Source organism: Eubalaena glacialis, chromosome 18 (genome assembly GCF_028564815.1).
Source record: "Eubalaena glacialis isolate mEubGla1 chromosome 18, mEubGla1.1.hap2.+ XY, whole genome shotgun sequence".
In the NCBI taxonomy this organism is placed as follows: domain Eukaryota; kingdom Metazoa; phylum Chordata; class Mammalia; order Artiodactyla; family Balaenidae; genus Eubalaena; species Eubalaena glacialis.
The window spans coordinates 33,843,779-33,914,224 of NC_083733.1; the positions used below are offsets into that span (position 1 = coordinate 33,843,779).

Below are 70,446 nucleotides of genomic sequence, written 5' to 3' on the forward strand. Positions count from 1 at the left end.
CTGTGATTATGTGCGGCATAAAATTCAAGGCCCTATTTTTTTATAAAAACATAAACTTGGGATAAAAAAACAAAGTGGTTTATAAATATTAACCAGTTTTTCACAGATAACAGTGTTTAAAATAATAACACTTGCACAGCACCTGACAGTTTAGAAAAGCTTCAACATGCATCATTTTGAAAAATTCAGAAAAAACATTTGCTTTATAAGGAGGGGCCTTTGATTTTGCCCTGTAAACTTTTGATCCATAACTTTATATCCTACAGCATTCTGGCACAAATAAAACTGAACCATCTCTTATGAATATATTTTGGAAGTCCGCTGCCAGAGTTCAGTTCACAGGCATCAGAGTGGGGCTGTTCAAAATTCTGGCCCAGATTAATTTTAAAAAGCTGCATTTGGATGGGGAGTGGTTTCCAAAGGTTTAACTGAAGAGTAATTGATTTCACTGGAAATAAAGGTCCAGATGTGATTACCAGCTGTAGTGTGGTCATATTTTTCTTGAAAATCTAGAATGTCTTGAGGAACACATGGCTGTCATGTGTCCCCTTTCAAAAATGTCTTTAAGTACCAGAAGGAGAGCAGGGTAAATTAAAGCCCTTCCCATCCAGGATGTGTGGGGTGTTGAGGGGGATGGCAGGGCGGGAGGAGGGCTGGGGTGTAACGGAAGGAGCAAAGATGAGAACGCCAGTATTCTGAATCCTCAACCACAGAGGAAGTGCCATGTACAGGGGTCCAGGATGAGTGGAAGAACCAGACGTAGAGAACAACCTAATGGGGGACCATGAGTTGAGACACAGCAGAAAGTTGCTTCCTGAATACCCCTCTCACGTGGAGCCCTCTGCACCAATAAGCACGCAGTGGCATCCGTGGCTCCACTGACCCGTGTCAGGTTGGCCGGAGACCAGCCCCATCATGTAGAGGGGGGCTGCCCCTCTTCTACATCCCAGGATTGAATCTTGGGAAGAAATTGACAGGAAAAATAGGCTTTGGGAAAGTCTGCTCTGCAGGGCCCTGATGCGCCTTCCTCTGCCAGAACAAAGGTGACCTATTGGGTTGGCCCTGGGCAGGACCAGGTGTGGACTGCTGTCAGATGTCATCCCATTTCTGGGATCCAAACCCACGGCCTGCTCCCAAACAAACCGAGATGAACGTTGACCTAGAGACATCAAAGCAAGAGTCTGGTGTCCCTGTGGCTGAGCTTCTCAATTTCCTCCGGAGAGAAAGTGTTTCCTCGGAGCCTGAAGGGGATAAAGCAAAGAGAGGTTTGAGTAAGAACAGGACCAGAGCAGTGTTTTCAACCGGGAAGCTGCCGCTTTATGAACCCATGCCTGGATGGCCTGGCCCTCCGGCCCAGCTGCAGCTCTCCTGGGAGAGAAGTCTATGCAGGTTTTACCTTCTGTCAGCCAGGATGGCTCATGAATCACTGTGCACGATTTAACAAGCCTCCATGGCTCTGCAGAGTCCACACTGGGCCCAGCCAGCCCTGACTCCCAAGGCTGGCCATTCTTTTTAAGGCAACAGCAGAATCTGTCAAGAATGCAATGAGCAAGTCCCAATGTCCTCCCAAGCTCTGCCAATAACATCAGAACCCTTAAAATATCAACCTGATGCTAGCTTGCTCCCCCTGGACACAGAATGTGACATTTCTCAGAACTGTGCAATGGTTTAAGAAAAAAATAAAGCCCACGCTCTACCCAGGACCCGAGGACCTCACAGGCTACAGGGATTACACAATCACACAGAAAGGAAAAATCTCTCCATCGCAGGACAGATTTTTACAAGTCTTTATTTTTAACTTCATCATTTGATAGCTACAGTTGCTACTGCCTTGATGTGCTTTTTGAGGGAGGGACAAATCTGCATATGTAAAGCAGGGTTCATGAGCTTTCAGGGATGAGGCATGTAATATACAGCAGCCAAAGGGGCCTGGTCCAAGCCAGTCGGCGTAGTGGGGTTTAGGGTCAGCCTGAACCGGTTTGCCCAGCTGAGTGGGGTCAGCCTGTCCTCTACTCTGCTTAATTACTGGCATTCTAAATGGAGTTCCAGAGTGGCCAGCTTTTTTTGAGAAACCCCTGAGAAATTTTGAGAAATTTTATAGGGAATGTCCTCATTTTAAAATATTGGTTTCTAGCCCAGTGCGTGAAACATATATAGTGTCATTCACTCATAACATGTTAAATCAGGGGAAATCTTTCTACCTATAATCTGAGTGATAAATAGATCCCTGGAAAGAAGAAGGAGAAATCTTTGAAGTTGTGATGCCCTGCTCTTTTCAAATACGTAAAGGAACATGGCTTTTCATTACGTATAAAGACTTGGAAACACCGGCCAACAGTTCCCATCCTGTGTAACAGCCGCCCAGAACTGCAGAGGGTCTAATTTAACAGCTTTGACCTGTGAAGGCAGATGTAACACCCAGGGAAGGCAGGAGCTGAGTTCTTTTCTCTGTTTCCCTCTTCAACCACACCCCAAATCCCACACGATTGCCTAGAACAGAGACATTCCTGAATAAACGCTCACGATTTAAAAGTGAGAGAGTTGGTCCCAGCTTAGAAACATGAAGACATCTTTCCCAGGGAACCAGATCCATCACATGTAGAATGGGACTAAATGTCAGGGTCATAAGGGATCTTAGAAATTCTCAAGTTTCTCTCTCCCTTCACCCCAATTTATAGATTGGAAAACTGAGGGAGGTTAAAGAGGCCTGCCCAGGGGCCTTACCAGACTTCCAGGATGGTGTCATTCTTTTCAAGGGCCTGCAGGAGGGCTTCTGCCCCAAGGGAGGTGATGCGATTGTTAGACAACCTGGAGAGGAAGATGGAATGGTGAGCTTTGAGGATGCTTGCTTCTCTACTTGAGCCTGTTTAATTAAAGGAGGCTTTGGGAGCCAGCCAGCCTCCTGAAGCCCACCTGCCCCCTCAGCATGTCCCTCTCCTGCCTGAGATTCCCAATGAGCTCATCCGCAAAGGCTCAGTGCCCAAAGTGAAATGCACCCCTCTCTCTTCCATTCACCAGATGAGTATTAAGTAGCTGCTCCCTTAGGAAGGAGCATGGTGGTTAAGAAAGTGCATTTTAGTGCCAGACTTCCTGGGTTCAAATCCACCTTAACGCTACTCCCTTTTTGATCTCAAGCAAATGAGTCCCAATTTCCTCATCTGTAAAAAGGACCTAGAAGAGTACCCACCTCATGGAGTCCAAGAATTAAACAAAGAATGGCATATTCTAAAGCACTGGGCACTGTACTTAAGTGATAGAAAATAATCGATGAACAGTAATATTGTCATTTAAGGGCCTTGGGGGCACAAGGACACAGACTAAAGAAAATATGAGGTTGGAAATGGGGAGGGAAGATGGCATACAGTCAGGGACAGCAGGGGGAGAGCCAAGTGGTCCCCACACTGCTCTTTTGCTCACAGCTGGCCTTCTAGATAATCTCCACTACCTGGCTTCCCCCTCAACAATTTCAGGAACTTCTGAGAAGCTGACCCTAAGGCAGTGTTAAAAATAACAGCAGCCAATAATTTTAGAGCTCTTACTATGCGCCACTTCATAACCTATATCACCTGGACTCACGCTCAGACCCCTATGCGGAGGGTTCAGTTTTTACCCCATTTATACTTGAGGCAACTGAGGCACAAATCCAAGCAGGAACGGCTGGTAACGGTGGAGTTGGGGCCCAAACCCCAGCTGTCAGGCTCCAGAGCCTGCAGTCTTAACCAAGGCTTGGCACAGACCACGTCTGGAAGAAGAAGGATATAAGCTTTGCTTTTCTTTTTTAAGATATGTGAGAAGCTCGATTTTTATGGGGAAACAGTGGAGGAGGATACAGTTCAGTGGTGCTGAATTATAAGACTCTCGACAGAGCAGCGTGGGACATCGGCTGCTCCCATTGCCTGGCATCTGTGGGGTTCGAGTGGGGTAAGTCTGTGACAATGAGGGAGGACAAATGCGCCTCATCCACACATGGTCGATAATAAACCAGGTATTGCCAAGAGCTGTGTGCAAAGCCTGGGATCCCAGCGCGGACAAACCCAAGCTTCACCAGGGCCTCCGAGCCCGAGATTCACCCATGTGACGAGTGGAAGTGTTTTCCCCAAACATTTGGCAACTTCCTAGCCCCTGTGAAGCAACACAAGCGTTGCCAGAGTGGATGGCGGGTTGGCAGCAAAGCAGACGTTCTCCCAGCTGCAGCTGTCTGCTGGTCTCAGAAGGTGAGTGTTTTCCCCGGGCCACGCTTGCCAGGGCAGAGGCCAGTCTCCTCTAGCAAAAAGAGCCATCTGCTGGTGCCCTGACATCCCTGGGAAATGAGATCTTTGGCACCATGGCTGGTGTGGCGCCAGCCTCAGAGAGCACCGTTCCACAAGCCTGTGGTGACCACTGGCTGGGCTCCTGCTCATATCCACCATCCCTCTCCTTGTGGCATGGGTCCCTGACCACCGAGTGCACCTCTAGTGGTCCCCCGATCACTTCCCCGGCAACACCACCGCTGCCCAGCCCTCCAGCTCTGGACCCGCAGGACCTCCACGAGCTCCCATCCCCTTTCACCAGCTTCCTCCACTGCTCTCAGCCTGCTCTACTTTCCATCTCTCGCCTGGAAGGGTGCAAGAGCCTCCTGGCTGGTCTCCCTGCTTCCATCTTACCCTCCTTCCACCTGTTCTGCACAAAGCAATAAGCACGATCTTTGGATGATATAAATCAGATCACATGACTGCCCTCATTAAAACCCTCTGAAGGCTTCTCAATGTCCTTAGAATAAACTCCCGAATCTTTCCCAGGGCTCTGAGGCTGCTGTGGCCAGCTCCTCCCACTCCACCATCCACTACAGTCCAAGCTCACAGGCCCTCCTTCTGTTCTCAAAACCACCAAGCTCATTTCTGCCACAGGGCCTTTGCACTTGCTGTTCTGCCCACCTGGAATGCACGTCCCTAAGACCGCAGCATGGCGGGAACCTTCTTGTTATTCAGGTTTCAACTCAGATGTCACCTTCTTAGAGAGGCCTTACCCAGCAGCAACTCCCCTACCCTCTCCAGTCACTCCCTGTCATCTCTCTCGGGAATTCTCTTGAGAGCACTTATTACTAACAGAAATGGTCTCATTTGTTTACTTGTTCATCATCTGTCTCTCCTATTCAAATTTAAGAGCTATGTGAGCAGGGGCCTTTTTACCACTCTATCCTCAGTGCCTCAAACAGAGCCTGGCACGGACCGGGTGCTCCAGAAACATTTCTTGCATCAATACATAAATGGATGAACGCACACATGAGTAAAAGCAAGCATGCCTGCCTGCATAACACACCAAGAGGAACCACTGCGGATGACCATCAGAATTCTCCTGCCTGAGTCAGAGAGGACCCCTGGACGGGGGGAAGGGCCCGGCCTGTAAGCCACCATAGCAGATGCTGTGGGCAACCCGCCCATATTCCCTCAGCTCTCACCTCTACCTCTGAGGGCTCTTTGCCGGGAAGACCCCCATTCTCTGCCTGAGGCCTTTCTGCTGACCCCAGGAGCATGCTCAGCCATGTTCGGGGCAAGCCAGATGTGCCAGAAAACAAATATCCCCACAAGCACACTTCAATATGAGAAGGACAGCAGCTGGTGGATAAATACCCCCGCTGCCTCTCGCCCACAGGATTGTACCCCAGAGGTCCCCAGTGATAACCGGCTTGATAACACACCCTTTTTTGGTTAGTGTTCCTCCCCGGCCTCATTTCACTACCCTCTCACCAGTGTTTGTGGGGACTACCTCCCAAGTAAACAATGTACACTGGAATCCCTGCCTGGGATTGGGGGAACACAGAAAAACCAGCAGTTTTCTACCGGGCCACCTCCTGTGAGTTAGCCAGGCTGGGAAGCCTCCCAGATCTCTGATTCAGAAACAAACACCCCCTCCCAAGGCCAGTCATTACTGTCCCAGCTCCTGCTTACAGGTTCCTTACTTCAGGACTTTCAAACTTGAATTTTTCTCAAGTCCTTTCGCGAGACAGCACACACCTTCATCCTGGACGTGGTTCTCCTCCAGGCTGGCAAGAACAAGGGAGAAAACCCAGTTGATATGGTAATATTTATTATGGAAGATGACGCCAATAAAAATGAATGCATGTGCCCCTCCCCCAATTAAGAATATGCAACATCTGAAAACCCATATTTACCAATAAAGTAAGAACAGGTCAAGCAGGGTATGAGGGTTCTCAATTCCTGGGACATCTCTGGGAGAGAATTTGCCCCAGGGCTCCTTCACATAAGAAGTTCCCTCATGTCCCAGTGACTCAATACCCATTTTCCCTTTCTTTCTCATTAATGGAAGGCTAATGTCATTTGGAGCAGCCACGTGCTTGGTGGAAAACTATATTTCCCACTCTCCACTGCAGCCAGGGTTGGCCAAGTGACATCCACATGGCCATCAACACATAAGGAGAAATTGACAGATGGGAACCTCTGGGAATGTTCTTTAACGGGGAGAGACCCAGCCTTTTGCCCTTCCTGGATATAGAGACTGAACCTGGAATACAGAAGGAGTGCTGTGGGTGCTGCAGCAGCCACCTTGTGACCATGAGGAAACCAACCATGAGGATGAAACCACACACTAAGGATGTGAAGGATTAGAGAGACAGAGTCCAGACCCCTGCTGGCCTCATGTAGCTGCCACACCAGCCCTATGCTGCCTACCTCCAAACTGCATGTACATGAAAACATCAATCCTTTGCAGGTTTAAGCCACTGTAAATAAAGGCATTCCATCACTTGCAGCCTAATGCAGTCATAACCGATACACTCACAGTGAGGCACTCCTCTAACAAGAAATTCCAAGCTGTAGAACCCAATCAGGATATACTCAATGGTACAATGGCAGAGCTAGTGAGCCCTGGGCCCTGCTAGTGGGCCCTGCCAAGGCCCTTTGGCAATATTCATTTTGTGGCCATGCTCATAGGTTTCAGTGCCTTTATGCTTCCCAGAAAAATCAAACATTCAGCATTTTATCTCCCTGATATAATTTGGAACTGCCCAGAATATGTCAGAAGAAGGCTAGACAAGTGGCAGCTAAAGGATGGAAAGCTTGGAATCAGGATAAATATGATTCATGGTTCATCTTTTAACTTCCGCCAAACTCCACTCCACCTTGCACGTGACCCTGACTTTAATATCCAGTGTTCTTAGGCACTCACATTCACCTCGAAATGACAAAACAGCAGTCACTGGAGCAGCAGCAAGGGTAATAGAAATACTGTCACTACTACAATTTCACATTCATGGAGTGCTTACACACACTCCAGACACTGTACTAAGCTCCTCACAAGCATTACCTCATTTAATTCTTACAAAAGTGTTTTATCGTGGAAAGCATCCATACTCTCATTTTACAGGTAAGAAACCTAAGATTCAGAGATTGTTACTTAACTTGCCTAAGATCACAGCAGGCCTTGAAGGTCAGCTGGCTGGATTCCAGAGTCTGTTCTCTGCCCCAGGGAGGCAGTAAACAAACCAACAAACCAATCAATATAATTAAATGAAAAGAATTAGCACCTATATGCCAGGCTCTATAAGCTTCATGTCACCCAGGACAAAGACAAACACAATCACCCAATCATTCAGTCATCCATCTTTGTCTTACACACACAATGGCTTCCACAGATGAGGCCAGAGAATGAAGAAAGGCTGTCTGCTTCTCTAGAGCAATGAATCCCCTAAACTCACCAGAGTTCTTCCAAGGCCACGTTCTTTTCCAACATCAATGCTAAGGCTTGAGCGCCCACACTGCCAATGTTGTTCCCCACCAGGCTGGATGTAATCAAGGAAGAAAAATGTGTCAGAGCAGGGAGGGACCTCAGAGATAAGATAACCCATGAAGTGCAAAATGCATGGCACACATTGCCCCATGTCCTAGTCTGCTCCATGTCAGACATCACTAATTGATTACAGTGCTCTTCTTCATTAAGCCCAGAAGTAGCTTTAGAATCCTTCCCAACATAGCGTACTGGGCAGCCCCCACTAACAGACTGGAGTTGGCCCTTGAGCTAAAGTGTATCTGATCTAGCCCAAGACCTTCAGTGTACAGATAGGGAATCAAGACCCCTGAGAGGAGAAGTGACCCAAAGTCACCCAGAAAGACTCAAGTGTCCTGACTCCAAATCCAGTGGTTTTTCTTTCTCATCCAATTATCTAATATAAGGGGCTAAAAATGAAGTTCAAAGATCTTCAGAACTGGCCCAAGCTCCTCCCTCCTCCTGTTGGCTCCCCCATGACAATTTCAGGACAAACACTGAGGCATACCTGAGCCACCTCAAGCTCTGGTGATCACCCAAGGCTTCAGCCAAGGCCTGGGCTCCCCTGTCACCCACCTTGTTGCCCCAGAACCTGAAAAGTACAACAGAGTCAACAGATAGTGTCAGTGAGAACCTGCCATGTGTTCTAGACATGTGCCTTTCCTCTCTGTGGCCCCAATCAGAGAGGCAGGACCACCCAATCCCAGAAAGGCCTCAGGGGGGACTCCTAGGTCCCAGCAAAGTGAACTTGCCTCCATTTTTTGGAGGGATGGCCAAACTTCACTCAGGTTTTTTAGCTTCTTTAAATCAGACTTACAAAATAGTTAGAGGCCCACCCAATGTACACCCTCAGGGACGAGAAACTCATTCTCAATGCCAATTCATGGTTGTGATATTTTTCCTGACATTAGGTCAGACGTGCTGGTGCTAACCGCCACCCATGAGTCCCTAACTACCTCTGGGACCACCCAGAACAAGGCTAACTGTTCTTCCACAAGCCAGCTCTTCATCTCTTGCTCCTTCTTCACGTCCCCGGGCCCTTCACAGCATCTAACTTCTTCACCTTTTGGCTCATACTCCTCAGACCCACCCTAATTTGGACACACCCCTTTTCAAAGGCGGAGCCCAGCTCATACCTTGGGACCTGGCCATTTTACGTGTGGGAAGTTAGGCTGGACCTGTAGGTGCCCACGTGAGCAGAGACAGTGGTCCTGAGATGCTCACTGCACTTTCACTCATTAGGTGAATAGTTATTGAGCTCTGGCCCTGTGCCAGCGCTGCTCTGTGCTCTGGGGATGTGACACTGTAATAGTAAAAACCCTGCAAACAACCTAAAGTGTGCATCGACATGCAACCAGCTAAACACATCACGACATCCACCAGAATACTAAGCAGCTATTCTTTAAAAAATGAGATCATGTCATATGAAAAAAATGCCTATAATATACTGTTAAGAAAAACAAAATGCAAGCTACAGAACAATTTGTATCATATGATAGTGTTTGGGATTTTAGCACAGGGCCAGGCCCAGACAGGTACCTTAATAAATAACGTGTTGAAAGATAAACAACCCCCCCCCCCCCGCCCGATGTGCAAGATGTGATCTCAAGCAGGAAGGAACTCGGTGGGGCCGCGGCCACCCTTTCCTAGACTCTGTGCTGCTACTAATGCATCCTGGAAAAGGTGCTGATGTCTCCAGCAACGCGGTCCCACTCAGGGCTCAAACTGAGCCGGAGGGCAACTTGCCTGCCTATAAAATGGGTTGGAACACCCGGCCCTAAGGTCATTCTCTCTTCCTACAGTCTTGGGTTCTAAAGCCCCCAGTTCTTATCAAATGGATCCTAGTTTACACCAGGGGAAGACAGGACAGGAGAGGGGCTGCAGGGGACTGTACAGGTACAACACTGGGGGGTATCGCTCTGCCCAGCAAACAGAGGAAGCCCCACTCAGGGGCCCTGAGGTCTGCAGGACTGCCCTCCCCGCCTGCGTCTGACCCCTCTCCCCTCCCTGGCAGGCCTGGCATAACCCTACAGGCGGCAAGGGCTCTGCAAGACTTGGTGCAGCCCCTCCCATCCTGGGTCCAGTGTCCAAACTTCCCCACTTCCTTCTTTTTCCTTGGCTCTCACCCTAGGCTGCACATCATCTGGGGAGCTTTTTAAAATTACTGATTCCTGGACCTTGTATCTGGATATTTCATTTAATTAGTCTGGGGCAGGCAGTGGCATTCTTCAGGAGCTCCCAAGTGGTTCCAATCTATAGACAAAGGTGAGAAGCACAGCCCTAGCACCCTCGAGGACTTCCTGCCACCGCTCATGGGCTCTGCCCTCCCCCAACCCTGACATCCTGAACTTCCTGTTTATTGAGTGCCAAGCAAGGCAGAGGCAGCCGAGGGCCACCCACGCTCTCCCTGCCTCGCCCTCCCCACTGCAGCCTGGGCGGCCTCTGGGGCCTTTTGGCTGAAGAGTTGGCTTCGCCTGCCCCTGAATCCCCACAAGCCCCTCCGCCCCAGAATCCCACCTACCCCAGGAACTGCAGGGAGGTGTTGGCTCTGAGCCCCTGGGCCAGCACCTCGGCTCCCGCGGCCGTGATGTGGTTGTTCCCCAGCCTGGAAGGAAAAGACAGGAGGCTGAGAAAGAGAGCAGGATGGGAGCACCGTTAGTGCCCCGGGACCAGGGTCTGGCGGGGGAAGTGCGGCCTGGACAGAGAAACAGGGGAGACAGCTTTGAGGACTTCTCTGCAGGATGCAGGAACCAGCCTTCCAGTTCCAGCTGGACAGACGCAGTGTGTGCTGTGATTCACGCCGGGGGAGCTCCCTCAAGTCTCCTGTGGACTTCATTTTCCACCAGCAAAGGGAAAGGAGTGGAAGGGCCTGTTTTGCAAAGCGATGGGACAGGTTTGTGCAGGAACCACAACAGGCAGCCGTAGGGGAAGGAGGCTTCCCCCAGGGAGCAAGGGTGACTCACTGTTCCACTCTCTCCTCGCTAGACCCCGCCTCCCCCCTGCAGCCTTCCCAGATTCATTGTGGCTGCCCGGTAGCCTCTACCTGTTTGGAAAGGGCCTGGGGCGGGCCCAGGTGGCTGAAAGAAAGAAAGGGATCCTGCTAAGCCTTCAGGCAGTGGTCGAGGAGGGGGTTTCAGCAAAATCCAGGCACCTCAGAGAGTTTCAGGGAGGTGCCCAGAACTCTCACCCACAGCTCGAGGCTTCCTGGAATAATAATACCGTTTCATCTTTCAAAGAACTTTCATACACTTTAAGCCACTCTGGCCGACAACAATCCTGTAGGGCAGGTATTATTATTCTCTTCCGGAAGGGGTGTGGCAGCCTCTCAGACCTCTGAGCTTCCTGGGTAACGAAGGGCCCCAGCTGCCGTGCTGGGAAGTCCGACGTCCCCTCTGCACCAAGGCCTGTTTCCGACGGGCTGCTCCCAGCCAAGGACTGGGAGACCTGAGACTCCTCTGCCGGGCACACTGGCTGGAGGACTCCCCAACAGCCTTCTGTCCTCTCCCCGATCTGCACTGGGGTCTAAGATGCTTCCTCCCACCCCTCCTTCCTTCCCTCTCTCCCTCACTCAGGGTCAGACCTGCACTGCAGTTGGCCAACTCTCCCAGCCTCCCCCAGCTTCCTTCCCCAATTTTCCCTCATAGGCATTTTCCCCAGTAAATGTGTTGCACATTTAATCCTTCCTGGGAGGACTGGATGAACAGAATAAACGTGCTGAGAACTTACGTGATTTACCCACCATCTTTCAGGCACTAAGCTCCCTATAGAAAGCACTCACTATATTGTGCCAGCCTTTGATGTATGTTAACTCGCTTAATCTTCACAACAACCTATGAGGTAGCTATAACCATTATCTCCATTTTATAGAAGGGAAAACAGAGACACAGAGATAGTGGGCTGACCCAAGGTCACACAGCTAATGAGGATTCAAATCTCCGGGATGCTGGATCCAAACCTTGGTTGGTCTGGCTCCAGAGCCCTGTGCTCTCGACTATGATGCTATATTGACCAAAAACACAGGTCTCAAGTTCTGGGTGCAGCACCTTTCTGCTACCCTACAGCCCTCCCTGGAGGTTGGGCCAGCCCAGCTCTGGCCACAGCTGCTCTCGGGTTCCAGAGTTGGGGGGAGCAGGTGGTAGCAGCAAAAGAGAGTCCTTGGTACAGAATGACACCTCTGGTGTTGGCCTCAGCAGCCCTGCCTGAGACTGAGTCAACAATTTCAAAATGGCAGCTCCTATCCCTAAACCCAGCCCAGCAGGTAGAAAGAAAGGATGGAGGCAACTCCTCACTTTGTCTTCTTTTACTGCCTCATAAATCCAGGAGGCAAGAATATCCCAGAGAGAAAGAGAAGCCAGGCCAACCCAAGGACTAGCTGGAGGGGCCACACAACAGTGTCAGATGGGAGAGAGACTCCAGTTGAGGCCGAGAGGGTCGGGAGCAGCAGAAACGCAGACTTCCCAGACTGGACCCCCCCAGGCAGTGGAAGGACCTTCTGAGAACTTTTTGGCAACTGGATGCCTCGCTGTGGTGACAAGTGACGGCTGCATTCCGCCTCCTGCCAAGCACGTGCTCAATGCACATCAGGGAACTCGGGCACCCCAGAGAGCTGGTGACACTCTTAGACACAGGGAAGAAAAAGGTCCTGGAAACCCTCTTCAGTCCTGGGAGATAAAGGTCAAAGGGCAGAAAGCCTCAGCAGAGTTGGTCCAGAGTTTGCTGGGGAGGTCACAGCATTAGTGAAACCCTGCTCACAACGACACACTGCCCCTGTATTCAGCGAGGAGATCACGCGCCCATTATGAGCCGAGACCAGACCAAACTGTTTCAGTTGTGGGGACGAGACACTGTCTCCAGGGGTAGGGAAGCCCCAGGCTCACCTCAAAGCCAAGAAATTCTGCTTGCATGCAAGGAGCTTGGCCATGGAGTGCGCACAGCCGTCGGTCAATTTGTTGTTGAAAAGACTGGAAAGTTCCGAGAGAGAAGAGACATGGAGATGAGATGAGGCACAGCGGACAGCGGCCACCCAAAGCCCGGGTAGCCGGGTCCCTCAGGACAGGAGTCCCCTGTGCCCTCCGGCCACGCAAACATCCCTGTCCCAGCCTGTCCCTTGCTCACAGCTGTTGCCCAGGCGGCATGGCCTGGAGTGAGGCTGGGGACACGGGGCCAAACGTCCACGGCCCAGCCTGACTTACGCTAACTTCTGCAGCTGATCACAGCGAAGGGCGTGTTCAATGAGCTTGCAGATGCCTCGGTCTGAGACGTTGTTATCTCTCAAGCTAAAAAAAAGACAAAATAAATAAATTTGAAAACGGAGCCAATGAGAGAGGGGAAAAAATGAACAAAACCCCAAAAGAGACCTTTGCTCAAGCCAGAAGTGCCAGCATTTGTGCTTCTGGGAAACGCCGCAAGGAAAGAGCACCCCAGAAAAGTGGAGACTCCCCCATGCCTGGCCAGGGCGCTGACGTCACTCACTCTGTAGGATGGGGGGCTTCGGAAGTGGGGACCCAGAGCCCACGCTAAAGAACCCTGGAATCCTCAGAAAGGCACTACCTAATCTGAGGCACTTTTTCCAGCTCTGTAAAAGAGAAATGAGCATCGTGAAGGTTCCGAGGTGGAAAGGAGCAGATGCATGGGAAGGGTGCCGTGGGAGCTAGGCAGACCACCCCTGGGGGCTGCGGTGGTTACCACCGTCCAGGTGAGCAGGTAGATGACCAGTTAGACAAGAGCAGCCCAAACTTTGGAAACCAGTACCCAATGTCAACACTCCTGCAAGCCAGCCCCTGCCTGGCAGGTCCCTTCTGACACTCCTCTGGGGGAAGCGTTCCCCAAACTCACCTGATCACAAGGTCATCTGAAAATGACCCTAAAATACTGACTCTCGGGACTTCCCTGGTGGCACAGTGGTTAAGAATCCGCCTGCTAATGCAGGGGACACGGGTTCGATCCCTGGTCAGGGAACTAAGATCCCACATGCCGCGGAGCAACTAAGCCCGTGCACCACAACTACTGAGCCTGCGCTCTAGAGCCCGCGAGCCACAACTACTGAAGCCCGTGCGCCTAGAGCCTGTGCTCCACAACAAGAGAAGCCCCAGCAACCAGAAGCCCGCGCACCACAAGGAAGAGTAGGCCCCGCTCGCCGCAACTAGAGAAAGCCCGTGCACAGCAACAAAGACCCAAGGCAGCCAAAAATAAATAAGTAAATAAATAAAATTAAATAAATAAATACAGACTCTCGGGCCCCTCCCCTGGAGCTGGTGAGTCTGCAAGTGTGGGGAGGGGCTCAGGGATCTGTGTATTTTAATAACTGTGCCCATGATTCTGCATCTTCAGGCCAACTTGGGAGGCCCTGACTTAAAGGTTAACACCTCAGGCTCTCTGGAGTCCCTCAAAGGAAGTTCTGATCCGGGCAGCCACTTACTAGCTATTTGCTCGTCCCTTTATCTGTAGAAAAGGAAGGATGGTAATGCCGACCTCACTGGGCTCTGGTGAGGATTTAAAGAGATAGTGCAGTTTTGATTTGCATTTCTCTAATGATTAATGATGTTGAGCATACTTTCATGTGTCTGTTGGCAATCTGTATATCTTCTTTGGAGAAATGTCTATTTAGGTCTTCTGCCCATTTTTGGATTGGGTTGTTTGTTTTTTTGTTATTGAGCTGCATGAGCGGCTTGTAAATCTTGGAGATTAATCCTTTGTCAGTTGCTTCATTTGCAAATATTTTCTCCCATTCTGAGGGTTGTCTTTTGGTCTTGTTTATGGTTTCCTTTGTTGTGCAAAAGCTTTTAAGTTTCATTAGGTCCCATTTGTTTATTTGTGTTTTTATTTCCATTTCTCTAGGACCTGGGTCAAAAAGGATCTTGCTGTGATTTATGTCATAGAGTGTTCTGCCTATGTTTTCCTCTAAGAGTTTGATAGTGTCTGGCCTTACACTTAGGTCTTTAATCCATTCTGAGTTTATTTTTGTGTATGGTGTCAGGGAGTGTTCTAATTTCATACTTTTACATGTACCTGTCCAGTTTTCCCAGCACCACTTATTGAAGAGGCTGTCTTTTCTCCACTGTATATGCTTGCCTCCTTTATCAAAGATAAGGTGACCAGGGCTTCCCTGGTGGCGCAGTGGTTGAGAATCCGCCTGCCAATGCAGGGGACACGGGTTCGAGCCCTGGTCTGGGAAGATCCCACATGCCGTGGAGCAACTAGGCCCGTGAGCCACAATTACTGAGCCTGCGCGTCTGGAGCCTGTGCTCCACAACAAGAGAGGCTGCGATAGTGAGAGGCCCGCGCACTGCAATGAAGAGTGGCCCCCACTCGCCGCAACTAGAGAAAGCCCTCGCACAGAAACGAAGACCCAACACAGTCAAAAATAAATAAATAAATTAAAAAAAAAAAAAAAGATAAGGTGACCATATGTGCGTGGGTTTATCTCTGGGCTTTCTATCCTTTTCCATTGATCTATGTTTCTGTTTTTGTGCCAGTACCAAACTGTCTTGATTACTGTAGCTTTGTAATATAGTCTGAAGTCAGGGAGCCTGATTCCTCCAGCTCCATTTTTCGTTCTCAAGATTGCTTTGGCTATTCGGGGTCTTTTGTGTTTCCATACAAATTGTGAAATTTTTTGTTCTAGTTCTGTGAAAAATGCCAGTGGTAGTTTGATAGGGATTGCATTGAATCTGTAGATTGCTTTGGGTAGTAGAGTCATTTTCACAATGTTGAGTCTTCCGATCCAAGAACATGGTATATCTCTCCATCTATTTGTATCATCTTTAATTTCTTTCATCAGTGTCTTATAATTTTCTGCATATAGGTCTTTTGTCTCCTTAGGTAGGTTTATTCCTAGATATTTTATTCTTTTTGATTAGAGAAATGCAAATCAAAACTACAATGAGATATCATCTCATACCAGTCAGAATGGCCATCATCAAAAAATCTAGAAACAATAAATGCTGGAGAGGGTGTGGAGGAAAGGGAACACTCTTGCACTGTTGGTGGGAATGTAAATTGATACAGCCACTATGGAGAACAGTATGGAGGTTCCTTAAAAAACTAAAAATAGAACTACCATACGACCCAGCAATCCCACTACTGGGCATATACCCTGAGAAAACCATAATTCAAAAAGAGTCATGTACCAAAATGTTCATTGCAGCTCTATTTACAATAGCCAGGACATGGAAGCAACCTAAGTGTCCATCATCGGATGAATGGATAAAGAAGATGTGGCACATATATACAATGGAATATTACTCAGCCATAAAAAGAAATGAAATGGAGGTATTTGTAGTGAGGTGGATGGAGTTAGAGTCTGTCATACAGAGTGAAGTAAGTCAGAAAGAGAAAAACAAATACAGTATGCTAACACATATATATGGAATCTAAGGAAAAAAAAAAAAAAAGGTCATGAAGAACCTAGTGGCAAGACGGGAATAAAGACAGAGACCTACTAGAGAATGGACTTGAGGATATGGAGAGGGGGAGGGGTAAGATGTGACAGGGTGAGAGAGTGGCATGGACATATATACACTACCAAATGTAAAATAGATAGCTAGTGGGAAGCAGCCGCATAGCACAGGGAGATCAGCTCGGTGCTTTGTGACCACCTAGAGGGGTGGGATAGGGAGGGTGGGAGGGAGAGAGATGCAAGAGGGAAGAGATATGGGAACATATGTATATGTATAACTGATTCACTATGTTATACAGCAGAAACTAACACACCATTGTAAAGCAATTATACTCCAATAAAGATGTTTAAAAAAAAACAAAAACAAAAACAAACAAAAAAAAGAGATAGTGCACATAAAGCCCTGTGTGCACCTGGCACATAGTAAAAGCTACCTGTAATATGATCGCTCGCACGTATGGAGCACTTCCCAATAGTAACAATATTTAATCTTCTTTAATCTTTATTTTTGTTTCTGTTTATTTTCTTTTCTTCTTTAATCTTTAATGAAGTAGGTACTATTATGATGTCCACCAGAGAGAAGGAAACTGAGGCCCAGCAAGTGAAGCGACTTCACTAAGGTTGCACAGCACCTAAAGGATTGCGGCCTAGGTTTTCTGGCTCCAAAGCCCACTCTAAACGATGCCGTTGTACAGCCTCTCCCTTCCGGCCTGCTCTGGGCTCTAACGTCAGATTCATGCATTGGTGCATCACAAAATCAACTCAGAAGGTTTGGAGCAGCATTTTTAAATTGGAAAAAGAAGAGAAAGGAAAAAGAGAGCAGAGTGTATCGCGGTAAATAGGTCATTTTGTGAAATTTCAATTTGACACGCCCGTGTGCCTGCTCACACCCTCTCTCACTGTGGGTCAGAGTCAAAAAACTTCGAAAGCCATCGCCCTAGAGTCAGAATCAGGGTCTAAAGAAACCTACACGCATTGGGGCACTTTGTGTATGGGGCTTCTTGAAGCCTGAGGATTTCGGTTGGCATGGAAACAGCTTCAAGTGGGAGAGATGCAGCTTGGCACTGTGGGAGAGAAACCTCTCTCTCTCTTTTCCTTTCTCTCTCTTCCCCCCTTCCCTCCCTTCCCCACTTCCCTCCCGCCCTCCCTGTCTCTGTCTCTTTCCCTCTGTCCCTCTGCCCCGCTCCCTCATTCACTATCTGTCTCTGTCTCTGTCTGTCTCTGTCTCTCTCACACACAGGAAATGCCCACGCAGCAACCTCATGGTTTCTGCCCCTCCCCCGTAGCAATGGCAGTTTCAATACTCAAGTGTGTGTAGGGTAAAGCTCGGTGGAACTTGGTCAGGGACTTTCACTGTTAATGGAAAATCAAGCTGGTTCCCACAGAGCAGCAGTCTTCACAGTGTGGCCTCTGAACCGCTTGTAGCAGAATCACTGGGTTAAAAACCTACATTCCGGGGCCCCCACCTCAGACCTACAGAATGGAAACCACTGGGAACAGGCCCAAGAATCTGCATTTCCACAAGTCCCTTTGCACACTCCGGTCTGAGCGTTAGAACCAGACCATCCTGGTCTTTCTCTGAAAATCGAGGCAGGGCCCCAGCCCCCACCCAGCCCCTCCACACACTGCGGCGGTCACGTGGGCCTTCCCAGCCCAGGAGAAGGGGAGCCACTCATTCTAGGGATCCATCTATGAGGATCATCCAGACCAGAGGTTCTTGACCCCTTGGGGTTCAAGGACCCTTTGGAGAACTACTCTGGAGGTCCACTATCCAGAAAAACACACATTCATATTTCTATCAGGAGAACAGTTCCCACAGACAGGTCTCGAAATTCCTGAGTGAATATATCATGATTCCTCCTTCCTGGGGAACTAGGGTATTGTGCTGCCATCTTCCGTCTACCCGGCCAGATCCACTCTCCCCCTTCTCCGCCTGGCTCTTGGTGGGGAGCTGATTCCCGTGGACTACATCGTAGACACCCTGCTCCAGTTCCCTGCGGTTAAGGCGAGAGTGGGGAGGAGAGGAAGGCCAGGGTTTACCCCCAGCTCTCGCCCTTCCAGGCTGCTGCAGCCTCGGTCCTTTCAGAAAGACCTCTCCGCATGCTCTTCTCAGCCAAGAGCCACTCCTCCCACCCCCACCCCTTCAGGTCTAAGGAGGCCAACAGCCCTGTCCCTACCCCATCCCCACTGTCACCGGCCCCAGGACCCTGCACCATCTCTACCTGCTCTTCCTAACTCCTGCCCAAGCTTCTGTAAGCTGTCCCTTTATTAAACTCTCCTCAAATCATCCAAATCAGCTTCCTCCCTATATATACATGTTTATCACATACATTAACTATGTATCATATACATATTAACTCTCTATGATATGTTATATATTACATTATTATTGCATTATATTTATAAATCTATGACCATGGTCCTGATAACAAAGGCCACCACACAGTTTCTAGTAGATATCCGTGTGTTTGGCTCCATGCAGAAAAAAAATCTCTCTGCTTTGGCCCAGAGAAGGTAGGTCACCCTAATAAAGTCAAGGAGAGGTTTCTTCTTTGCTCAGGGTCAATCTAAGGTCACCTGGGGTAGACCAAAAGCCCTGGAGAGGCTGTGAGTCAATTTCAAGTTAAAGCTATAACTTCTGCTTTCTCAGAGGTTTAAAGCAGGGAGCAGGAATCACCTTTCAAGGCTGGAAGGGAAGTTGGGGAGCCTGCAGCATGCAGGCCACCTGACCTGGGCACACCCTCTGCCCTCATCTGGCCCAAGATGTGAAGAGAGGCCCACGGGGGCTGGGGCAGAAACGTGGGAAAGCTCACACCTTCAGACAGGGGCTGAGAGTAAGGGCCAGGCCAAAATCTCTGCACTACATAAGGAATAAAAAAGCAGGTGAAACTCTGTGGCCACTTTCTATCTCTTGGGTCTCGAAATTTCCATCTCATTGGGATTTTAAAGACTCTCATGGGACTATGGGATTAACAGATGTACCCTACCATATATAAAATAGGTAAACAACAAGGATTTACTGAATACCACAGGGAACTATATTCAATATCTTGTAACAATCTACAATGGAAAAGAATAGAAAAAATATATAGATATAGACTTATATGTGTATAACTGAAACACTTTGCTGTACACCTGAAACTGATACACTATTGTAAATCAACTATATGTCCATTAAAAATAAATAAATAAATAAATATTTAAAAATAAAATAAAATAAAATCTCTCATGGGGTGCAAGTCACCTTTGATTTGGAGGTGGTTCCTAATACAAACGCATATTACACCCAACTTTGCCTGTGATTTAAAGGTTGCCATGGTGCCTCTGAAGCCCGTCCATACACAGGTTGCTTGTGGAGAGCAGAGACTGGTAACCAGAAAGATGTGATTTGTGAATCCTAGCTCTGCCATCTCCTATTTGACCCTGGACAAGTCACCTCGTTTCTCGGAGCCTCTAATTGAGGATAATGGGGAAAATAATGTCCCTGCCTACAGCCCAGGGTGGTCATGGGGATTAAAGGAGGAATCTCTGGGAAGAGCGTAACACAGTGCCTGGCACATGGACCATTTCATGAATCACCGCTATCGCTATCATAAGTCGAAACTAAGGCCCAGACTGGGGAGGGGACTCGGCTGGGGTTGCACCAAAGGGGTGGCAGGGCCTGGGGCTGGGCCTGGACTGCTGGCTCCCAGCACGGGGCTCCCCTACCTGCACCCCGATGGTGGCATTCCCCCCGTGCCCAGCCAGCATCTCCCAGCAACACTCACTAAAGAGCCTTGCAGATGCCGAGGCAAGGCAGCAGCTGCTCCACGCCAATGTCGCCCACAGAGTTGTGGTCCAGCTGCAGGGCCACAGGCTGCCGGAGGTGCCGCAGCACAAAGGCCAGGGCAGCACACTCGGCCGGGCCCACGCTGCAGAATGTCAGCTTGAGATGCCCGACGTCCAGCCTACGCACAGCCTCCCGCGCCAGCCGCTCCTCCTGCATCTCATACAGGCTCCGGACGAGCCAGATGAAGCTGGGCATGGCATGCACGCTCTTGGCCTCGCCCGGCACGGCTGGTGGGATGGAGCGAAAGTGCTCGCGGAGGCTGCGGGCCAGACACCGCCGGGTGCAGGCCTGGCGGCAGAGCAGGGCCTTCTCAGACACCTGGCACTCGGCCAGCAGGCCCCGGTGCTCCTGGGACAACAGCCCCGCCAGGAAGGCCGCTGTGATCTGGAGGTTGTGCGGCTCAGCCCCCTGCAGCAACGCGGCCACGCTGCCTTCTTTGCACCCGGAACCCCGCATGCGCAGTTTGGGCAGCACCCTGGCCAGCGGCGAGCAGCCAGGCCCGTGACCGTTGAAGAGGTGTCTGAGCGAGGATGGCGGCGTGTCGGCACTGAGAGCGAGGTAGAATGCAGCAAAGAAGCACTGGAAAGTGATGTGCAGGAATTCCACGGGGGCTGTACTCCCAGGCACGACCCTCTTGGCACGCACCAGGAAGCCAAGAGAAACGTCCTCACTCTCGACGTGTGCTGCCTGCAGCTGCTTGGTGGAAAACACATAGCAGCACGTGCCCAGGCCCCACAGAGCCAGGCGGCCGAGGTGCAGGAGGGTGAGGAACCGGCCCCGAAGCAGGCCAGCTCCCAGAGCATGGGCCGCTGAGTCTGGCGGGGAGGCACGCAGCAGAAAGTGCTGCAGGATCAGCAGGTACATATCTGTGGTGGTCTTCGGGGACCCCCCGCCCTGCAGCAACAGTTCCTGGTGGCATTTGGACACCATCCAGGAGAAGACGGGCAGGTGGCACAGACTGTGCAGGGCCGAGGTGGCTCTGAGCAGGCGGATGAGGCGGTCGGCCACCCCAGGCTCGCGGTGGCGCTTCCTCAGGTACAGTTCGATACCCTCTTCCGAGAAGCCCTTGAGGCTGAGCTCCGTGCGTACGTGCTTCCTGAGGCTCGCCGACACCGCGTCCGGACGGCTGGTCAACACCTTGCGGGCATTCTTTAGCAGGTTGCCCTGCAGAAGGTTGAAGAGCAGACTCTGGACAGACGTGGGGGCGGTCGGACAGCAGTGACGTTCTCGATCCACGAACCTGAACCTGAACTCGTCAAAGCCGTCGAAGGTTAAGAGGATGCGCTCGGGGTGGTCGAGGAGGACCTGGAAGACGTCCTGCTGGCCAAGGTCGGGCCAACAGCAGTGTTCAAAGAGCAGTGTCCACACCGACAGCGGTTTCGCCAGGCACTGCAGCTGTCGGCAGCTGAATGGGAAGACGAAGATAAATTCCTGGAAGGCCCTCCCTGAAGCCCAGAGCAGGTGCACTTGCTGCAGAAGCGTGCTCTTGCCGCTGCCCGCCTCGCCCACCACCAGCACAGTGTCCGCGTCTTCGTTGAGGTGGCCGTGGGTGCTGAAAAGCTCCTCCAGGCCCAGGGTGGCGGGGCTCTGCTGCAGAGGTCCAGCCATGTCCGCCTCCATCCGGATCTCTAGAGCATTCTCTGTATATATTTCCTCCAAGCAAAGGTTCTCTGTCCCATCGTAGGTGCTCAGGAAGCGAGACTGAGCCAATACCGTGGTCCTCAGCTTGGACATGTACCTCTTACAGGCGGCATCTGGAAGACAGAAGAAGAAACAAATGAGGTGGCACCATGATGAAGATGGGACCGGACCAGAGGGTGGGCTGCCTGGGGGAATGGGATGTGACACATGGGCGGTGCTCATCCTGGCTCTCCACTCACAAGCTATGGACTTTGAGGTTGGTCACGTAACCTTCCCAAGACTCAGTTTTCTCCCCTGTGAAATGGGAGAAGCAGTGGTTCCTACCTTACATGGAGAGGGACCCATGTAAGAAACCATGGCCCAATGAAGACAATGCATGTCAGTTCTTTGTTCAGTGTCCCACACAAAGTGGTCAAAAGACATTGCCTAGCACCATTATTACTACTGACATTGGAAAGAGCTGTAGAAGATTAGAAGGAACACCAGGTTGGGGTCAGAAGACCCACATTCTGAGGCCTGTCCCACCGTATTGGTTCAGGAGCTGCAGACAAGTCCCCTCACCACTCAGCCTCAGTTGTTCTTTCTAAAGGGAAACAGAAGGTTTAAGGGCTTAGGAGCCCGGTTTCTGAAGTCAGATACACCTAAGTTTGAAATCTGGGGCCAGGGGCTTCCCGGGTGGTCCAGTGGTAAAGAATCTGCCTTCCAATGCGGGGAACGCGGGTTCGACCCCTGGTCAGGGAACTAAGATTGCACATGCGGCGGGGCAACTAAGCCCGCGCCACAACTACTGAGCTCGCGCACCTCAACCAGAGAGCCTGGGTGTGGCAAACTACAGAGCCCACGCACTCTGGAACCTGCGCACTACAACTAGAGAGAGAAAGCCCGCACGCCACAACTAGAGAGAGAAAGCCCGCACGCCACAACTAGAGAGAAGGCCACGTGCCACAACGAAAGATCCCGCATGCCTCAACGAAGATCCCGCGTGCCGCAACTAAGACCCGATGCAGCCAAAAATAAATAAATAAATAAATAAATAAATCTTAAAAAAAAAAAAAAGAAATCTTGGTCCACCATCAGCTTGGGCAAACCTCTCATCCTTTCTGGCCTCAGTATTCTTATCTCTAAAATTGGAGACAATTCACACCTTGAAGGATTGTTTTAGAAAGAAATGAGATAAAATAGAGTTTAGAAGAATGCTGACATACGGTTAACTCTCACAAAATGGTGTTGATTGTCATTATTATTATTGGGTGTGATAAGCACAACAGTGGCCCCTCCGAGGTGCCCACATCCTAATCCTCAGGATCTGTGAATGTTAACTTACTTGCAAAAGGGACTAGACAGATGTGCTTAAACTAAAGACCTTGAGATGGGAAGATTATCCTGGATTACGGGGGTGGACCCAGCACTGGATGGTGTCAGGGTCACTGGGGTGCCCAGGTCAAGGACTTGGACAAGATTCCCTGATCAACATCCACTTCCCCATCCTCTTCATACAACCCTCTGCAATAAAAATTCTCATGTCTAGGATGTGTCCACAGGGCTGCTGTCTTTCCTTTATCATCCTAATACCAGCATGAGCAAACCACTCCCTGTGTCAGGGGTTAGTTCTTTTTATAGGAAATGGGGAAATGATGGTCCAGAACCCCAGGGCGGTGGGACCTCAGAGCATCACAGCCTCACTGCCCCCAACCAGGTACTGACCCATTTGTTCTCAGCTCAAAGACTAACAGGTAATTCTCACAGAGCGCTCTGAGCTCACTGAAGCTGTATTTATGGTCGTCCAAAGGACATGTCCTGTGATTGTGCTTCCTGTTCTGTTCCCAAAGCTGATGACTGTCATTGCTTTTTTTTTTTTTTAATATTTATTTATTTATTTACTTACTTACTTGTTTGTTTGGCTGTGCCAGGTCTTAGCTGCGGCACGCGGGATCTTCGTTGCCACATGCGGGATCTTTAGTTGCAGCATGTGGGATCTTTTAGTTGCAGCGTGCAGGCTCTTAGTTGCGGCACGCGACACCTAGTTCCCTGACCAGGGATCAAACCCAGGTCCCCTGCATTGGGAGCGTGGAGTCTTAACCACTGGACCACCAGGGAAGTCCCTGTCATTGTTCTTAATGCCATCTGGATAAACTAGAAGCACTGAACGGAGACCGAAATATATATATTTTCTCAATACCCTGATTTCCAATGCAGGTTTTCCAGCTGCCATCAAAATTCTCCAGGAAAAAAAAATATCTCTCATTTTAAAAACAAACACATGTCAATCATCACTTTTGGAATCGTCACCCTGGGGAATCTGGCACCATGGCACGGTGTTACAATGCATGAAGAGCCAGCTGTGCTTGATGATATCAACATTAAACATTAACCAAGGGTCAAGCCAGGTACCATGCTCTGGGCAGCATCCCCTGTCACAAACCGACGTCTGTGTTCTGTTCTCAGGTGAGAGGGTGCACACCCAGGCTCCAAGCACAGGCTTCCGACATCCTTCCCACAAGCATGCTCACTGCCCAGAGGGCAGGGCCCAGGGTGATAAATCCATCTGTCAGCACCATGCACAGTTCAGGGACCCTGGGTGCTGATGAGCTTTCCTGACGGTGATGTGGGAATAAGACACACCAGGCTTGCGTCCTCTCTTTGCAACCGACAAGCTCTTCTCCCAGGAAAAGAGGAAGTGTAGGTGCAGATGGTCTAAAACCAGATCCATCCTCCCCTACCTTGTCACTCAATCTCCCTGTCCCAGTTTCCACATCTGTAAAGTGGAAAAAACAATACCTACTTCTCAAGTTTGTTGCCAAGGACAGACATCGTAAATAAAGTACCTGGCAGGATGCCTAGGATGTTCAAGCTGTGCCATCCAAGCCTCTCCCATTCCTGAACTGGGTCGGTGACCATGTGAAATGAGAGATATCACATTATCTAAATCCATTTGGCTCCCGAGTTTCTGATGATGAGTAGCTAAACTGCAGAGATCAAGAGATACCAGCCATTAAAAAGTGTATCCACATCTTTCCAATACAAGAGTATGGCTAGTAAGGAACAGCTGTGTTAGCTCTCAGGACAAGGTAGCTCCAGTGATCCCTCTGCAGTGCAGGAAGAAATAAAAGCAAGCCCTAATACTACACACATTAATCCTGTTAATCCTCCCAATAGCCCAGTGAGACAGTGGTGATGTTACCCTTAAAATGAGGAAACTGAGTCTTGGGGGGTTTGCACAGCCAGTAAGTGGGATTCTGACAAGTCCCGTGCTGGAGTTTTTGCTCTTAAGCACGAATCTGAAAGTCTTTCTTTCCCTTTCTGATGAACTGAGAAGAACACATACATACCTTCAAAAGGCAGGGCCAACGGGACAGGTAATTCCTGAACACATTGTAGAAGGAAGGCAGCCAACCCATTCGCCTTCACTGTGGCAAGATCGAGAAGCCTTCTTGCCTGTGGGGAAAGCAAAAGTCATTATTTTTCCAGAAAGGCGGATGGAGAAGTGTGGAAAGGTTTCTACTGATTACGACAATACCATGGGCATCTCTCTTCCACCACAATAAAAGGACAGAAAAACATCCATAAACAAGATGCGTTTAAAGAAGTCAATACAGTATCGGGTAGTGAAATGAACAGTTGAATACACATCCAATCTGCTTCTCTCTCAGGACCCACTGAAAGTGAATAACTGAAAAGAGAGGGAAAAAAAGAGCCATAACCCTATAAAGGATAGGAAAAACAATTCTGAAAGATGTAAATCACTTGGATGAGAGGTGATTTCATTGAGTCTCTATAATCCCTCCAGGGCCAGGCTTAAGGAGCTAGTGCTCAGGGTACAATTGTAGGTTTCAGGTGCACTAGTGAGAGAGGACCAGAACATGTCTGCTCTATAAATACTTGAACATAAATACTATAAATACTTTAAAACAGCCTTGAACAGACTTATTCCATCAGTCTCAACCAGGCTGACTTAAACTCACGTGGACACCAAATACATATTTTAAAAAATAGACAAAAACAGTAACTAGAAAGTCCCCCAACCCAGCCCATCCTAACACTGCAATGTAATTCCAATTCATTCATTCATTCATTCAATAATTCATTATTTCTTCAACAAGTATTTCTTGAGTGCCTACTATGTACAAGGCTCTCAGCACAATAAGCTTTAAGACAGAGCCTGGCACATAGTAGGCATCAAAATAGATTCTGGATGAATAAATTAATGATGAATGAATTAGTCAAAGCACTGTGTCCAGCACTGGCCCTCTCATGAACTACTGTGAGCTTTTTCAAACCACTTTTCTGGGACCCAAATTTCCCAATCCATAAAGTGAGGTGTTAATGACTGTTCCGTCTGCATCACGGGAGGCCTGAGGTTCACTATTTGGGGGAAAATAAAACAAAGAGTTTCAAAAATACCCAAAAGACACTCTTCTGTTCTTGTGGAATGTCACATTCAGAGGCAGTTATCCCAACTCCAAATGTCTATGATCTAATGCAATTTCATATTAGAAATCCTATGTGGGCATTTAAACTATATTAGTACATAGAATGCTATATTCATTATTAAACACAGATTTAATTTAATGAATTTTTATCATCTGTTGAGCTGTTAATTTAAAGCAGACAGCATTAAAAGTGTACAAGTACAGAATATCACTGATAACAGAATTGATAGTAGCCAACGGTAATGTTAATGAGTGCTTACAACGTGCTAGACACCGTTCTAAGAGTTACGTAGCTCACCTCATTGAATTCTCCCATCTGTGTTTCCCAGATGAGGAATCCGAGACAGGAGAGATGAAGGATGGTGAGTTTCCATAGAGAAGCCTAAAGTCACAGGCCTTGAGCCTGCATCGTCCTGACTCCAGAATCCAAGATGCTCGCCACCATATAACACCGCCTCTCATCAGAAGTGGCATGATACCAAAAATCCAGAGCAACTTTTACCTGCTTGGCTACCCTTAAAGGGGAAGCACCACGACCCATGTCTCCCCACAGGGCTGACTTCACAAACCAGTTTCGGTAACTAAGCACGCTTTTCCTTTGAATTCTGATGAGCCAAGAGGGAAGAGCCTTACCCGCTGGGATGACGTGAAGATGGGCCGCCTGATTTCATCACATTCGTACTGGCTGATGAAACCCCGCGCCTGTGTCAGGTCCAGCACGCCCTCCACGTGGCCGTAGAGTCTCCTGACGATGGCTGGCCGGTGACTCTGCAGGTCACGGGCTGGGTGGGTTGAGTGGGGCTCCCAGCAGCTGGGAAGCTCGGGGGGCTGTCTGTCAGCCTGGGTCTCCTGCACAGCCGCAGTGAGTAGTTCACAGCCCCAAGCACCCTTATTCCAGACAGTGTCCAGGAGGCGCCTGGCCAAGTGGGAGACAGGCTGGCCTAAGAGGCTGAGCCCCTCGTAGTCCTCCCAGGAGAGGACTTCCCAGGAAAGCAGCCAGTCCAGAACGCTCTCAAAGCCCTCCAGGGACCCCGAGACCAGCAGCTCCACCAGCTGGCTCCTCTGTGCCTGGAAGGCGTCCTGCGTGTACATTTCACAATCTGGGGAGGAGAATGAGGTCCAGTGCAGGACTTCTCAGGAAGCAGGCAGGCAGCAGTGGAGAGAGCAAGTCAGCCCCACCCTGAGACCAAGACGGCCACAGTTCTACCCTCAGACATTACCAATGCAAGCTCCCCATTGTATGGATGTACAAACTGAGGCCCAGAGAAGGCAAGAAACTGGCTCGAGGTCCCACAGAGGGTTTGAAGCAGCCAGGAGTTAAATCAAGGCCCCTGACTCCCACATCCATGCTTCATCCCTGCTTTAAGAAGTTTTAAAAGGCTTGACTTAATATTAGGAGCAATGTCTCCCAAGGGATCAGGGAATCAATTCTCTCTGAGGCCATATGAGAGGGCCCTAACATGCTGGTTGGATTCAGGCTACCGCAGCTCTCTTTTCAACAATGGCTAACATTTATTAACCGCATACAATGTGCCAAGCACTATTCTAAGTGCTTTCATTAACCCTCCCAACCACTCTGAAGTGGGTACTAGGATCAGCCCCATTATACAGGTGAAGAAACTGAGGCACAGAGAGGCCTGAGTACAACTGAGGCTTGTACAAGGGTACAAGGTAGATGAGGTAGAGCTAGGATTTGAACCCAAGCAGTGCAACTCCAGAAGGCATGTCTTTAATTCCCTTATATTCGGGTTCCCCACAGGGGCCCGAGCCCAGGCCCGTGTAGGTAACCCACTGCTACCACCAAGGACAGACCCAGAACATTGCTATAAAGATGCCAACCCAGGTGAAGCAAAACTCATGGTACAAACTAAGACGTTTCAAAGCTTATGCGTGCACTGACCCCAATCCACTGCCCCCTCCCCAAATGCCCAGGCCCTCACCACCCCCCCACTCCCTTCCACCACACACTATGTGCCATCACCTCTGTCGATGACTTGCTCTGGGCTCAGCCTTCAGACTCTGGGTCCTGGGAATCTGTGGGGAAGCGATCTCACAGAGCTTCAGGCCCTGGGAGTGTCCCCATGCGGCAGAGAAAATCTCTCAGCAGGGTCCCTTCTGCGACAGTCACAGAATCCGGGGCTCTGAGCTGGGGCAGTGCCCGCAGAAAATGAAAGTGAAAGGAGGTAGGCATGGAAAAAGAAGAGGAACGCCAGCTTCTTTCTACAAAAAAGGGACATTCCAGGATACTCAAAGGAGCAGATGCCAAGGGTCTTGGAAAGTCTGTGTATTTCCTATTGGTTGTTTATGCGTCTAACTCCCTTCTTGGTCCAAGTGGAAGCCTGGGTTTTACTCATCCTGGCGTCACTAAGCTTGGCACGGGGCTGGGCCAAGGGGAAGTACAGTGAGAATGTTCATGAATCAAAAATCCACTGAGGGAGGGGGTGGGGCTGGAACGTTCTGCGCCTGTCCTCATATGCCATCCAAAGTAAGGGAAAGGAGAAATCACCAGCTTGGAATGCTGCCAACACTTAGGCTGGAAGCCTTGCGCTGGCCAGATGAGGAAACTGAGGCAGCGAGGTTACCCATGTGTCTGGCAGCTTGGGAGGGAGGGCATCCTCAGTGCAGAGGCCACGGTAAACCAGAAAGGAAAATAGTTCTCTCTGGCCAAGCAGGCCTCCTTCTTGCGCCCACTGCCAGGCAGAGGAGTCAAGAGGGTAGAGGTGGGGAGAGGGGAGAGGAGAGAACAGGACAGGGTAGGAAGAGCTCTGGGCTTGACCCTGGATTGGTTCTCAGCCCCATCACCACCCCTGCCCAGGTCCTGGGGAAAAGAACTACCACCCACCCCTCCGGAAACAGCCCAGAAATGGGGTCAGCACTCTCTTTCCGACCTAATGCCTGGAGGGCATGTGTGCAGCCAGAAATTAAAGAAGTTGGAGTTAAGATGAGATAGGACATTCTCTGCCCCTTTTACTCAGAGGATGCCTAAGGATGGACAGCTGCTCTCTCCTCAGCATCGGGAGAGCCTGGACCACCCTCTCCGCCCTGTCAAAGATCATTAGGCTTAGAGTAGGCATGGCCAAGTCATCTGCAGGCAGGCCTTGAGCAGGAAGGCAAGGCTGAGTGGCACAGGACTGGCAGGTCTAGATTTGCCCACAGACCCCGCCTCTCTCCCGGGGAAACCCCCGAAAAGATGGGCAGAAGCCAGAGGTGGCCAACCAGCTGTGAAGAACTACACAATTCTCAGCAGTTCTGGCACAAAGCCTTCTCCCTCCACCATTAGCTGCACTGAGAGACCCCACCAAGCCCAGTGATCTCTGACACACCCATAGACATGCTAGGCCACAAGTGGACAAGCTACAAGTAAGCAGGGGCCCTTCCCAAACACTCCGAGTCTGGGTCAGCCGATGGATGCTTGAGCCACACATATCCAACTCATGATGTCAGGGCACCTGGAGAAAGAGGCAGGCTCAAACCAGAAGGTTTGCTGCTCTATCTTCCCACCAGTAGCTGGAAAGTCCCAACTCTGTCCTGGCCTTCTTCCAGAAACCTCAGAGGTGGGAGAATCCCCAAGGACCAATCTGGCCAGCATCCTGTCTCTAAGAAGGCATTGTTCTTTCTCATCTTAAACATCCAGGGCAGAGGACCTGGCCTGTTGCTGTCCTCACTAACCAGCACAGGAAGTTCCTCATTATGTTTAACCAAAGTTTTTCCTGCTTCAGTTTAAATTGGGAATGGGAGAAAACAGATGTCCATTCATCACCTATCCCATAAAAACTGTCCCTAAAATCCTACCTCTTGCCCCTTTACTCCCTGCTCAGACTTCCCCTCTTCAGACTAAATCAGCCTCTCTCTGTTGCTTTTTCTTCTCTGCTTCAATTACTGCAACTTTGGAGTCATTGTAGTCTTTTCTAGAGGAAGGTGAGGTCTGTGCAAAGAAAAGGTCACTTCCTTGCTGAAACAGAGGGTCAAGTGGAAGCGGTAACCCACGTGGGCCCCCCCTTATCCCCAAGCCCAGGCCAAGCCCTGACATCTCCTTCCCTCCTGAGACACAGCCAGTCTGGTTTCTCTGGAGCCCTGAGCCAGTTGATTTCCTTAAGTGCTGAAATCTCAGCCTGCTGGGCCACTGCAGACAGAAGAGAGGGAGGCCCTGGAAGCTCAACCTAACTGTCCTGCTCTCAGCTGGGGCCACGCCCCTGCTGGGGCAGTGGACCCATCCCTCTCACTTCCCGCGGCATCCTCCATGCTTGCCCCCTTCACCGGGCTTCTCTCTGGGAGAGCAGTTCTCACCAGCACATACACATACTATAATTTCTCCATCCGACCCCATTTCTCTGCCCCCTTCACAGCAGGACTCCTTAGCTGTTGTCTATACTGCTGTCCTCAAGTTCTCCCCTCCTATCCCCTCCGATCGTGTCCCCTTTGGCCCCCAGCTACTTCTGTCATGGTCACCATTGACTTCCAGGTTGCTGGATTCTCAGCCCTCACCTCGCTGGCTATGCCAAAGGCATCTGTCATAATCACTCCCTCTTTCCTCCTTGAAGCACCTGCCTCATTGCCGTCCAGAACACCCCAACTCTCTGATTTTTCCTCCCATCTCACTGGCCACTCTTTCTGTCTCCTTGGCTAGTTCCTAATGCTGAGAGCCCCAGAACTCCCTGGTGGGACCTCTTTTCTCTGTATCACTCTCTCCCTAAGTGAGCTTACCTGCTGTTATGGCTTTAAATACCAGCTATATGGTGATGATGCCCCAAATTTTATTTCCAGCTCCAACCTCCCCACTAAACTTTTCCAACTGCCTAATGGACATCTTCATGTGGATGCCCAATGGGCATCTCAAACTTCACAAGTACAAAGCCAAACTCCAGCTCTTCCCCCTAAACAGGTCCCATCTCAGCCGATGGCAGCTCTAAACTTCAAGATGCTCAGCCCCAAAACCTCCAAGTCACCTTTGACTCCACCTTTCTCTCACATCCCAAATTCTATCACCCCCTACCTTCAAAATATATCCCAAATCTGAAAATCTGATATTTTTTCATCGCCTCTATGCCATAGGTAACAAGCCCCCACGGTCTCTACCCAGAATGACAGCAGTGGTCCCCTCACTGGTCCCCCCACCCTTCTGCCCTCACCTCCCTGCATTCTCTCTCCCATCCACAGCCAGATGAACCTGCTAACCTCTAGGTAAGAGCAGGTAACGCCTCTTCTCAAAGACCTCCAGTGGCTCCCAGTGCACTTAGAGTGAAAACCAAAGCCCTCGCAGTGGCCGTCAAGACCCCATGCAATGGATCCCCACCTCCCCACCCCTTATGTCTCTGCACTCATTTCCTACTAATCCTTCACTGGCTCCTCACCTACGCTGCTCCAGCCACGCTTGTTCCTAGAACAAGCCAGACCTGCTCCCACCTGTCATGTTTCTGCCCGAGGACCTTTGCACATGCTCTTCCCTCTGTGTGTGCACTATCCTTTCCCCCAGTTATTCACATAGCCCCCCCCCCCGCCTCCTTCAAGGCTTGGCTCGGTGGTCACCATCTCAGAGAGGCCCTCCCTGACTAAGCTATATAAAACCACAATACCCCCAGCCCAATACCTCAACCCCTTTGCCTGCTTTATTAGTCTCCATAGCACTTCTTACCACCTGACGTACCTTGTATTTACTTATTGGACTGCTGTCCAACTCTTTTCTAGAAAACCAACCCCGTGAGGGCAGGGGATTTTGTCTGATTTTTTCATTGCTATATCCCCAGTGTCTCATGCAGGGCACTGATCAAGATTGTGTGAATGAATAAAAGAATGAATTTACTCTGCATGGTTCCAGGAGGCAGAAGTGGAGCCAAGGGGTGGAATCTGCAAGCCACAGATTTTGACCAAATGAAGCCGGAGCTGCAGGCCACTGAACAGCGCTTCATAAGGAATGAGCTTCCCATCACTGAGCGTATGCAACAGAGGGATCCTGCACTGGGTGGGAGGTCAGTAGGCTAGATGGGGTCCCTTCCTGCCTCAGATCTCAGAGTACCAATTGGCTAAGGGGATCTGAGTAACCAACCAACTTAGGGGCAGAGTGGTTGGGACAGGAGAGCAGAAGCAACCGGAATGTCACTCTGGTCTTCACCAAGGGGTCAGGAGACGGGTGACATGGCAGGCTTCTCCCCTCTATGGAACAAGGACCCTGTGGCCAGGGAACAGCCCATGGGGAGATGGAGCCCACCACAGGGAGGAGACTAAGAGCTCCAAAAGAGAGAGAGAAGCAAGAACAAACTCAGAACCAAGGGTCCAGCTGTGGGAGGCCTCCCTGGAGGGGATGGAGGGAGGCTTGTGAGTTTGCTGCAAAGCAAGTAGGACCAGATGGCTGTTCCTCAACATTAGGAGCGAAGGAGAGGAGGAACAGCACAAAGGATGGGATGCCGGCAGGCCCTGGTGTGGGCGGGTCTGGGCAGGGATGGGATGCAGAAGGGGCAGGGGTCTCCACACCCACCACGGGGGAGGAGGAGGAGGTAGGAGACCCCCATGAGAGTTACAAGGCCACAGGCAGGGTTAGAGATCATCCAGGCACTCTCATTTATACCCACCCATCCACAAGCAAGGTGAAAATGGGGAAACTGAGGGAGAGAGGAGGGGACTGAACAGAGAGTAGCTCCCGCTCAGACCTGAAGCCTGGCCTCCTCATTCCCAGGCCGGCCCGGTGCCTCGAAACTTCATCCTGCATGTTCTGCCCCCACAAACCCCTCGATCCCCAAATCACGGTCTCTCTCCAGACCTCAGAGGCTCCTGGGGCAGAAGTTCTGCCCACTCTCCCAAACCCCCTCATCGTTTGTAGTCACAGCCCACCAGGAGGCTCCCCAACCTCGAAACACCCCCCTTCCTTCTAGACCCCGGGACTCCTGAAGGGGAAACCGAGGCAGCCCCATCCTAAGGTTGGCGGCCTGGACCGCTCGGAAGTCAGGTGTCCCAGTCCCGGGAGCGGGACCCTTGGCACCTGCCGCCCCCGTGCGGGGCTCACGACCACTCACCCCCGGCGCCCCGATTCCTCCGCGCAGCTTGAGTGTTGACTCCGCGGCTCAGCTCCAGCCTGGGCTGCGCGGGCGCTCGGGCCCCGGCCCCGCCCCCGACGTGCCCCGCCCCCACTGCCCACCCTCTGCCTGGCAGCCCCGCCCCTCCCGAGAGAGCCAGCCGGACCGTGGGCGGCGGAGCACGCAGGGCAGAGGCAGGCTGGACGGCCGGTGCCGCGAGACCCAGGCCAAGTATGTCATCCTTCCTGAGCCACCTTTCAACTGGAGGGAATCGAAGAATCTCTCAGGACAAGTCCCCCATCCAACACACACACACACGGAGATATCCTGTGAATTGAAAAGCTAGGAAAGCTGTTGGGGTCAGTATTACCCAACGCACCCTTTGAGGGTCAGGAAGTTCATAGTCATCTAAAGCCTTTCTATTGTGAAGTCCCAGGACGGAGCTCTCTGGAGTGTGATGGTTCCGTGTTAGGTAACAGTGGACAGGGCATTTAAACTTCCTCTTTCTACATTTTTCTTTCCATTCTTCTAAGTTGAGGCAAGCCATCTCAGTTTAGTACTAATAGGGCTTGAACACCTCTCTAACACTGCCTAGTCTACTTGGCTCTGTGACATTATCTAACTAGAATTCACCAGCACTGTTTTGTTTACATTAGATTTATTTTATTTTATGATTTCTTATTCCTGGCAAGTGATTGCTGGTTTTTCATTGAAGGTATTAATATAAACATTCCTTTTAAAACATTTGTAATTGGAGGCTTCCCTGGTGGCACAGTGGTTAAGAATCTGCCTGCCAATGCAGGGGACATGGGTTCGAGCCCTGGTCCGGAAAGATCCCACATGCCGCGGAGCAACTAAGCCCATGCGCCACAACTACTGAGCCTGCGCTCTAGAGCCCGTGAGCCACAACTACTGAGCCCGCGTGCTGCAACTACCAAAGCCCATGTGCCTAGAGCCCATGGTCCGCAACAAGAGAAGCCACCGCAATAAGCCCGCATACCACAACGAAGAGTAGCCCCTGCTCGCCACAACTAGAGAAAGCCTGCATGCAGCAGCGAAGACCCAACACAGCCAAAAATAAATAAATAAAATAAAAATAAATTAAAAAAAAATTTGTACTTGGAAAATTTTAAATGTAAAGTCAATTTCAAGGAAAAAAACTGACATTGACATAGTGCTATACAGATACTAACTCATTTAATCCTACCTACAAGATATTGACTATCTTTACCCTAATTTGTAGAGGAAGAAACTGAGGCACAGAAAAGTTAATTACTTTATCCAAGTCATGACAGCAGAGCCGAGATTTGCCCCCCAGATGTCTGACATCAAAGTTCATGCTCAAACCACTACCCCACACTGCCTCCAGGTAAATACCTGCACTGCTGGTGCACATTTGGTTGAGGCTGGGAAATGCTGTGTTAGAAGCACTGAATCTAACCCCAGGAAAATCATTCCAGATGGTGTACAGATCCGTCTACATGGATGTTCATCACCATCTTATCTATAACAGCAAAAAGCTGGAAGCCTCCTGAATGCCCAGTAATAGCAGATTACTTAAGAAAAGTAACAGAGCAACTGAACCTGGAAAACTTACCCGATTCATCTTCTCTTATACTCCACACCCAACCTGAGAGCAAATTTGTCAACCTGACCTTCAAAACATATTCAGAATGCAGCCACTTCTTACCATAGCCACTATTACTACTTGGGTCCAAATCACTGTCATCTCTCACCTGTCAAGAGCGCCCAGCCATTCCCCATGATTCTAACTAGTCTCTCCTCAACCTCACACTGAGCAGCAGTCTCCATGCTGGTCCCCTGCTCCAAGCAGCCCACCCACCCACCAGTGTCCAAACCCTTCTACAACCAGGCCCAAATGATGCACCAAGTGTCCTTATAGCCCTTGGTCCTCCCACCTCTGTGCTTTGCTCACTCTGGGCCTCAGTGGGAGGCAACAGGTTGAATAGCATAGACTTTGGACTCCAGCGAACTTGGATTTGAATCCCAGATCTCTGTACCTTTGGGCCAGTTATTTAACCTTGGCCTCAGTTTCCCTAACAGCTAAGTGGTGCTGACAATTCACTTAGATCTTGTCGTGAGGAGTACAAATATAGAACTTGGCACAGAGTAAGCCCTGAACTCTGTATAAGATGAATGTTATTTAGTGAGTACTTACTATATGCCAGGCACTGTACTCTCATCCATCACATGAGCCTCTTTATGGAATAGGTACTATTCTTTGTCCCCACTCTTTTGAGATGAAGAGACAGGTTCCAAGAGGTAAATAATTTTCCTAAGATGACTCAGCTACAGGATGGTGGAGCTGTTAATCAAGCCCACATCTTTCTTTCACTCCTTTTGTTGGGACTTACCTATCCTTCAATGCCCACCTCCCTCCAGGTAGCTTTCCACTGTCCCCACGGAACTCTCCAGTCCTCTGAGCTACCAAGGAGCAGCCTGCCTGTGCTCGTGTTTGCTCTCAGCCTGAACGGTGTTCTGTTTCAGTTCATGCTCCATGTGTCCATCCTCTTTTCCCACCAGACTGTGAGCCCTTGAGGGCTTGAGACATCCCTTCACCATTGCTGGACCTCCACCTCTGGCCCAGTGCCTGGCCCAAGTTTGTTGAGTGACTTATTAAAAGAGAGACAATGCACGAGGGAAAGGCACAGCAGAGAAGGCAGCTTTTTACTGAGCCGCCTCAAACCTGAGGAACCCAATGTACCTGGGGCTTTTGGACAGCCTCTGGTCTTACCCATCCCCATCTCAAGACCAGACCCACATTTTGTCCCCTCCCCCCACCTCCAGCCCTAACCAACTCCAAGCTCGTCAGTGAATCAGGCGGGTTTTGCTGAAGGTCAGACACCCAACAAATCCAGCTCCCCTGATGGGTGGGCCTCCTCTTCTGCAGACCCCTTACTGTGTCTCCTCTCTTCTCCCCCTCCCCCATATGGTTTCTAGAATCACCTTCAGTTTCTCAAACCCTTCCCTTCTAGCCCCAAGCTTACAAATTCCACTTCAGCAAAACAGAATATTCCACCAGCTGAGCTTACTGTCTTTGAAAAACAGTTTCTCAATCCTCCGTCATTAGTTCACTCACAGCCAGCTCACATCACCCTTCTTTTCAGATTAGAAAAAGGCGTCCCCTTTACCTGAGGGAACACAGGAGCCAGCTTGGAAAAGCAGAGTGAGGGCTGGATTTCAGCCCCACTCCTGCCCTCTTGAGGCGCTCTGGGCAGGGCACAAACCTTCAAACAACGTGCGATGGCCCTAAACTCCCATGCAAACTCATCAAAGCCTTTACCTAAGCAAACAGATCTCCCAGGAACACAAGATGTTTGTGTCCTGCTGATAATTAAAGTTAGATTTTCTCCACATTTTAGCCATGAATTCTTACACAGATCAGAAGGACTGACAGAGCTTGTGTGAGGCCCGGGAAGGGCTGAGGTGTTTCCCCAGCCTGCAGTACAGAAATAGAAACCCACACCCCAGTCCCACCCCGCCACCCCGGCCCACCCGTCGCTCTGCTATGTCGCAGTATAACCACATCGGTGCCCCACAGTGCACTCTGTCTGTGGCCCTAATTTTAAAACCCTGCAGTATTAAGAACTTTTGAGATTTTTTAAAAGCTAATGTTTGTATACCCAGCTATGGGAAAACAAGATTGACATGACCGGGTTTTGCATCACCTACTTACGAACAAACACCTCCCCAGTTTGGGTTTTCTTTGCCAGACACGTGGAGGCACGCCTGTGATCAATCAGTTCTTACTGAATTTCTCAAAAGTGGTGTTTCGGTGTTGGAGTCCCAAGCTTGTCAGACATCCAGAGCAGCAGTGAGTGGTAGTTTACAGTATTGTTATCTGCCCAATGTGGAATGCTTTGGTGCTGGGAGGATCCTTAACTTAATCTCATGTTGCAATTAAGGAAACTGACATTCAGAGAGGGCAGTGGCCTGCCCAGGTCCCACAGTGAGTCAGGGCTGATCTGGAGTCACAGCCCGATCTCCACTTCTCTGCGTTCGCCCACTCATTCATTCATTCACACAATTACCGAGCACCCACTAGGTGGCAGGCGCTGCGGTGGGTACTGGGGACAGAACGCTGCCACAGACCAAGTCCCCGTGATCAAGGCATTCCAGATGGGCACTAAACAAGTAAACAAATAAGCAAAACAATGATAGTTTTTGACGGGGGGTCAAGGAGGGCTGCACAAAGTAGAGAAGATCGAGCTGCACCCTGAGGATGAGAAAGAAAAGAGCCTGTCATGGAAGGAAGCGAGAGCAGGACATTGACGGCTGAAGGAATTGCAAGCGCAAAGGCTGTGAAGCACATTTGAGGAACAGAAAGCAGTCCGGATGGCCGGTGTGTGGTAAGTGATGCCGGGAAGGGTGCGAATGAGGTTAAGAAGGGGGCAACCAGCAGATTAAGGAGGCCTCAGCGGGGGGGCTGGGTTTACTCAGAATGCGGGGGGGAGGCCAATGAAGGGTCCAAGCAGGGTGAATTCTAGGGAAGACACCTAGACTCTGACATGCCAGCACTTCCCTTCCTGAGTTCCCAAGGCCCCTTGGTGTCCCCTTTGGCTTCAGTAGTGCAGTAGGGGGATGCCCATTCCTGTCCCCCTCCACCATGACAGCGGGGCCCTGCCTGTCCTTGTAGACACATAGAGGTCCTCTGCCACCTCGAGCCCTGTCCTGCAGAGAAAAGCCAACACCTGGCAGGCGGCCAAGTGTGGCCTCTCCCGGTTACTCTGGTCCAGCTAGTTCCTTCCTATGCAGGCCAGACGCTCCTGCGTGTCTGGGGGTTTCCAAAAAGCATCTCCCACCCTGAGAAGAGGAAGCAGTGGCTTCTACACACTCTTCCCCATGGTTGCTGGTTGGGGGTGAGAGGCACACAAGGCTGCAGAGAAGGGCTCAGAGTCTACACTGGCATCTCGCAGATTCCAGGCCCAGGACAGGACTCAGAGAGGAGGAGAGACGGAGTTCCAGCCTCCCTCTATACAGATCCTGCATCTCCACGCCACACCAGGTGCTCTATGGGGCAGTGCAAGGTGGAGGTGAATGAGATACTGCCCCTGCACCCCAGGGACTCACCAGCTAGCAGGCCCGAGGCACACTACTGATGCCCCTTCCCCTGAGCTAAACAGACCCTGACATGTGTGGATACTCTTTTTATAACAGTGATGGCACTGCAAAGCAGTGGGATTGGATGGCCATTTCAATAAATAAGGCCAGTAGGTGAACATGTGGGGAAAAAACACGGACCTCCTACCTCACACCATACACAAAATTCTACTTACTCCAAGGGCATTATACTGCCGCAAGTAAGAAAGGCAAACTAGAAAGGTTTGTAGAATAACAAGAATTGCCCGCCCTTGTACAGTGCTTACTAGGTACCAGCATTGTCCTAGTGCTTTGAGCATCTTAACTCATCTTAAGCCTCACAGTGGCCTGTGAAGTTGTTGCAGAAAGAACGATAAAGGAGTAATGTCCATGGTCTTACGGTATGACACCAGCTATGAAAGAAAAGATTGATACAGTTGAATGCTTTAAAGTTGGCAACTTCTATTTATCAAAAGAACCCATTATAAGAGAGTATAAATGCAAACCATAGGATGGGAAAGATATTATTGAGAAGCACATATACCCACATGAATACATAAAGAACACCTACAAACCATGAAGAAAATAAGCCAATGAAAAAAATGAGCAACGGACTTGAACAGACCCTTCACCAAAAAGGATATAAGGATGGCAAATAAGCCCACGAAAAGATGCTCAACATCACCAGTCATTAGGGAAATGCAACTGAAAACCATGACGAGGGCTTCCCTGGTGGCGCAGTGGTTAGGAATCTGCCTGCCAATGCAGGGGACATGGGTTCGAGCCCTGGTTCAGGAAGATCCCACATGCTGCAGAGCAGCTAGGCCCGTGTGCCACAACTACTGAGCCTGCGCTCTAGAGCCGGTGCTCCATGACGAGAGAGGCCACCGCAATGAGAGGCCCGCTCACGGCAATGAAGAGTAGCCCCCCGCTCACTGCAACTAAAAAAAGAAAGCCCACGCGCAGCCACGAAGACCCAACGCAGCCAAAAATAAATAAATAAATTAAAAAAAAAAACAAAAAAACCATGACGAGATACCTCTACACACCCACTGGAATGGCTGAAATAAAAAATATTGACCATATCAAGTGTAGGGGAGGATGCAGAACTTCTAGAGCCTTCGTACACTGCTGGTGGGATTGCAAAATGACACAACCACTCAGGAAAAGTGTTTGGCATGATTGAGTACAGTTGAAGCTATTCATACTCTGAGACCCAGTAAGTTCGCTTCAGATAAATATGTGCATTGGATGAATGTGTAAGAATATTCCCAGCAGCACTGATCATGATGGCCCAAACTAGCAACAACCCAAATGTGCATCAATAGACCAAAAAAAGATAAATACTGATATATTCAAATAATGTAGCAATACAGCCGTAAAAATGAAAAAGCTTCAGCTACGCACAAAAAAATTGATGAATCTTATTCACATAAATGCTGAATGAAAGAAGCAAAGCACCAAAGCATACAAACAGTATGTGTGGCTCAATTAATATAAAACTCAAAAGTGAATAAAATGAAATTATTGTTTTGGGGTCTGTTAGTAGGTGATAAATTACAAAGAAAAGCGAGGAATTAATCCCCATCAAAGTCAGGACCGGGGAGGGGAGGAATCATAGCTGGGGAGAGATACATGGTAGACTTCTTGGGAGGGGCGGGGGGAGCTGGGAGGTTTTATTTTTTGTCTTGTTCTAGCCTCCTGCATTCCAGGCCACAATACGGTTGGCTACAAATCATGCAACTGCCCAGAGGTTTGGCTTCCCTGGTACTTTCTGTCTGGCATGTGGGATGCAGCTTCCGCCAGAGAAAGGCACTCTGAGTCTACCCGCCCCCAATCCGGCCCTGGCTCTGCATCCCACCAGCTCTCTGCTCCAAGCCTCAGTTTCCCCATCTGTCCTTAGAGCAGGATGGCCCCCATCATGCCTAGCTCACTAGGGTAGGATAATGAACATTAAAGAGCTTTGGGAACTAATGTCCGAAATGCCAGAGATTGTCAAGGACCCTGAGGGTCAGACAGGCTGATGTGGGAACTGAGATCCAGGCCCGCCCTGCCCTGCCAGGTCCTGCCCAGCGGGGCAGCCTCAGGCTGTCTGTTAGTTGAGTTCACTACCATCTTTCATCAGCCAATGGGCTGGGGCAACCAGGAGCGGGTCACACAGCTTATTTCCTGTTTTCATACAGGGAACTTAGCAAAGTGGCAGCCACTGGCCTGCTCGCCCAGAGCTTGGAACAGAGAGCTGAAGGGGGCCATGTGACATCCCTCCTGGACCCCTGGACACGCACAGGACCAGAGACCTCAGGTCAGTGTCTGATCCCAAGCTCAGTGGGCCTCTGTCCGCCTGTGGCCTGAGCCCCCTCCTCCTGTAACCGTCCCTTGGTACCTCTTGGGGGCAGGGTGGCAGGGAGAAAGGTTGGTGACAGATACGCAGGACTCCCCTCAGCGCATTGGGGCAGAGCAGGCGGCAGCTCCTGGACCCTCCATCTCCTCAATTCCTTTTGAAGTGCCAGATGCTTCTCCAACCTCTCTTGAGCCTGGGGAATAATCCACCAAACCTGTGTTTCTCAAAAAGTGGTGCCGGGGAACGCCTGTATCAGCATAGCCCTCGGGACTGGTGCAAAATGCAGAATCCAGGGCTCACCCCAGGACCTGCTAGATGGGACTCTCTGATGTTGGGAGCAGGAAATCTGCCCCTCGGCACCTCCACCTCCACCCCCGCCCCTGAGGAAGTTCTGATATACGCTCTCATTTGGGAGTGTGCCCATCCGATGTCTAGGATCTTCTGTCTCCTAGGTTGGACCAGGGTGCTTTACTCTGCTGGAGTCTCATCCCTGAGGGAATGTCCCCTCCTGCCCCCCCAGAGAGGTAGCATGGGCTCTGAAGGGTGCCCTGTGTGCCCATCAGAAGAAGACTGGACATGGCAGGCATCCCTTAGAGGGAGAAGTGATGTTCAGGGCACCTGGGAAGGAAGGAGCAAGGGTGACTGCTCCCGGAGCTGGATGGTGGAGGGGCTGGGCAGCTGCTGTCCGCTGGGCCAAGGACAGGCCCCCAAGCCAGGAGTACCAACACTTGTCATATTTTGTTGTAAAGCCTAGAAATCTTTGCTCTGTGGGGTGTAGAGGTGGGAGGGAAGGGCCCACAGAACACCATGTACAGCTGTCCCCAAAGAGCTTTTGGAGTCACAGGATTGCTTTCCCTATTTCACAGATGGGGAAACTGAGGACTAGAGACTCCCCTTTCTCCTGAAGGGGAGAAAGCTATAGGGTACTCAAGCGCGTGCAGCCCTGGTCCAGCCATGCCCTGCTCTGTGCTTCGGTTTCCCATCTGTATAGGATGAGGCTGGACAGAGGGTCCCTGAGAGCCACCCACTGGACACCAGCACAGAGCCCCCTGGAGAATGCCCCAGGGTTCCTTTCACCTGACACAGCAAGAGCACGTTAAGAAGGAGGTCAGGTCACTTGCACCCTTCTTGTTTTGAATTTCTGTGCCTAAATGGTACCCCAGCTACTCACTCCATCTGAGCCGATGTTTTAATTGGCCCTTTTTCTAATTTGTCCCAGACATTTTAACTTGTATTCCAACTTACATCTTAATTCAGCCATTTATTTCTCAAATATTTCCTAGAGCATCTATCACGGGTCAGGTACTAATAAAAGGGACTAATACGGTGTCTGGTATGTGCGCAGCCCTGATCTGGCACTTCGCACGGTGTGCCTGACTTAACACTCACACCAGCCTCGTGAAGGTTATCGTGCCCCTTTTGTAGGAAACTGAGGCTCAGAGAAGTTAAATAACTTCCAGGCACCAGCTCACCTTGTTCACTTACCTGGGTCACAGACAGAGTTATGCATAAACTGAACCCCAGGACTCCTGCTGCCCACCCTCTCCTGCGTACCAGGGAGAGGATTCTGAAGTCAGACCAGCCTGCGTTTGTGCCCTGCCCACCATTTACCAGCTCTTGATCCTGGGCAGCTCAAAATCGCAGTTCTTTTACCATAAAATGGAGATGAAAAGCTCCTACCACGCACAGATTCAGATGAAGTGAGGGAGTGGGCGTTGAGTGCAGGGTGTGCGGCCTGCACACCACAGGCATCTGGCTTTGCTTGGTTGGTCACGCCCACCAGCCACGTGACCCCGGGCTCAACCTCAGTTTCCTTATCTGTTATTGGAGTCATGATAGATTATCGTGGGTGTCAAATCAGATAGTGGGTGTGAAGAGCCTGCGTGTATATGAAGTGGGTATAACAAGTTGTTCGTAAATGTTTGCTTAAAGATAAAGAGAGAGAAAAGGGAAGGATACATACCAGCCTCCTTGCTTTGGACACTGAGATTTTATTTACACATGTAATATGAAATGAAATATTGGTTTTTCTGGACAAGCCAGCAACTTTCTCGCAAGTAATCATTAAGCTACTACCTTTGCTTGAAGTCACCTCGTTTAAAGTTCAGAGCAACTCGATAATATAAGGATCCTAACTACAAGAGAAGGTTCTGCTCAGCCTTGGAGTGATCGGTCCAGCAAAGGGCCAGGCCCAGGTTCAGCATCTGGCAGTTGGGCGCATGGCTAGGTGGGCAGTGGAGGGCTCAGCAGTGGGGACTATGGGCATCCCAGGACCCACCAGGAACCCCAACACTAGAGGGCACTCACTGTTCTCTCTTGTTTTCCTGGCAGCCTTGGAGCATGGCAAGTCCCAAGCACGCCAGGAGCCCTGGATGGACAAGACCCATATCCCAGTGCATGGCAGGGACCAAGCCGAAAGCATCAGCCCCTGGCCCAGACCTCCCACGTCCAGGACCTGAAGAGCACTTAAGTGGGCTTGAGGTTTGGGGCTTGGTCGGGGGGATAGAGGTTTGAAGACATTTGAAATACAAATGTGCATACTTCAATGGATGCCATGAGAAACAGGGCAGCTCACTTAACTTGTGTTATCCCAAAGTAGACACTGAGACAGGGATTTGGTGCAAGTGGTTTATCCAGGAGACAATGCCAGGAGGTATGGCAGGGGAGTGGGAAACCGAGGAAAGGAAGGCAGGAAACCAGTACGGGATGTCGATGAAAAGATTACCACTGTGGGCAACTAGGGCTCAGTCCCAACGGGGGTCGTCTGGGAGACCGTATGGAGCACACCTTAGAGCTGTCCCATCCCAGAGGCGAGGAGGCCAGGCTGCTGAACCCTGGTCCCATCCTCCATTGGTCGAGGTATGCTCCACAACATGCTGCAATGGCCCAAGAAAGCCCTCAGGGGGAGAGTCCTAGGTGCTTCCGATAGAAGCCAGTGGGATGTTCCAAAACAGTCAATGCCAGTGAGGGGGCATGGCCGGGCACTGACAGTGTCTGCTAGAGCGCCAGCTCCTCGAGCAAACGTCTGCCATATGCATGCAACCCTTCAAGCTGTGCTGGCTGACCGCCTGCTCTGTTCCTGGCCCTATGCAGGCACTGGGGAAGCAGGAACAATCAAACACCGTGCTGGCCTTCAAGTTTAGTAAGGAAACGGATCTGTAGAAAATAATGTAAGATGCCATGGAAAAGGCACAGGGACAAGGTGGGAGGCTCTTATTCTAACACCAAAGGGCAGTTGAAATGATATATGGGTTGGGTCTTGAAGGACACATTGGAGAAGGGCTCCTGGGACACATGTCCCTTGAAATAAAATGTACAGTGGTTTGTGCATTTGGGGGGAGGAAGGATTCTAATCTTTGCCAAGATTCTCAGAATGGCCTAGGGCTCAAGTGAGGTTTAAGAAACACTGTTACTTTTTGAGGCAGGGAAAGAGGATGGCATTTGAGGCAGAAGAAGTGGCGTGTGCAAGAAAAAGCAGGGAGTGCGGGAAATGAGATGAGAGAGGAAGGGCCGGCCAAGCTGAACCTGGAGCCCAGCATCCTCAAAGCTCCCCCCATCATCCGCTGGTGTGCGCTCAGCTGACAGTAGGGAGGGTGGAAACCAACCAGCCACATCCCTGCTCTGCAGGAGCATGGGGTTTCACAACAGCCAGAAGTGGACGATGTACCACAAACACACTGCATTTCCCAACCAAGAAGCCTCTTGGGGACGCTGGGCTGTCCCAGGTTGCCCATGGCGAGATGGATTCAGCCAGGTTGGGTGTAGGGGTCTGATTGATGCCCGACTGGGCCTATCCAAGGTGGGATGGAGGAGGGGGATATTCACAGCGCTTCCAGATTCCCACGGCTCATCCCAGACAGACCCAGCCATCTCCCCAAGCCCTTGCCCCCAAAGCACACTGACCTGTGCTATCCTTAAGCGCGTGCTCCTTCCAGATGCCCACGGCAGCCAGAGCTCCAACTCCAGCATGACCACGCGGGAGCTGCAGGAGTACTGGCGGACCCAGAAACGCTGCTGGAAGCACGTCAAACTGCTCTTCGAGATCGCTTCCGCCCGCATCGAGGAGGGGAGAGTCTCCAAGTTTGTGGTAAGCAGAGACCAAAAAGTGATGGCGCGCCTTCACGGCCTCTTTCCCGGCCCTGGGCAAGGCTGGTGGCACCTCAGTCTCCCTGACCAGGAGATGGATTGACACACTTTAACTCACAGAGGTCTTCTGGCAAAAAATGGTCCAAAAGTGAGATTTCATGCTCAGCACCGTGAGGATTGGAGAGTCAAGGTGCCTCAGCCTAAGAAGCAAACCGCCCAGTTTAATCCCATGTTACCCGGTATTATCATCTATGTCCTGTCTTCATTGTTTTTGATATCCTCATATCATTTTTATTATGTACCTCATTTTTTTCTTTAAAGTGGATCACTTTTTAAAAACACTGAATAGATTTATTTCAAAGGGAAATACCTTAAATGGAAAACCAGTATCACACAGCATAAGAAAAGGTCATTATAAAAGTAAATACAAGGAAAGCTCAGGGCTGTTATTAAATTCTAGCTGGTTACCATGGCTGGTGGAAAGCTGGGCTTGGGGCTGTTTTCTTTGGGATGGAATTCCAGCCTATGTTGGGGGAGAGGTTAATGACTATGGAAGAGCCACACAGCCTTTCTTTGCCCCCCACCATTCCCCAAATGGGAGTGGAGTACTAATAATAGCTGACCCTGAGTGCTGACTGCACGTCATGGTTTCAGCACATTAACTCATTTGATCCTCACCCAGTGAGGCAGGCTACTATCCTCATTCTCTGGATGAGAAAACGGAGGCTCAGAGAGGTTAAAGTACCTACCTAAAACCACACAGCTAGACCGTGGTGGGCTGGAATTATAACCCAGGCAGTCTGTGTCCTTAATCAGCATTCTCTTGAAAGAGAAGAGAGAAGAATAGTTTTCTTACTTATGACATCACTGCCAGTATATCACCTAAAACCATCTCCCAGGAGTTCCACACCTGGAAAACACAGATCTTATTTATCCAAGCCTCCCAGTTCAGGAACCTGAGGCCCAGTTTTGACCACGTAAAACCAAGAACGCGCCAGGCCCCCCGCACGGCAGGTTCCTGTACGCCCTTTCTGCCCCAGGATGCCTCCGCGTCGCTGTGTTTGTTATTCTCCGGTTGACTCTTGTCACCATTCGCTGTTACAGCTCAGCCAATGCTGATGGCAATTTAAACCAGAATTGCAGATAACCATCACCCATTTCCAGGGTATGCTTTAAATGATCGTCATCATTATTTTATTTCCCGGGCTCTCTCTGTCAGTTCAAACCCTCCGTGAGGGTGTAGTCAAAGGCCCTCTCTCTTTGCACCGCAGATGTACCAAATCGTCGTCATCCAGACGGGGAGTTTTGACAGCAACAAAGCCATCCTGGAACGGCGTTATTCAGACTTCGAGATGCTCCAGAAGAAACTCCTAAAGACCTTCCGGGAAGAGATCGAAGATGTCGTCTTCCCCAAAAAGCACCTGATGGGGAACTTCACCCCGGAGATGATCTCCGAGCGCAAGCTGGCCCTCAAAGAGTACCTAGGCCTGCTCTACGCCATCCGCTGCGTGCGCCGCTCGCGCGAGTTCATCGATTTCCTCACGCGGCCCGAGCTGAAGGAGGCCTTCGGCTGCCTGCGCGCTGGGCAGTACACCAAGGCCCTGGACATCCTGGTGCGCACGGTGCCGCTACAGGAGAAGCTGGCGTCCCACTGCCCCGTGATGGTGGTGCCATCCCTGTGCGCCATGCTGGTGTGCCACCGCGACCTGGAGCGCCCCGCCGAGGCCTTCGCCGCCGGGGAGAGGGCTCTGCAGTGCCTGCAGGCCCGGGAGGGCCACCGTTACTACGCCCCGCTGCTGGACGCCATGGCCCGCCTGGCCTACGCGCTGGGCAAGGACTTTGTGTCCCTGCAGAAGAGACTGGAGGAGAACCAGCTCCGGAAGCCCGCCTCCCGGGGCTTCACCCTGAAGGAACTCACCGTCCAAGAGTATCTGTATTGAGCCGCTCCCCCGGGAAGCTGGAGAACTGGGGATCACCATGGCTTGTGGGCTTTTGGGGGGTGATTCTGAGCGGGAAGAGCCACTTTGGGCTCTAGCTTGTGGCATGACTTTGAACAAGCCCCTCCTCTGGTCCTCCGTTTCCCCATCTACGTTGAGCGGAGATGCTTCCGGGCATCCTTGGAAGCCTCTGCTTGTGTCCTATGTCCCCCTGATGCCAGGCCCACTTCGTCTCAAAACCACAAACCCAGCTGCCAAAACACTGGAGAGTCATATCAACCTCACTGGTGTTTCTGTAGGTAGCTGGTGGAGAGGTTTAAACTGCACATCACAGACAAAGCTTAATCCATTTCCTCAGAGACATCTCTCTTTAGCTGCCCTGAGTCTTTCCTCTTTGTTCCTCCCCCCTCAACCTTGCTGGCAAATATTCCCACCTATTATCCTAAGTATTCTAGCTCTTCCCTGTTAGGTGTAGGCCCAACTCAGCAAAACAAAAGGTCACCTACTGCTCCTCAAGGCCAGCTTTGTCCCCAGGATGAGCCATATGTCATCCTTTGAAGGGTGAGAGGATCCTGGGCTAGAACCAGCAATCATTGCCTGGGGTTGGTTTTCATTCGTAAGGCAACTGTCCCTTGAATGGCCTTTCTGGATTACGTAGACACAGCCCTAACGGGAGGTGGGACCTCTGGGTAGAAGAGATTGAATGCTCGACACCTCCCCATCTGAAGGACAATGGATTGGGATGCCCTTAACCGAAGTCTGCTGTCAGGCCCTCAAGTGAAGTGGATTCTGGACCAATGACCTGGGTTCAGCACAGGGCAGGAGTTGATGGTACAGGCTGGTTTGGACCCCATATGCCTATCAGGCTAGTAGTCCCTGAAGACCTAAACCATGTGGCTGAGGTTATTATCGGGGTGAGGCTGTAACTTGGGAACCTTAACCTGGGGCACCACACTGGCCTGAGCCAAGATCTAGCTCAGCAAAGAGCAGTGAACGAGCATTCACTGAACTACACCGAACGTATTCAACAGCAACGCCACGTGGCAACACCTGGAGTGGCCCAACCAGGCTCCTTCCTGGAGGTTAGACGCAGACTGACACCTTCAGAAAAAGAAAGTTTTCAGGTATCTCAATTTACTCCAGGAGAAGGACACTTTAAGTGGGAGAGATTGGATTTCTTGGAAATCTGGGCAGGTGGATAATTAAAGTGTTAAATGGAAAAATAAAAAGAGCTGCAATTCTTTTGCAATAGTAAAGAAGATCATATTGATTTTACAAGTTCTTTCATCAAATATAAAATGCTACTGTCAACTGTTAGATGCACCAAATATTCACTAAGAAAGAAAAAAATGCCCAACATGGGGAGTTTAGTAGGAGTTTCCAGCAAAAAGCTGGGAGAGCAAAGAGTTAGCTCCCAATGTAACGGTCCACGTAGAATAAACCTACTTTGTAGATAAGGGACAGTGAGGAAAGGCACGACTCAAATTTGACACTGAGTGGAGAGTGCGGACTCTAGAATTTGAACTGCAAACTGGCACTCAGCCAGGTTTGGGGTCTAAACACACACCGTGTGGTCCAAAATCCTCAAGCTGAGAAGTCATGGTAAAGAGGTTTCAGATGCAGGTGTTTCAGGTACCTTGCACCACAGATGCAAATTCTCTCTGATGGAAGTCGACATAGATCCAGGCCAATAGAGAGGAAGATGCTGTTGACTTCAGAGCTGCTAAAGTGTAAGGGGTAGAGGGTGACTGTGCATCTGAAAATCACATATATATGGTGTACATGTGTGTGGTGTCGAGACAGAGGAAAAATCCTTATGCGAGGAAAAAGGGACCTAAGAAATCATATGGGGGAGTTTCCCATCAGTATCCTTAAAGAAAGGCTGGGTACCACAGAGTAAGGAAAAGGACTTACTCTGGCTTCTGAAAAGGGCCCACCCACAAAGCACAGCTTCAGGCCTCCCACGTTGTCTCCTCCTGGTGATGCTAGATGCTGCCCTCCCAGTTCTTCTGATGGCCTTGGCCTGTGGGTCCACTGGTGTTTCTTCGGGCCACACACACGTGTCTTCATCCACTCCGGGTGTCCGACGGCCTCTCCTCCTGACATCTCCCTTTGCTGCAGAAGTCTAAGACCTGCTCATTTCTTGGGTTCCTGGAACAAGTCCTTGAATTCCTCAACCCCCTCCTCCAGGAAGCTTTCCTTGTGACCCACTGTGACCCCACCAGGGTACCCCACTTCCCTGTTTGCCTGGACCCTCTCCCACCCCACGGTACTGCTAAGTCTTTCTTTCCAGAGAACCCTGGGGGTGGTGGCAGCTGGGATTGGACCCTTTTCTCCTGACTTCTCAAAAGTTGAGCCCACAGGACAGGTGAGGGGCACTTGCCCTCAATGCTCAGGGTGGAGCCCCGGACCGGAAGCATCTGTGTCACCTGGAGCTTATGAGACATGCAGAATTTCAGGCTCCACCCTAGACCTTCTGAATCAGAATCTGCATGTTAACAAAATTCCCTCACCCACCTTCTCCTTCCTGCCTCACGAAGGTGATTCCTCTGTACGCAGGTTAAAATTTGAGAAGCCCCATGTTGAATTGACTTGACGGTGGCCTTGATGAAAATCATCCACAGAGCCTGGGCAGTCTGCCATCTGGGTTCCTCCCTTCCCCACCTCCTCCCAGCCCAGGCCCTCGCCGGTACACATGCTCCAGCCCAGGGCCCCAGCAGCTCTTGGTGGGAACACCATGCCATCCACACCCACACCCGGGAACCTGCTCTGGGCACTTGGCCCCGGAGCCTGAGGGGGACCCGTTCCCATGAAGGTGTGCTCCAGCAGCCTCTGGCTCCTGCTGGATGTGACACAGAGCCAAAGGTCTCCCTTTGGACGGGATTTGTCATCCTTATGAGACCCCATGCCTGGGATGCTGGCAGGTCTCTTACCCCCAAGCCAGGATGGGGAAACGGTTACTACCAGGGGCTCCCCAGCATTTTTGGAGCCCTACTGTGTGTCTAGGGCTTCTCTGATTACTGGTGGTCCAGCTCTGCCCAAGAGATATTCTTATCCCATTTAACAGACAAGGACACAGACACCCTAAGAGGTTAAGTGACTTGCCCAAGGTCACACAGCCAACAAGAGGTAAAGCAGGAAATTAAGTGCAGGCCTGTGTCACCCACAGCCTGTGCTTTCCTCCCTGAGCCCCACATTGGAGGATTGGGAGGAGAAGGTTGCAGATATGTCCCTGGGGATATGTCCCTTCAAGGTACTTTCACTCCTCTCTATTTACAGGTGGGGAAACTGAGACCTGGAGAAGGGGCTCTCTCCAGGTCACATGGTGAGACAGGGGCAGCTCCAGGACTGGGGTGTCCACATCAAAGTGATATGGTATGGCAGGCTGGGCAGACAGAATAATCCCGGGTTGGGATTCCAAGAGGTCACTGGGGGTCACCCGGCTGGACCTGGGGGGCGCAGGATCAGTACTGAGGCCTGAGCCAGGGCGGCTAGCCTGCTAGCCAGGAGGCTCTGTTCAGGGTGGGCTCCGGCCCCATTGCCTACATTCCCTTAGGTCAGCAATGGTCTCCTAGCTGTAACTCTGCTTTGGAGCAGCAAATCCAGCTCCAGTTCCACTTGCTGAGGACAGGAAGGTCCCACCGTGTCCCCAGCCAGACCCTCCTGGGCTCCTCCAGAGCGTCCCGTCCTCCTGCAGCTGCCTTCCCAGAATCCTCCCTGGGGGGCCCAACAGCACTGCCATCTGTTCTAGCATCCACTAGCCATCTTCCTTCTGGCAGTCTCCTTTTACTCAGGTAAATGTATTTGAAAAAGAAACTTCCTATTACAACCCTCCATGGAAAATCAGATTCACCTGCTATAATGAGAAGGTAGCTATAAAAATAAGCACAATGCAACCTCTCGCTGTTATTACACCTCCGCGGCCTTTGTCTGAGACGGGCCTTGAGTCTGAGGCCACCAGATGTCCTCTGTTAAAAGAGGCAGAGCCAAGCCTTGGAGACCTGTTAGCACCAAGTTGAGACTGCTCTCTGATTTACTCAGAAGGGATGGAAAATACTGCCAAGGGAAATAAGCTTCTGACCGCATGGCCTGGATCATCCGATGTTCTCTGTGCGTTGTCTCAGACTAGTTGGGGCCTTGCTCCCTCTTCTTGGCCCCATGGCCCTGGTCCCCCCCCGTCCCATGCCCTGTATCAGCCCTGCTTGATCAGTCGTGGGCCTGGTTTCGGCTTTGGCTGACATCCTTGGTTTTCCTCACCCCAGGCTCCAGCTCTGGGCTTCAACACCCTGACATCAGGTAAGGCCCACAAATGGAGGGAGAGTTCTGGTTCGGTCAAAGCCAGAACCTGCAGTGTGTCCTCTACTTGGTGTCGCTGTGTCCCCTGGTAAGAGCCAAAAAAATGCCCGTCCCTGGAAAAGGCCCTGCACAAGCCCCACCAGCCCAGTCAGCAGAATAGGGCCCCTCACCAGCCTTACCCATACGCCGTGTACGTTCTCCTCTCTCAGTAAACAACGATTCATGGTGCTCCTACTCTATACCAGACCCTGCGAAGAGCTGGGGACACAGCGGTGAACAGGACAGATCTGGTCCCTGTCCTCATGGAGCTGATACATCAGAAGGGAGACACTTGCAGAGCAAACTGAAGCTGGGACAGAATGGTCTCCCTCAGCCAGGTGGTCAGGGAGGGCTTCTCGGTGGAGGTGGTGTTTAAGGGAGCCATAGGGGAGGCTGAGGAGGCAGCCACCGCAGCGTGGGGAGGGGAGAATTTTAAGCAGAGGGAAAGCGGAAGCACAGCTCTGAGGCAGGAACCTCCTCTGTCCCCAGGGAGCATCAGCCCAGGCCCGGGCCCAGGAAAGGGGCAGGTAGGCCCTGGACGTCCCTTCCTCTGGTTGTGCCTGCTGAGAGGAAGGGTTCCAGGTGCTGACAGAAAGCCGCCTGGCAAGCCCATCTGTGCCGTGGCCCGTCTCCAGTAACTGGCTCGTTGCAACGTGAATGAGCTGGGAGCTCGTGTTTAGGGCACTCGGATCCTTTGGGTTTACGAGTGACAGAAAGACAGGGTAATCTGACAAAGAGAAATTTATTCTCTAAAAAGCCCAGGAATAGATTAGCTTCAAGTCAAGTTGGAGCCCAAAACTCAAACCGTGACCTCTGCATCTGCTTTCTTTCTCACTTTCACTTTCTCTCTAAATTTCTCTTTCCTCCACTTAGCTTCTCTCTCAACAGGCATCCTCCTGGTGACAAGATGGCTGTAGCAGCACCAGGCTCATATGCTCCTTCTCGGCAACCCCGCAGGAGCCCCCTGCAGGGCTCCTGTGAAGCCCGGGTCTGTAGGGATGCGTAGGAATCGCCCACCCATATGTCCTTTCCTGAGGAGCCCAGGCAGGGCCGACCACAATGAACTCCCCCAGGCTTCACCAGAAATCGGTCTCCACATACAGTTTTGTAATCGGCTTTTAAAATTTTTTTACTAGACTTTATTATTTTTAGAGCAGTCTTAGTTTCCACAGCAAGATGGAGTGGAAGGTACAGCTAGTTCTCTTATACACCCTGCCCCCGCACATGCATCGCCTTCCCACCAGAGTGGTGCATTTGTTACAACTGATGAACCTACGGTGACATATCATTGGCACTCAGAGTCCATAGTTTACATTAGGGTTCACCCTTGGTATTGTACATTCTATGAGTTTGGGCAAATGTATTCACCATTATAATATACTGAGTGGGATAAAGTACGATTAGAGAAGGATTACATTTTTTCTGTATACCATGAGCATTTTCCTGGAATATATAATATTTTCCCAGGCTATTTTTAATAACACTGATTTCTCACGTATGTGCCACCGCTATTTTAACTGTCTTGTAAGGTTCCAAATTTTCCTAACTACAGGCAGCACTGCAGTCAATGCCTTGATCCAGTGTCTTTTTTGTATTTGTGCTCTCTGAAGGCAATTTCTAGCAGTGGTATTTCTGAATCATAAACACTGTTAGTGATTTTGATAATATCAAATTCTCTCTCTCCTTAGAGTCTGTACTAACCCACCCCTCCAGCAGCTAAGTGTGAAAGAGAGATGCCATTTCCCTGAACCTTCCATAACACTGGATGTTAGCATTTTTAAACTATTTTCAATGTGATAATGAGAAGTAGTGTCCACGGTTTAATGTGCATTTCCTCATTTCTGGTGAGTATGAGCATTTTTCATAGGCTTCCTGGTCGTTTTTATGGTGCTGAGAGTTGTAAAAATGTTTCTTTTCCCCTTTCCATCGGTCACTTCTGGAAGGAGGCGGGACCTGGGGAGGATCTATTCCGCAATTTTTTAAAAAATGGCCAGCAGATGGCGCTGCCGCATTGGCGGCACCGAAAGCTTCGCTGGCTGCGCTGGCGAAACGGCATTTAAACAAACAGGAGGGAAATTGAGCGTTTCTTTCAACAGAGAAAAACAAGACTTTGAAAAACCGTTGGAAGGGGTTTGAAATAATGCTGAAAAGAAAGAGCTTTGCTGGGAAAGCGCTGATGCTTCGCTGCCTCTTCACTGCACTTCCCACCGCTCGTGTTGTTTGGGGTACCCGGGCGACCCCCACTTGCGGTTCAGGACGTCACTTCTCGATTTCTGCTCCCTCATCCTCTTCCCCCAGCTCACACACCCAGAGGGGCGGAAGGAAGCCTCCTCGCCGCCGCCCCTCCACCTCCTCGATCAGCAGGAGGCAGTGAAACCGCAACTCCTAACAGAATGGGCCGCATGAAAACAGCAGCAGCGCGCAGAGCCTCCAGGAACAGGACCGCACCCACTGTGGCCCGACGTTTGGTTCGCTGGCTTCTGAGGGAGAGGGCTGCACTAAGCCTCCCTCCATATGGAAGGAGGGTCCTTCTCCAATATTGGGGTGGGGGCGTGGGCACCCACAAAAGCCCTGCCACGTGGCTTTCCAGGAGGGAGGCCTTGGGTGTCACGCCTCTCCCCAGATCCCACCTGTGATCTCTTGAGGACCCACATGGTGCTGGGGGCTTCCCATCCATCTGCCTGCGGAACTGGAGGAGAGGGAGGGGCAGCATAACGTGACTTTTTACCATTAAATACCTGGGCCCCCGGTCTCGAGACTGTTGGTAAAGCGTGGGTTGAATGAGTAAGTAAATGGAAGGAAGGAAGAGGGGAGAGGTGAGAGTATAAAGAAAAGTCTACCATGCTTGTTAGAGTGTGAATTGGTGCAACTCTGGGGAAAACCATCTGGCGCCATCTACTGAAGCTGAATATAAACAGCTCTCTGAGGACCCACAATTCCACTCTTAAGAATATACCCCATAGGGCTTCCCTGGTGGCGCAGTGGTTGAGAATCTGCCTGCCAATATAGGGAACATGGGTTCGAGCCCTGGTCTGGGAAGATCCCACATGCCGCGGAGCAACTAGGCCCGTGAGCCACAACTACTGAGCCTGTGCGTCTGGAGCCTGTGCTCCGCAACAAGAGAGGCCGCGATGGTGAGAGGCCCGCGCACCGTGATGAAGAGTGGCCCCCGCTTGCCACAGCTAGAGAAAGCCCTTGCACAGAAACAAAGACCCAACACAGCCAAAAATAAATTAATTAATTAATTTAAAAAATATATATATATATATATACCCCACAGATAGATAGACACCATCTTCACCAAAAGACATGAGCTAGAATTTCAGAGCAGGACTATTCCCCAAAATATTCCCCAGCTAGAAACAACCCAAATCTCCATCAAACAGATAAGTAGATGGTGGTACATTCACATGTTGGAATATTATACAGCATATTATACAGCCACGAAAACAAACTGCACTTATACACAAGGACGTGGATGAATGTCGCAAACAAGACTGAGTGAATGAAGTCAGACACAAAGGAATATAGCCTGTGTGATTCCATTGAACGAAGAGGAGAAACTAAATGATAGAGGTTAGGGATGCTTACTGAGATGGCAAAACTCCCAAAAGGAAAAAAAAAAAAAAAAAGCAGAAAGGGTTGCTATGAAAGTTGAGAGAGTGGCTATTACTTCTGAGGGACAAAGGGTCAGTTGATAGGAGGCAGCGAAGAGCATCTCGGCAGTATGGGAATTTCTATTCTTAGTTCTGGGCGATGGTTACAAGGGTATTTGCTCTCTAATAATTTGTTAAGCTGTACCATTGCATTTATGCACTTTCTGAAAGAATGAATGGATGCAGCCAATATGAGATCAATATTTATTGTGCACCAAGTAATGCAGCACTCAAGGCTGGAATTTGAACCCAAGGCTTCTGCCCCTAGCCTGTGCCGCCTTGTAGCGCTAAACCAATGGGGAGGGGGTGGGAGTCAGGGGATGTGATTACCTGAACTTCAGGCCTCAGACTAGTGAACGATACAGACCAAGATACTTCACACCCACCCAGCAACTGTGGCGCTCGGACTCCAAATCCACACTTCCCTTAAACGCCAGGAACAAATCATGAAAGGTAGACATTCAGGAATAATCCTTACAGATGCCTCATTTAAATAAAGTGTGTGGTGAATTGCAGGGATGACCCCAGTTCTCTATCCCTCCCTGTCACCATGCCATTTGCCCTGTGACACTGCAGTTCCTCTCACTACAGAGGCAGCATCAATTTCCCTACTCCTTGAGTCCTGGTTGTTCTGGATACTTGCTTTGGCCTACATGATGTGGCAGAAGGGACAGTGTACCAGTTCCAAGCCTTGGCCTGAAGAGACCTTCTGTGTTTTGCTTGCACTCTTGAGCTTCTGCCATCGGCATGAGAAGAACATGCCCATGGTCTCCTACCAGAGGATGAGAGACTCATAGAGCAGAACCAAGAGTAGCTGACAGAGAGCCGACTCCCAGACATGAGGGAGAACTCAATCGAGATCAGCCATCTCTCAACCATGTGCTTCGTGAACCCAAATAATAAATCGTTTTAAGCTACTGAATTTTGGGGGCTGTTTGTTATGTAGAAATAGCTAACTGATACATTGTCTGTAGACAACTGTGGAGTCCAGGAACTTGTTGGAAGAGGTTCCAGAAAGGAGATGCCCAGGATGGGGGGTGATCAATGCCAGTCTGCCCAACACCCCCGCCTTCACTGGATTCCCTTTGAGGCTCCGAGCAACCTCCATGTCAACATTACCAGTGAGACTACTGACGCCTGTCTACAGAGAATCTATCACACCAGGCCCTTGGTTCAGCACTTTACACACCTATCTCACATAACCCTTACAACAGCCCTATGAGGTAGGCACTATTACCATCCCCATTTGACAGATAAGGAGACTGAGGACAAGAGGTTAGATGAGCAGCCCAAGGGGCCATGGCTTGTAAGAACAAGAGCTGGGATCTGACCTCAGAGCCTGTGTCATCCTGCCTGTCCATCCCAGCCAGCTCCCCCAGGAGCATGTTCCCCAACTGCAGGATGCCAAGCCCCTAGACTCTCAAAAGAAGGTCACCCCCCCCCCCCCATTTGCCTTCTCCTCTCCCTCGGGGCCAGCAGGTCCCCAGCATGAAGATTGTGCTGAGCAGGAATCCTGTCCTAGCAGAAGATGGTTCCTGTAGATAAACAAGAGGCCGGTTTACAGGAAACAATCAGTGGAAAGGTTGCTTTGCAACAACTTCTAAACAGGATGAAGTGTGTTGGAACAGAGTTTGTCATTCTGATGGGGAATCTTGGAATACTGGGGTTGGAGGGAATGCCAGAGCTAATCCTGTCCAAGTTTCAGACATTTTTTAAGCCACAGAGTCTTCTTCAAATGAAATTTGATACAGAAACTGAACACAGAAGAAAGACCAAAGCCAAGCTTTTCAGGCTGTGAGGTCTGGGAGCTCTACCTTAGGCCCATCGGTGGTACCCCTGGGGCTTCGTGGAGCACTATTTGAGAACCACTGTGGTGGCCCCGTCGGGTCATTTTGCTGATGGGAAATGTCCTCAAGGTCACAGAGCACTAGAGTAGAAGAACCAAGACTTGAACTCAGATCTCCTGCCTCCCACCCCTGGACGTGCTCTTCTGTTCCAAGTGTTCAGGAATAAAAACACTCATTCCAAAAGGAAGGCATACACCTGATTTTTTTTAACATCCATTTTTCAAAATGGTGCACTTGGCATCTCACCTTAGTCATTAGATAGAATCGCTCAGTCAACAAATTTCAGGAAAACTTTTTTTTCATTGCTTTGTCATATTTAGCTTGGGGTCCACTGGGACCCTGGACCCTTTTCCCTGGGATCACCTGCCTTGATTATTCTCCCCTCATCTCACTGCACAGCCCTTGTTTAGCCAGCTCCCTAGGGAGCAGCTACCCCTAGAGCAGCTTTTCCCTGCTGCTTTTCCATCCTCTTCTACTTTCTGGGGTGATGGTCAGGCTGCAGGTGTCTGCAGATGTGAGAAGATGCTCCAGAGCGTCCCCCAGGTCCTGGAGGAGCCAGAGAGGCCAGGGAAGGAGCTGGGCATCGTGCATTGGGTGTCTCTGGGTTTTGCCTGCTTGGCTCCTTCTGGAAACAGCATCTAGTCATTCTCCTTTGGGAGCCACCCCTCCCTGATTCCCATCCATGTAGTTTGGGGGGGAGCATTGGCTGCCCCTGGGCCAGCTCCTCCCTTTATTGGGCCTCAGTTTTTCTGCTGATAAGTTGTATTAGTTTCCTAGGGATTCTGTAACAAATTACCACAAACTGGGTGCTTAAAACAACAGAAATTAATTGTCTCACAGTTCTGGAGGCCAGAAGTCTGAAATCACGGTGTCAGCAGGGCCATGCTCCCTCTGAGGTTCTGGCGAAGAACCCGCTTCCTGCCTCTCTCCTGGCTTCTGGTGGCTTCTGGCAATCCTTGCCATTCCTTGGTTTGTGGGTACATCACTCCAGTCTTCGCCTGCATCTTCACATGACCTTCCTCTGTATGTGTCTGTGTCCAAATTTCCCTCTTCTTCTAAGGACACCAGTCATTGGATTAGGGCTCATCCCAATCCAGTATGGCCTCGTCTTAATTTGATCACATCCGCAAAGACCCTATTTCCAAAGAAGATCACATTCGCAGGTACCAGGTGTTACGAGATTCATCTTCTCCCCTCCTTTACACACCTGGCCCATCTGGCCCCAAACCACTTTCCTCGTCCCATTTCTGCCCTTCCCCCTCCACCGCGTGGGCCCCCTTGAACCTCAGAAACACCAACGTCTTTCCTGTATCGGGCCTTTGCTCCTGCTGGTCCACCAGCTTGGGGTGGTCTTCTCGCGGCTCTTCGGGAGACCCTCCCTGGTGGCCCACTGCTCTTCTGCCTCCTCCCATTTATCTCTTTAACAGCTCACACCCCCAGGAAAAATCATCTTGGGATCTGTTCATTGTCCCTCTTCCCCTTGACTATGAGTCCCTTTGGGGCCCAGCTCACCAGGCCCCTGCCCTTGGTGACCTCTGCAGTCCCATGGGGCCCCACGCCGACAAGGGCCACACGCTTGATTTAATGTTCTGCTGTCACGGACCTGAAAATCTTAATACTTTTTGAAAAAAGGTCCCACATTTTCATTTTGCACCGGCCTGGTAAATTACGCAACCTGTTCTGGTATCCGGCAGAGAGAAAGCACTCAATAAATAATTATCGAATGATGCCACAGCACCCCTTGGGGGGGGAGGCAGACCCTATGCCCTGCAGATCTCCTTCTGAGAGGCTGGGCCAGGACCCTACCCAAGCTTAAGCAGAGAAGCAGAAAGGGGGAGACTGCTGGGATGGACGAGGTAGGAAGTGGGGAAGGAGGCAAGGCCAATCTGAGTCCCTTGCCTCTGTCCCTGGGTCCCTGGAGATGCCTCAGAAACAGCAGCAGCAGAGCCCTGGGGCCGGGAGGGGCTGTAGGGCTGCGGAGCTGGGGGGTGGGAGGGAGAGACAGGCTACAGGAAACTTCCCGCTGTCCCCCGCTCAAGAACTAACACAATGAAATCACTCACTCTACGGGGCACACCTGGACGGCCAGGTGCACACCTGGCGTACTGGGAGGGCCCTCTGGCTCATCCAGACCAGTCTCTCCCAGAGTGGAGGTGCGGCCAGCCCAGTGACCCCATCCTTTAAACCACCTGCGCCCCAGAGTCAGACGTCAATCCGCTTTCTCTTCCTATAATTATGGCCAGGAGAAAGCCTCCCTGACACTTCCCCAACTCTTGCCCGTCTCTGCTTTTAACAAAGGGGTGGCTGCTCTCCTCTTGTTGCTTCCGGTGGACAAGAGTGTCTGGCTAGAACTTAATGACGTTGTTTTTCACTGTATTTATTTTTATGGTTATTTTTTTTATTATGGACCTGATACTGTCTCATTTTTTTCCCCCATTTATGTTGGTGACATAAATGTTCCTTATTAAATAAAATGCATTTAAGTTAGGAAAAGGGAATCTTTGTGAATAATGGCCAGGTGATGGTGGATATGGCAAAAATTGGCATATTTGGCAAATGCCATATGGCGGCGGGTCCTGAGAAAAAGAAGGAGGGAGTTCTGAATTCTGGTCGGGTCCCTGATACAGAATGGACATGGAGGCTCAGACTGGGGACGGGACGTGTTTGGAGTCCCACGCAGGGCTAGTGGTGAGGCCAGTTCTCTGGACTCCCTGCCCAGTGCTCTGCTCTAGCTGACCAGTCAGCCTTAAAGGTCTGTGATTCATGATGAATCAAAGGCTGGGCTGCCGCTTTCCTCCCAGAAACTCCCTTCCACCAAGTCCCTTGGGGACCCCCCTCTCCCCGCAACCTCAGGGTTCCTGGCCCATTTAATAACCCAAGCTGTGGGCGAATCCTCCTTAACAATCCTCAGACAAGCAAGACTGGAAATCACGTTTCTGCTTTGAAAACTGCCACCAACTGCCTTTCCCACCTTATGCTCAGCAAATCTTCACAGGCGGTGTTTTAAATACTCCTTCTCCTTTTGCTGTGATCAAAGCACTTGCTTGTTCCCCTGATAAGTGACAAAAGATGTCAGAGAGACTAATGAGAGAATGTGGTGGCCGCCCCCTTCCTTTCTCCTGGGGGAAGAAGGCTCGCAGGGTGTCTAGGGCTGGGTGGCCTTTAGGATTTGGGGGGTGAGTGCAGAGAGAAGGGTAGAGGCTACAGGCAGGGATGGAGGAGGGGACCTCAGGCAGGCTGATAATTTGGCTCCACCCAACATCAGTTGGGTGGGCCTCCCAGCATGCATTTCCCCTTCTCCTGGGCAGAGCATCCCAATTTTGCTTTAGGATAACTACCCTTCCTCCACCCTCAATTGTTTCAGGAGGTGTTGGCTCCAGCCTCAGCCATGGGCTGTGTGCGTGACTTAGACCTTGTATTCTCCTGGCCCTGGCAATTGGTTTTGTGGTGGGCATATCAGCCAATCAGAACTGCGCAGAAGCAATCTTGGGGCTCCAATTGGATTGACTACTGGGAGAGAGGACAGCTCTTCCAGCTGGACTTGGTGGGGTAGAGATGTAAGCCTGGAGCTGCTAGGAAGTTTGCCCAAGAGGGACTAAGGAAATGGAGCCCCCAAGTGGAGGGAGAAGTGGACAGACACTGAGTCCTGATGATCTTAAGCTCCTGGATCAAACTGTACCTGAATACGAAAGCAATAAACTCCCTTTTCGCTTAAGTTGTTGAGGTTTTCCTGTCATTCTGACAACAGATGGCCATTTCATGATCATCTTTTATCATCTGAACCTGTGTCTTCAAGCATCTCACTCTCTACAGTGAGGATACAAATCCCTACGCCCAAGGATATAAATCCAGTTTCTTCCATTCCCTGCATTTTCAGACACAATTTCAGCCCCTTCCAGGCTCATCACACACCAACATTGGAAGACTCTCTGTTAGCAGGCACAAGTCCAGATGTGGAAACTGAGACTCGCTCAGGTAGGATACCGCATGGAGAGTTCCTGGGATGGGTCACACCTCCGGGGTTGTCTCTGCCTGGGTATCTTCCCACCCAAGAGACAGCCCAGAGGAATGGATCAAAGCCCAGGGACTCCTGCAACTCACGCTCCTTGAACATGACAGTCCCATTTTCCAGATTCAGGGACTGAGGCAGCCAGGACCAGGAACATCTGACACTCCTACTCTCATCTCTTCATCATGACACACACTCAGCACTTAACCCTCCACCTTGCAGCTAGGAGAGAGGGAGAATAAGCGCTGACGTTGATTGTGCTCCTGGATTCAGCCATGCCTGAAGGCCCTAGATCTACCTCTTGGATCTTTCAAAGGCCAATAAATCCTTTTTAGGCTAAACCAGGTTAAGTTGGGATTTGGTCACTTGTAACCAAAAGAGCCCTGATTATACAGCTGCCTTCAAATATTTGAGGGGACAGCTATATCCAGCCAGCCCCAGAGGTCAGGAGGAAGACCTGTCACAGGAAGCTCACCTTTCATGGGCCTCCCTAGTTATCTAGGTGGGGTAGAGCCCCTGGAAGCAGTGGGAGGGAAGGCTGGCAGTGTGGGGACATGATGGAGACCAGGATGCATAGGAAACCACAAATGCCAGGGCAAGGTGCCCCTGAGAGAGGGGCTGGTCTTCCAAGAACTGGGGCCATAGATGCCCCAGACCAATCGTTCTCAAATTGTGGTCTCCGGACCAGCAGCAGCAGCATCATCAGCTGGGAATAACAAATGCAAATTCTCAGGCCCTGCCTCAGACCTACTAAATCAGAAACTGGGTTTGAGGCCAGCAATCTGTGTTTTAAAAAGACTTCCAGAGGGTTCTCATGCTGAACAAAGCTTGAGCACCACTGGTTTAGACATTTCAATAAATTAAATGTGCTCAGTGAAGAGAGCAAATTATTTACTATTGAGAAGAGATGCGGGGAGCCCAGAGCCCAGCTATTGAGTTTTCCGGTTCACAAGCATCTCGGGGACACTTAGCAGTTATAGATGCCAGTACAGTGGCCCCATGCCTCTCCTACAGGCTTGCACCAAGCAAGATGGCAAGGCAAGGGATGGCCACCACCTCCAAATCCCTCCAAGCCCATTTGCCTCAGCCTCCTCCTGGGGACCCTCCTCCACTGAAGAAACCCCGTGAAGCATCCTGCCAGGCCCAGCATATGGAGAGGAGGGCACGGCCCAGAGGGTGTGAGCACTGGGCCGTGGTTGACCAGAGGACCCACAGCCAGACCAGCTAGGAGAGATGCCAGCCAGATCCCTGACCACAGCCCTCCCTCTGTCCCCAACTCCTTTTCAGTAACTCCACCTCATATTAGTTAGGATAAGGCTGGGTTATCCTGGCAGTAACACACTAACCTGACCTCTCAGTGGCTTTGTACATCGCATATTACTTTCTTCCTCTTGCAAAGTCCAGAGCAAGTCAGGTGACTTTCAAGGATAGTTTTCTTCCTGCAACGTCATCTTAGCAAAACAGACTGCTTTGCTCTTGCAGCTCTGCCATCTCAATACAAGGCTCTAGGGGCAGGGAGGACTGGGGGGATGGGCACAAGCTCTTAAATCCTTCCACCTGGGTCACTTCCACTGGCAGTCCATCAACCAGAACCAGCCTGTGGCCCCAGGTAGCTGCGAGGGGGCTGGGACACACGGGGGAACCTGTCGGACACCCCCAGCTGTGGTCCACTCTGCCACCTCCCTGGAATCACTCATTCCTTCACCAAACACCTATTGAGGAATGACTTAGAGCCTGCCCTGTGCACAGCATGGGGTCCACCACCATGAATGGGACAGATTTGGTCCCAGTCCTTAAGGAGCTCATAGGGGGTGGGGTGGGAAGATCAAGCAGACCCTCATCGAAGTTTCCCAGGACCCCATTTCTGTGCCCCCTTTGTTACAGCATCACCCTCCTTCCTGACATTAGTCAGCTTTCATCCCTTGACTGAGCCTCGGTTTTCTCATCTGTATAATGGGGATAATAAGAGAGTAACAGAAGTCATCCAATTACAATGAGAAAAGTAAGTCACAGACCGGGGAAGCCTCACAGCCCTGGGTGGTAGAGCCGGAATTCAGACACCATCAGTCTGATTCGATGGTTCAAGCCTCTTCAGTGGCTCTGGTCTCTTCAGACCTCCTTGGGTGAATGACCCCTGCAGAGTTTCCCTCAACCTTTTAAACTTTCTATAGGGAGGGGATTTGACAGCCCAGCCTCCTGGCCAAAGCCAAGGTTGGCCATGCCTGGCCTCTAGCCAACTTGGTTCCCCAAAAATAACTTGAGGCAACCCAGCCTGACCTACGTACGAGGCATCCCTGAAACCGGCTGCTGGCTCGGGTCACTCCAGAAGGGCCATAGCAGCTCTCCCACCCACCGGGCCATGGACAAGGTCAGCTCCAAGCCCCTCACCCCCACTGCTCTTTCTCCAGACTTACATGCGATTGAAGAGCTTACCACGGGACCAGCAAGGCCACCACTGCCACCATTAGAAACCTGATCCCCAGTTGCTGATTAAAACCAGGAGGGGGTTTTAATCAGCCGGGGCCATATGCTATTTAACTGAAGATGAAAGTACAAATGATAAGCATCATCTCGGAAAGGATGTCGTTAAAGGAAGAGCAGAACAGCAAGTGGCATCTTTTATCATTACAGCAGCCCCTCGCAAAGCTCTCGTTAGGGACTTTGAGGACCATCTGGGCCCTATCTTCATTATGCAGCGCTCACAGTGTCATTGTGTTTGACAACGGCTCCCGAGCCCACACCACACTAAACTTCTAAATATACAATTAATGCCCATTAATTATAGTTTTCAAACCAGCAAAATGATCCTTCATTAACTTAATCGCCTCTTCTATTTTATCAGGAAATTGTATTCTCTCTTCTCATAATCCCCGCATCTGAAGCCACCCGTTGGCGGCGGCACATGACACTTGGCCAACTTGCCTGCCTGTCCCTGGCCATCTCGAGCCCCCCGGGCCCGCCCTCCACCGTGAGACGGGAAGCTACCGCGGGCCTCCAGAGCATTCCTACAGGTTGTCCGAGCAGGCGTGGGGTCCAGAGAATGGTGGTGGAAGTGAGGCTGGGGAGGCTGCCACCCCCCGGCACCTGGTCAAGCTGGACCCCAGGTCAGATCGAACCGGATTTAAATCAGTGTGTGTGGGGTGGCGGGGTGGGGGGCGATGTGGAGAGGAAACTGGGGTCACCACCTTCTGAACCACTGTGTGTTGTCCTCGTCCTCACTGCCGGCAGCCGTGGAGCCCACCCTCCCGGTCACACTAGCCGGCCACTTATGGTGTTATTAACCCCATTGCGTGAGTGGGAAAACTAAGGCTCACAAAGGGGAAATGATTTCCTCAAGACTGCAGAGCAAGTCGGCAGCCAGGCTGGGACTCAGACGCAGGTTGTCTAACCCCCCAGGAGTGGCCTCACCCTATTTGCAGGCATGATAGCTGGCACTATTGTCCAGCAGATTTCCCTCCCCCTCACCTCCTTAGCGCGGAGGGTGTTCTCCTGCCCCATTGCCTTTGGCTTGGCCCTGTGACCTGCTTTGGCCAATGGGATGGGAGCAGATGTGATGCCCACCACAGCCCCTGCATCTTGGATGGTCAGGAGATGCTCAGGGAAAACAAGGGAGGTGGGAGGGCAAGGAAGAGAGAGAGAGAATATCACAGAACACGAGCTTTGCAACCTGATTGGGTCAAATGCCCTAGAGAAATTGTATAACCTCATAGCCTTACCTTTTCCATCTGTAAAAAGGACATGATAGAAAACCTACCTTATAAAGTGAGGATTAAATGGACAGTGCTTTACCTCCAGTGGGATTTGGATACCGTGGCACCTCAGAGCGCCTAGAGGAAGTGGCTGCTTCCTCACCCCAACTCCGTGGGTCCCTGAGCCCGTCTAGATTCTGTTAAAGCCCTATTACAGTGTTCTATAAATTTAAAGGATCTCTACAGTTCCTTCCCTCTGCTCTAACTTTGTTTCCACAGTCTGCTTTTAAGCCCTATCATCACCTCATCTCATTTATGCCTTAGTTTACAGACAAGCAGTTGTGATGTGGGGGGAGCGTGGGTGGCTCGGGAGGGGCACATGTCTCAGCCTTGGGGGTCAAGGGGGGCTTGCTAGAGGAGCCAGGTCTCGAAGGGGGAGTGGGGCAGATGCACCACAGACCCAAGGCCACCTACAACTTCAGCTGCAACTCTGAGGGACAGCCCAGCAAGCACTGACTCCCGTTGCCCCGGCAGGCTTGCCTCCCTGCAAATTCCTGGGGCCCCCTCCATTCCCCCAGGAATCTGCTTGCAAGCACACAGCCTGGAAGTGAGGAGGCATCACCCCGAGACACAGTCTGGGACCAGTGAACACATGCTCCAGCCTTTCATCCTGCAGGTGGACATGCCGGGAGCGCTCCGTACACCTCCCAGAGGTCTACCACCTCCACAGTAAAGTTTTGAGGTAGGATGATGAGTTCCTTCAGAGACATGTAGCTGGAACTCCTTGTCAACAGCCCAGAGATGGTCATCAAGGCCATGGCAGTGGATGAGATCCCAGAAAGTGAGTCCATGGAGAAGACAAGGAGGCCAAAACTGAGATTGAAGCAATGCCACTATTTTTAAAACTTTTTATTTTGAAATACTTACAGATTCTGCAAAGATAGTACAGAGAGGTCCCATGTACCCAGTTTCAATGCTGCAATTTTTAAAGGAGGATTAGGCAAAGCCGACTGCTAAAAGCAGCTCAGAGAGGCTGGAGAAAATCCAAAAGGGCTTGATGTCAGGGAAGCAATTTCACTTAGGATTCAGTTTGGTTACAAGGGAGAGTGGTTTAAACAAGTGAGAAGTTGATTTCTTCCTCATTTAATAGTCTAAATGTAGATTCCAGGTCTGGAATAAAAGCCCTGTTCCTCTAAATCCTTAGGGACACAGGCTTCTGCCAGCCACTCCACCATCTCTGGGGTGTTGTTCTTGTCCAAAATGGTCCGAAATGGTGGCTAGAATTCCAGTCATCACACCTGCTTTCCAGGCAGCAGAATGGAAGAAGGAAAGGAGAATAAAAGGGATGATAGGAATAAACAAGCCAGCTCTTCAGGCAGATTTCCAGGAACTGCCACATAAAACTGACTAGAATTTAGTCACAAAATTTAGTGACAAAATAGTCTGAAAACTGTCATCTTTATTCTTGAACTCAAAACCAGAGATCCTATTACCAAGAACAAAGGGAGAATGGATACAGGGGAGCAACTAGCATCCTGTGCACAGAATCCAAGGGTAGAGGGTGTCCTGAAATGAAGGATATGGTCACCATCATGAAACACAGCCAAGAAGTCAAGAAAGGTAGCTACTGTAATTCCCATTGGATTTAGGACAAAAAAATCAGTGGCAACTTGGTGGGGATAATTATAATTGTCCATCTGACCCCAGAGCTCTTGATCCTGAGCGCTTTACTTTTTCCAGAGTTGGCTTTTGTCAGATGGATGGGGCAGAAGGACAGAGGTGATGGAGTGGGGGGTATTGGACAGAGAGTGGTGGAAACCCAGACCACAGGCTATGGGAGAGGAAGCAGGAAGTGAAGATGAGGGAGTGAAAGGGAGCTAGTGTGTTGGGAAGAACCAAGAGCGACTGTGAGAAGGACAGGAGTGAGGACAGAGGGAGGTAACAGTTTTCGTGGCTTCCAGGGTGGGGCACTTCTGGGTCCACAGTGGGACTCAGGAGTGGGTGGCTTAAGACAAGAAAAAAAGGAGGTTGTTTCCGGGAGGGGGTTGGTTTACAAAATTTAGAGATTGGATCTAGGTGAGTGCTGAAATCCCCTAAGATGCTGGCTGGATGTCAGGTAAAGGCAGATGCTGAGCTCCCTTAGAGAAGACCCAGGCACCTTCAACACCACCACCCCCGCCAAGTCTTTAACGTTCTCATGGTCATCATGACATGGCCCCAAACCTTGAACGTTTGCCCATGGATTCCCAGGGAAATGTTCAAACCCCTCACCTTTTCCTGTGAGGCCCTCCATGATCACCTGGCATTGATTAAGATGCTGTCAGCAACAGAAACCCCAAGGAACAGACAATGCCAGTGCCTGGCCCTGAGTCCCCTGCGTGAAGCATTTCTGTGTCTGCTAGCCCACCTCCCAACTGCCAGCTCCTGTGATGTTTTGTGGAAGGCTCCATCTGGCCACCGAAGCTCCCCCTGCCTGTGGTGGGAGCAGCCCTCAACTAATGACAGGTGGAAATGGGTGGATAAATACCCCAGCTTCCTGGCTCTGAGCGTAGGTAACTCTGATGGGCGTTCCACATGGGTTCCCAGCAGAATCAAGCTCTAGTTGTCTTTCCTGCCCTGTCTCCTTCCTCACTCCCCTACCACCACTTCCCAGGATTGCCCCAAAATAAACAACTTGCTCTCAAAGCCTCATCTCACGATCTTCTCCTGAGAAAAGCCAAACAACTGGAGTGCAGATGCTGAGTAGCCACCAGTTACTGTACAAGTGGTAGCTCAGTCACATCCTCTCGGGCCCGGGTTCTCCCCGTGTCTGCTCTGTGGTCCTCAGGCTGGTGGCCAGACGGCTGTCATCATGACGCCTTGCAGGCCCCTCAACAGACTTTCCTCCAGGTCTCATTGGCCAGAACAGGGTCACGTGACCTCTCCTGAACCCATCACTGGCAAAGGGGATGATGGCTTTACCAAGACTGGCCGAGACGAACAATACGATTAATAGAAAAGGCTTCCTACTTCTGTGAATTTGTTGAAGAAGAAGGAGGAGGAGGAAGAGGAGGAATGGGAGGGGGGCAGTAGAGAGAGAAGAAAAGAAGATCAGAAAAGAGAAGAAAAAGAACTCAAATGTATAATGCCAAAAGAACAACTTTACAAGCTCAAAAATTCATATTTGGTTGTGTTCTAAATATTAGAACCAAAATGTAGTTTAAAAAAAAAGACTGGCTTAGACTAATCACCTAGGGGCAGAAAGGATATCGGGGTCAATCACAAGGATCAAAGCACGCCCCCATCTTCCCTTCCAGTCTGAGTCTTCCACCATAGATGTGAAGTACTGAAAAGATGGAGCTGGTTGACTTGGAATGCCATTCATTCACTGATTCGTTCATTCAACCAGCGTATATTACTTGCCATGTCCCTGCCCTCAAGGAGCGCACAGGCTACTTGATGGGGGCAGAGGTATGGAGACAAGAAAGGCACAGAGGGCTGAGCGTGATGGGGGCTGGGTGGCCGAGGCATAACCCAGGGGTCCCCTGATTCAGCTGCTTCGCCATCTAGAATCCCACCCCCCACACCCCCCCACAGCCCCATCATGCCTGCCTCCTCCAGGAAGCCTTTCCTGATTTCCCCAGGCCCCCAGGCTCTACCCTGCCCCGAAGCCCCCTTGGACTTGGGACGGATCAGGCCCTGGGCTGACACTGCCTTGGATGGCTCTGAAGTGTCCGTTTGTCTTGTCTTCCCCATTAAGAGTGAGGGCTCCTAGAGGGAGGGGTCATGTGTTGCCTGGGCCAACCCACAGCCTAGGCCAGCCTGCCTGGTCCCCGTCTCAGCCCCCATACCTGCCTCGTGGCCTCCGCCTCCTCTCCCTATCTTTCCCATCAATTTCTTTTTTCATAAAAATCAATTTCTGTCCCGTTTTTGCCATCTACATAAAAGACTGTGGCATCAATTAGCCTTCGTTCTCTCTCTCTCCGTCTCTTTTTTTGCCTCCTCGTCTTTTTTGGAAACCTCTTTGTAGGGAAAATCTCATATTTCAGCAATTTGCATTATCCACACACTCAGCTTTGAAGTTCTAAGTTATGGTAAGAAAAGGACCCACTTATCTGCCCATAAAAAATGTTCAAAGCTTATAAATTCCCTGAAACAGATGTACATTATCATTGGATTTGCCTTTCTTTTTGCTAGAGCCTGCCTAATAGAGTTTCGGCCGCCCCCTGGCCCCCTTCCCCCGCCCCTGTTAGCATCTTGTCTCCACAGAAGCCTGCTCCCCACTGGGCCAGACCGACTTCAAAGGTCCCAGGCTGTCTGTTAGAAGCAAAGCACAAAGTGGGAACATAGGGGCCTTTTAAATCCCCCATGTTTAAGTCAATATCATGCCTCCCTTCTTTCCCCTCTCCTGGCAGAGGGGCATAAGTCAGCCATTCCTTTTCTGCCTTCACAAGCGCCAATTCAGCAGTTTGAGGCTTCTGTCTGTCTCTGTCTTTGCCCTCTTGTTCTTCCCAACTTTACTTTGTGTTCCTTCTCGCACTTAACGACGTTGTTCAACAGCAGGGAAGGTATTGCTGAACCCGGGTATAGACAAAAAAGTGGATCCCTAGCACTTTTATGGGTGAGAATGTCATAAGCAACTTGTATGCACCAGGCTGCCCTGTGCCCTATGATGAGGGCTTCCTCTCCAGGCTACTGTTTCCAGTTCCTTCTCCACTAAGCAGCCAGATGGTCATATTCTGTGCCCACCTCCCAACCTATTGTTGACCCTCCCACTTCTTGATGTTTCTTCAGGGTCATGAGCAAACTCTCCACCCTGGCCCCCCAGACCCTGCCCACGCTGGGCTTCCCTCTTGTCTGTGCTCAGCCTCTCTGGCCTCCATCCATGTGTCCAATGGCCTACCCTCTCTTGCACCTCAGGGCCTTTGTACAAGCTGTTTCCTCTAGCTCTCACCAGACTAATTCCTCCTCATTGTTGAGGTCTCCACCTAAATGTGGCTTCCTGGAGAGGCCCTCTCCAAGCCCCAATCTCAATCAGGCCCCCTCTGTTATTCCCTCACATGTCTCCCCAAAAGTTATCACAGTTGATAACAATATAATTTTGGTGTGACAGCTGTCTCCTGAGGAGACTGAAAGCTCTGAAGGGAGGGAGGAAGGAGGCCTGTTTTATTTCGTGCTGAGCATGGTCTTGACACGTAGCAGTTGATCAGTAAGTAACTGAGAGTATGAATGGATAGGGGAATCTGGTGATGAACTTGAGACAGGTGTGGTCCAGGGAAAGGCCACCTGGACCTGAGAAGGACCTCTCTGAGCAGTGAGTACCAAGTTTGGGTCACCCTTTGCTCTGACCAGGCTTGATTTTGGCTGCTCCTTGTCACCACAGGGGTGGTCTTACCCCAGACTGACTTGCAGTCACCAAACAGCAAAGCAAGACTGAGTGGGGTACTCAAATGCCGGATCCTTTCTCCACAACAAAAGAAGGAAGGAGGGGAGGGAGGGAGGCAAGAGGAAGGAAAAGAAGGTCATATGGACCACACTAGAATATTCTGGCATTCTGGCTAGGAATTTCTGAACAAATCACAATCAGATGCTGCTTTTTGAGACTAGAGCCAGAGGAAATGGAATCGGGTGACCTCTGTTAAGATGGCCAAGTACACTCTCCATCAGGAGAGGATCTGGCCTGGGGACAGAGCCACTCAAAGTCACCTGGGACCCATGTCCCTGGTCTGTGCTGGGAGCCCACTGGCTAAGCCCAGGGATGCTGCCCCTCAGCTCTGCACCACCCAGAGCATCCCTGGTACATCCCTGGGTTTCAGTCTGTCCAAAGGCTGCTACCCCTTCCTGGAGGCTGAATCAGCATGTCAAGGAGCCTGAGCGGACCCCATGAGAGGGTGTCCCCTGCCTAGTCGTCCTCATGAATCCAATCAACAGAGATGTGCTGAGTGCCGAGAGCCGGCCATATGCTAGATCTGGCTTGGGGCCAGGTGGGCAGGCCAGGAACGTGCTATCGTTCAGGAGCTCAGCAGATATTTAACAAGCACCTATCTTTGCTGGGCCTTTGGGATTACAAAATAATCTTTGGTGAACAAGATAGTACTTTAGTGGAAACAGATGTTAACCAAATAATCAGAGGCACAAACAAGCTTATACAGTCGATCCTGATTACTCACAGACTCTTTATTTGTGAATTCGCCTACTCACAAAAATTTATTTGTAACCTCAAAATCAATAGTCATGGAGCTTTCATGGTCCTTCGTGGTCATGCGCAGAGCACCGAAAAATTTGAGCCACTAGGTCGTGTGCGTTCTCAGCTGACATCAGACAAGGCAACACTCTGCCTTTCCGTTTCAGCTCTCATACTATAAACGTGTTCTTTCCGTGGCCTATTCAGCACTGCGCTT

At 50.6% G+C, this 70,446-nt stretch overlaps 2 protein-coding genes across 4 annotated transcripts; one reads left to right on the plus strand and one right to left on the minus strand.

The window, feature by feature from the left end:
- Positions 1–223: 223 nt before the first annotated feature.
- Positions 224–28,168, minus strand: NOD2 (nucleotide binding oligomerization domain containing 2). Of its 2 annotated transcripts, XM_061172638.1 has the most exons (12): positions 28,041–28,168; positions 26,693–27,159; positions 24,959–25,064; positions 19,927–21,742; positions 12,954–13,037; positions 12,639–12,722; positions 10,283–10,366; positions 8,270–8,353; positions 7,694–7,777; positions 5,939–6,022; positions 2,725–2,808; positions 224–1,241 (listed from the first exon to the last, which is right to left on the minus strand). In XM_061172638.1, the coding sequence occupies exons 2-12, from the start codon at positions 27,149–27,151 to the stop codon at positions 1,169–1,171; spliced, it is 3,042 nt and encodes a 1,013-aa protein (XP_061028621.1). In that variant the 5' UTR covers positions 27,152–27,159; positions 28,041–28,168; the 3' UTR covers positions 224–1,168. The 2 variants fall into 2 exon arrangements, with proteins under 2 accessions (XP_061028621.1, XP_061028622.1); XM_061172639.1 differs by lacking the exon at positions 224–1,241 and having other exon boundaries at positions 2,724–2,808; positions 5,928–6,022.
- A 14,679-nt stretch (positions 28,169–42,847) lies between these two features.
- SNX20 (sorting nexin 20) lies at positions 42,848–46,533 on the plus strand. 2 transcript variants are annotated; one of them, XM_061173729.1, is made up of 4 exons: positions 42,848–42,977; positions 44,443–44,594; positions 45,865–45,935; positions 46,428–46,533. In XM_061173729.1, the coding sequence occupies exons 1-4, from the start codon at positions 42,848–42,850 to the stop codon at positions 46,531–46,533; spliced, it is 459 nt and encodes a 152-aa protein (XP_061029712.1). The 2 variants fall into 2 exon arrangements, with proteins under 2 accessions (XP_061029712.1, XP_061029711.1); XM_061173728.1 differs by having other exon boundaries at positions 45,865–46,533.
- Positions 46,534–70,446: the final 23,913 nt, after the last annotated feature.

Coding starts and splice junctions, on each gene's coding strand:
- NOD2 (XM_061172638.1), bottom strand. CDS start 27,151: ATGTACACGCAGGACGCCTTCCAGGCACAGAGGAGCCAGCTGGTGGAG. Junction 2,809..5,938: donor TCAAGTTTGAAAGTCCTGAA/GTAAGGAACCTG, acceptor CTTCCTCTCCAG/GTTGTCTAACAATCGCATCA. Junction 1,242..2,724: donor GACACCATCCTGGAAGTCTG/GTAAGGCCCCTG, acceptor TATCCCCTTCAG/GCTCCGAGGAAACACTTTCT.
- SNX20 (XM_061173728.1), top strand. CDS start 42,848: ATGGCAAGTCCCAAGCACGCCAGGAGCCCTGGATGGACAAGACCCATA. Junction 42,978..44,442: donor AGGACCTGAAGAGCACTTAA/GTGGGCTTGAGG, acceptor TGCTCCTTCCAG/ATGCCCACGGCAGCCAGAGC. Junction 44,595..45,864: donor GGAGAGTCTCCAAGTTTGTG/GTAAGCAGAGAC, acceptor TTTGCACCGCAG/ATGTACCAAATCGTCGTCAT.